The 70,673-nt window shown below is 45.3% G+C and overlaps 4 protein-coding genes and 1 long non-coding RNA gene across 12 annotated transcripts; 3 read left to right on the top strand and 2 right to left on the bottom strand.

Annotated features, from left to right (window-relative positions):
• Nucleotides 1-10,167: 10,167 nt before the first annotated feature.
• On the bottom strand, nt 10,168-15,137 carry LOC123079943 (ubiquitin-like domain-containing CTD phosphatase). Its single transcript, XM_044502777.1, has 6 exons — nt 14,714-15,137; nt 11,827-11,971; nt 11,140-11,254; nt 11,000-11,063; nt 10,742-10,907; nt 10,168-10,650 (listed from the first exon to the last, which is right to left on the bottom strand). Exons 1-6 carry the CDS (start codon nt 15,037-15,039, stop codon nt 10,405-10,407), a joined length of 1,062 nt encoding a protein of 353 aa, XP_044358712.1. The 5' UTR covers nt 15,040-15,137; the 3' UTR covers nt 10,168-10,404.
• Nucleotides 15,138-17,485: 2,348 nt separating this feature from the next.
• Nucleotides 17,486-23,601, top strand: LOC123079944 (beta-galactosidase 7). 7 transcript variants are annotated; one of them, XM_044502782.1, is made up of 20 exons: nt 17,493-17,780; nt 18,456-18,551; nt 18,644-18,756; nt 18,840-18,906; nt 19,217-19,267; nt 19,410-19,502; nt 19,583-19,726; nt 19,807-19,901; nt 19,981-20,089; nt 20,196-20,280; nt 20,562-20,632; nt 20,740-20,901; nt 20,980-21,164; nt 21,264-21,358; nt 21,494-21,606; nt 22,202-22,309; nt 22,388-22,495; nt 22,604-22,749; nt 22,856-23,174; nt 23,279-23,601. In XM_044502782.1, the coding sequence occupies exons 1-20, from the start codon at nt 17,550-17,552 to the stop codon at nt 23,387-23,389; spliced, it is 2,502 nt and encodes an 833-aa protein (XP_044358717.1). In that variant the 5' UTR covers nt 17,493-17,549; the 3' UTR covers nt 23,390-23,601. The 7 variants fall into 7 exon arrangements, with proteins under 7 accessions (XP_044358719.1, XP_044358713.1, XP_044358714.1 ...); XM_044502781.1 differs by having other exon boundaries at nt 17,495-17,780; nt 20,528-20,646; XM_044502778.1 differs by having other exon boundaries at nt 17,489-17,780; nt 20,528-20,646; nt 20,740-21,164.
• On the bottom strand, nt 22,173-23,966 carry LOC123079946 (uncharacterized). The gene is made up of 3 exons (XR_006438155.1): nt 23,737-23,966; nt 23,550-23,632; nt 22,173-23,345 (listed from the first exon to the last, which is right to left on the bottom strand). It is a non-coding gene; the product is annotated as an uncharacterized lncRNA (long non-coding RNA).
• Nucleotides 23,967-28,917: 4,951 nt separating this feature from the next.
• On the top strand, nt 28,918-35,668 carry LOC123079948 (beta-galactosidase 3-like). Its single transcript, XM_044502787.1, has 18 exons — nt 28,918-29,158; nt 29,235-29,330; nt 29,423-29,535; nt 29,679-29,937; nt 30,023-30,166; nt 30,550-30,638; nt 30,804-30,909; nt 31,143-31,230; nt 31,318-31,436; nt 32,250-32,414; nt 32,622-32,806; nt 32,948-33,051; nt 33,534-33,643; nt 33,856-33,963; nt 34,157-34,267; nt 34,347-34,558; nt 34,659-34,998; nt 35,343-35,668. Exons 1-18 carry the CDS (start codon nt 28,985-28,987, stop codon nt 35,451-35,453), a joined length of 2,634 nt encoding a protein of 877 aa, XP_044358722.1. The 5' UTR covers nt 28,918-28,984; the 3' UTR covers nt 35,454-35,668.
• Nucleotides 35,669-55,598: 19,930 nt separating this feature from the next.
• Nucleotides 55,599-61,927, top strand: LOC123079947 (beta-galactosidase 3). Of its 2 annotated transcripts, none has more exons than XM_044502786.1 (19): nt 55,599-55,920; nt 56,003-56,098; nt 56,172-56,284; nt 56,389-56,455; nt 56,543-56,635; nt 56,720-56,863; nt 57,380-57,468; nt 57,589-57,694; nt 57,932-58,019; nt 58,101-58,219; nt 58,461-58,625; nt 58,889-59,073; nt 59,245-59,348; nt 59,620-59,729; nt 59,944-60,051; nt 60,210-60,320; nt 60,426-60,637; nt 60,733-60,925; nt 61,477-61,927. In XM_044502786.1, exons 1-19 carry the CDS (start codon nt 55,744-55,746, stop codon nt 61,537-61,539), a joined length of 2,343 nt encoding a protein of 780 aa, XP_044358721.1. In that variant the 5' UTR covers nt 55,599-55,743; the 3' UTR covers nt 61,540-61,927. The 2 variants fall into 2 exon arrangements, with proteins under 2 accessions (XP_044358721.1, XP_044358720.1); XM_044502785.1 differs by having other exon boundaries at nt 55,602-55,920; nt 60,733-61,069; nt 61,422-61,927.
• The last annotated feature ends 8,746 nt before the right edge of the window (nt 61,928-70,673 follow it).

Here is a 70,673-nt window from a genome sequence, read left to right on the forward strand (position 1 = left end):
GACACCACGTGATGATCGGGTGTGATAGGCTCTACGTTCAAATACAACGGGTGCAAAACAGTTGCACACGCGGAATACTCAGGTTAAGCTTGACGAGCCTAGCATATAACAGATATGGCCTCGGAACACGGAGACCGAAAGGTCGAGCGTGAATCATATAGTAGATATGATCAACATAGTGATGTTCACCGTTGAAACTACTCCATCTCACGTGATGATTGGACATGGTTTAGTTGATATGGATCACGTGATCACTTAGAGGATTAGAGGGATGTCTATCTAAGTGGGAGTTCTTAAGTAATATGATTAATTGAACTTAAATTTATCATGAACTTAGTACCTGATAGTATCTTGCTTGTCTATGTTGATTGTAGATAGATGGCATGTGCTGTTGTTCCGTTGAATTTTAATACGTTCCTTGAGAAAGCAAAGTTGAAAGATGATGGTAGGAATTACACGGACTGGGTCTGTAACTTGAGGATTATCCTCATTGCTGCATAGAAGAATTACATCCTGGAAGCACCGCTGGGTGCCAGGCCTGCTGCTGATGCAACTGACGACGTTAAGAACGTCTGGCAGAGCAAAGCTGATGACTACTCGATAGTTCAATGTGGCATGCTTTACGGCTTAGAACCGGGACTTCAACGACGTTTTGAACGTCATGGAGCATATGAGATGTTACAGGAGTTGAAGTTAATATTTCAAGCAAATGCCCGGATTGAGAGATATGAAGTCTCCAATAAGTTCTACAGCTGCAAGATGGAGGAGAATAGTTCTGTCAGTGAGCATATACTCAAGATGTCTGGGTACTGCAATCACTTGATTCAACTGGGAGTTAATCTTCTGGATGATAGCGTCATTGACAGAATTCTCCAATCACTGCCACCAAGCTACAAGAGCTTCGTGATGAACTATAACATGCAAGGGATGGATAAGACGATTCCCGAGCTCTTCGCAATGCTAAAGGCCGCGGAGGTAGAAATCAAAAAGGAGCATCAAGTGTTGATGGTCAATAAGACCACCAGTTTCAAGAAAAAGGGTAAAGGGAAGAAGAAGGGGAACTTCAAGAAGAACAACAAGCAAGTTGCTGTTCAGGAGAAGAAACCCAAGTCTGGACCTAAGCCTGAGACTGAGTGCTTCTACTGCAAGCAGACTGGTCACTGGAAGCGGAACTGCCCCAAGTATTTGGAGGATAAGAAGGATGGCAAGGTGAACAAAGGTATATGTGATATACATGTTATTGATGTGTACCTTACTAATGCTCGCAGTAGCACCTGGGTATTTGATACTGGTTCTGTTGCTAATATTTGCAACTCGAAACAGGGGCTACGGATTAAGCGAAGATTGGCTAAGGACGAGGTGACGATGCGCGTGGGAAATGGTTCCAAAGTCGATGTGATCGCGGTCGGCACGCTACCTCTACATCTACCTTCGGGATTAGTTTTAGACCTAAATAATTGTTATTTGGTGCCAGCGTTAAGCATGAACATTATATCTTGATCTTGTTTGATGCGAAACGGTTAATCATTTAAATCAGAGAATAATGGTTGTTCTATTTATATGAGTAATATCTTTTATGGTCATGCACCCTTGAAGAGTGGTCTATTTTTGTTGAATCTCGATAGTAGTGATACACATATTCATAATATTGAAGCCAAAAGATGCAGAATTGATAATGATAGTGCAACTTATTTGTGGCACTGCCGTTTAGGTCATATCGATGTAAAGCGCATGAAGAAACTCCATACCGATGGACTTTTGGAACCACTTGATTATGAATCACTTGGTACTTGCGAACCGTGCCTCATGGGCAAGATGACTAAAACGCCGTTCTCCGGAACTATGGAGAGAGCAACAGATTTGTTGGAAATCATACATACAGATGTATGTGGTCCGATGAATGTTGAGGCTCGTGGCGGATATCATTATTTTCTCACCCTCACAGATGATTTAAGCAGATATTGGTATATCTACTTAATGAAACATAAGTCTGAAACATTTGAAAAGTTCAAAGAATTTCAGAGTGAAGTTGAAAATCATCGTAACAAGAAAATAAAGTTTCTACGATCTGATCATGGAGGAGAATATTTGAGTTATGAGTTTGGTCTTCATTTGAAACAATGCGGAATAGTTTCGCAACTCACGCCACCCGGAACACCACAGCGTAATGGTGTGTCCGAACGTCGTAATCGTACTCTACTAGATATGGTGCGATCTATGATGTTTCTTACTGATTTACCGCTATCGTTTTGGGGTTATGCTTTAGAGACGGCCGCATTCACGTTAAATAGGGCACCATCAAAATCCATTGAGACGACGCCTTATGAACTGTGGTTTGGCAAGAAACCAAAGTTGTCGTTTCTTAAAGTTTGGGGCTGCGATGCTTATGTGAAAAAACTTCAACCTGATAAGCTCGAACTCAAATCGGAGAAATGTGTCTTCATAGGATACCCAAAGGAGACTGTTGGGTACACCTTCTATCACAGATCCGAAGGCAAGACTTTTGTTGCTAAATTCGGAATCTTTCTGGAGAAGGAGTTTCTCTCGAAAGAAGTGAGTGGGAGGAAAGTAGAACTTGATTAGGTAATTGTACCTGCTCCCTTATTGGAAAGTAGTTCATCGCAGAAACCGGTTTCTGCGACGCCTACACCAATTAGTGAGGAAGTTAATGATGATGATCATGGAACTTCAGATCAAGTTGTTACTGAACCTCGTAGGTCAACCAGAGTAAGATCCGCACCAGAGTGGTACGGTAATCCTGTTCTGGAGGTTATGCTACTAGACCATGACGAACCTACGAACTATGAAGAAGCGATGGTGAGCCCAGATTCCGCGAAATGGCTTGAGGCCATGAAATCTGAGATGGGATCCATGTATGAGAACAAAGTGTGGACTTTGGTTGACGTGCCCGATGATCGGCAAGCAATTGAGAATAAATGGATTTTCAAGAAGAAGACTGACGCTGACGGTAATGTTACTGTCTATAAAGCTCAACTTGTTGCAAAAGGTTTTCGACAAGTTCAAGGGATTGACTACGATGAGACCTTCTCAACTGTAGCGATCTTAAGTCTGTCCGAATCATGTTAGCAATTTCCGCATTTTATGATTATGAAATTTGGCAAATGGATGTCAAAACTGCATTCCTGAATGGATTTTTGGAAGAAGAGTTGTATATGATGCAACCAGAAGGTTTTGTCGATCCAAAGGGAGCTAACAAAGTGTGCAAACTCCAGCGATCCATTTATGGACTGGTGCAAGCCTCTCGGAGTTGGAATAAACGCTTTGATAGTGTGATCAAAGCATTTGGTTTTGTACAGACTTTTGGAGAAGCCTGTATTTACAAGAAAGTGAGTGGGAGCTCTGTAGAATTTCTAATATTATATGTGGATGACATATTGCTGATTGGAAATGATATAGAATTTCTGAATAGCATAAAGGGATACTTGAATAAGAGTTTTTCAATGAAAGACCTCGGTGAAGCTGCGTATATATTGGGCATCAAGATCTATAGAGATAGATCAAGACACTTAATTGGACTTTCACAAAGCACATACCTTGACAAAGTTTTGAAGAAGTTCAAAATGGATCAAGCAAAGAAAGGGTTGTTGCCTGTGTTACAACGTGTGAAGTTGAGTAAGACTCAATGCCCGACCACTGCAGAAGATAGAGAGAAAATGAAAGATGTTCCCTATGCTTCAGCCATAGGCTTTATCATGTATGCAATGCTGTGTACCAGACCTGATGTGTGCCTTGCTATAAGTCTAGCAGGGAGGTACCAAAGTAATCCAGGAGTGGATCACTGGACACCGGTCAAGAACATCCTGAAATACCTGAAAAGGACTAAGGATATGTTTCTCGTTTATGGAGGTGACAAAGAGCTCATCGTAAATGGTTACGTTGATGCAAGCTTTGACACTGATCCGGACGATTCTAAATCGCAAACCGGATACGTGTTTACATTAAACGGTGGAGCTGTCAGTTGGTGCAGTTCTAAACAAAGCGTCGTGGCGGGATCTATGTGTGAAGCGGAGTACATAGCTGCTTCGGAAGCAGCAAATGAAGGAGTCTGGATGAAGGAGTTCATATCTGATCTAGGTGTCATACCTAGTGCATCGGGTCCAATGAAAATCTTTTGTGACAATACTGGTGCAATTGCCTTGGCGAAGGAATCCAGATTTCACAAGAGAACCAAGCACATCAAGAGACGCTTCAATTCCATCCGGGATTTAGTCCAGGTGGGAGACATAGAAATTTGTAAGATACATGCGGATCTGAAGGTTGCAGACCGGTTGACTAAGCCTCTTCCACGAGCAAAACATGATCAGCACCAAGGCTCCATGGGTGTTAGAATCATTACTGTGTAATCTAGATTATTGACTCTAGTGCAAGTGGGAGACTGAAGGAAATATGCCCTAGAGGCAATAATAAAGTTATTATTTATTTCCTTATGATAAATGTTTATTATTCATGCTAGATTGTATTAACCGGAAACATAATACTTGTGTGAATACATAGACAAACAGAGTGTCACTAGTATGCCTCTACTTGACTAGCTCGTTGATCAAAGATGGTTATGTTTCCTAGCCATAGACATGAGTTGTCATTTGATTAACGGGATCACATCATTAGGAGAATGATGTGATTGACTTGACCCATTCCGTTAGCTTAGCACTCGACCGTTTAGTATGTTGCTATTGCTTTCTTCATGACTTATACATGTTCCTATGACTATGAGATTATGCAACTCCCGTTTACCGGAGGAACACTTTGTGTGCTACCAAACGTCACAACGTAACTGGGTGATTATAAAGGTGCTCTAAAGGTGTCTCCAAAGGTACTTGTTGGGTTGGCGTATTTCGAGATTAGGATTTGTCACTCCGATTGTCGGAGAGGTATCTCTGGGCCCTCTCGGTAATGCACATCACTTAAGCCTTGCAAGCATTGCAACTAATGAGTTAGTTGTGGGATGATGTATTACGGAATGAGTAAAGAGACTTGCCGGTAACGAGATTGAACTAGGTATTGAGATACCGACGATCGAATCTCGGGCAAGTAACATACCGATGACAAAGGGAACAATGTATGTTGTTATGCGGTCTGACCGATAAAGATCTTCGTAGAATATGTGGGAGCCAATATGAGCATCCAGGTTCCGCTATTGGTTATTGACCGGAGACGTGTCTCGGTCATGTCTACATAGTTCTCGAACCCGTAGGGTCCGCACGCTTAACGTTTCGATGAAAGTTATATTATGAGTTTATATGTTTTGATGTACCGAAGGTTGTTCGGAGTCCCGGATGTGACCACGGACATGACGAGGAGTCTCGAAATGGTTGAGACATGAAGATTGATATATTGGAAGCCTATATTTGGATATCGGAAGTGTTCCGGGTGAAATCGGGATTTTACCGGAGTACCGAGGGGTTACCGGAACCCCACGGGGGCTTAATGGGCCATAGTGGGCCTTTGTGGAGAAGAGGAGAGGCGGCCAGGGCAGGGCCGCGCGCCCCTCCCCCTAGTCCGAATAGGACAAGGAGAGGGGGGCGGCGCCCCCCCCCCCTTTCCTTCCTCTCCTCCACCTCTTTCCCCTCTACTCCTAATCCAACTAGGAAAAGGGAGGGAGTCCTACTCTCGGTGGGAGTAGGACTCCACCTGGCGCGCCCCTTGTGGCCGGCCGCACCTCCCCCCCTTGCTCCTTTATATACGGGGGCAAGGGGGCACCCTAGAGACACAACAATTGATCGTTTGATCTTTTAGCCGTGTGCGGTGTCCCCCTCCACCATAGTCCACCTCGATAATACTGTAGCGGTGCTTAGGCGAAGCCCTGCGTCGATAGAACATCATCATCGTCACCACGTCGTCGTGCTGACGAAAGTCTCCCTCAACACTCGGCTAGATCGGAGTTCGAGGGACGTCATCGGGCTGAACGTGTGCTGAACTCGGAGGTGCCGTGTGTTCGGTACTTGATCGGTCGAATCGTGAAGACGTACGGCTACATCAACCGCGTTGTGCTAACGCTTCCGCCTTCGGTCTACGAGGGTACGTGGACAACACTCTCCCCTCTCGTTGCTATGCATCACCATGATCTTGCGTGTGCGTAGGAATTTTTTTGAAATTACTACGTTCCCCAACAGTTCACCCACGGGGCTGAGGGTATGTACCAGTAGCTATGTGTTTGATCTCTCTCTCTCGTGTTCTTGATTTGGCACGATCTTGATGTATCGCGGGCTTTGCTATTATAGTTGGATCTTATGTTGCTCCCCCCCATCTACTCTCTTGTAATGGATTGAGTTTTCCCTTTGAAGTAATCTTATCGGATTGAGTCTTTAATGACTTGAGAACACTTGATGTATGTCTTGCCGTGCGTATCTGTGGTGACAATGGGATATCACGTGATTCACTTGATGTATGTTTTGGTGATCAACTTGCGGGTTCCGCCCATGAACCTATGCATAGGGGTTGGTACACGTTTTCGTCTTGATTCTCCGGTGGAAACTTTGGGGCACTCTTTGAGGTTCTATGTGTTGGTTGAATAGATGAATCTGAGATTGTGTGATGCATATCGTATATCATACCCACGGATACTTGAGGTGACATTGGAGTATCTAGATGACATTAGGGTTTTGGTTGATTTGTGTCTTAAGGTGTTATTCTAGTACGAACTCTAGGGCTGTTTGTGACACTTATATGAATAGCCCAATGGATTGATTGGAAAGAATAACTTTGAGGTGGTTTCGTACCCTACCATAATCTCTTCGTTTGTTCTCTGCTATTAGTGACTTTGGAGTGACTCTTTGTTGCATGTTGAGGGATAGCTATGTGATCCAATTATGTTATTATTGTTGAGAGAACTTGCACTAGTGAAAGTATGAACCCTAGGCCTTGTTTCAACGCATTGCAATACCGTTTGTGCTCACTTTTATCATTAGTTACCTTGCTGTTTTTATATTTTCAGATTACAAAAACCTAAATCTACCATCCATATTGCACTTGTATCACCATCTCTTCGCCGAACTAGTGCACCTATACAATTTACCATTGTATTGGGTGTGTTGGGGACACAAGAGACTCTCTGCTATTTGGTTGCAGGGTTGCTTGAGAGAGACCATCTTCATCCTATGCCTCCCACGGATTGATAAACCTTAGGTCATCCACTTGAGGGAAATTTGCTACTGTCCTACAAACTTCTGCACTTGGAGGCCCAACAACGTCTACAAGAAGGTTGTGTAGTAGACATCAGGTGTCAACAGATCCGAGCAAGATACAGGCAGTGGTGGAGTGGGAAACACCAAGTGACACTAAGGAAGTGCGCCGTTTCTTGGGCCTAGCTGGTTATTACCGCAGGTTTGTCAGGAACTTTGGAGTGATTGCGCGGCCACTTTTCAACCTGCTGAAGAAAGGAGTCCCATTCGTCTGGACCAGTACCACTCAAACTGCATTTCAAGCACTTAAGGACCAATTGGTTTCTGCTCCAGTTTTGGCCTTGCCCGATTTCTCTCAACCCTTCATCGTGGAAACTAACGCTAGCGACAAGGGCATCGGCGCAGTACTACAACAGAATGGGCACTCCTTGGCATTCATGAGTAAAGCCCTGAGCCCTCGATACCAAGGTCTATCAACCTACGAGAAGGAATATTTGGCGATCATAGTCGCAGTGGATCAGTGGAGGCCCTACCTTCAACATGCAGAATTCGTAATTTACACAGATCAGCGTAGTTTGGTGCACCTGGAAGAGCAGCGTCTCACCACGCCATGGCAGCAAAAGGCATTCACTAAACTCCTCGGACTCCAGTACTGCATCAGGTACAAAAAAGGGACAGACAACTCAGCTGCAGATGCCCTGTCGCGTGCCCGCCCCACAGATGTTCTCTTTGCAGTTTCTGAATGTCAACCAGCGTGGCTCCAGGATGTGGTGAGCAGCTACCACACCAATCCCCAGGCTCTACGCCTCTTGGAGCAGCTGGCCTTACGCGAAGATCCCAAAGGCCGCTTTTCTTTACAGCAAGGTATTCTGCGCTTCCGGGGACGCATTTGGCTGGCTGGGTCAACAGCGTTACAACAGCAGATTATGAAAGCCTTCCATGACAGCCCGGTCGGGGGCCATTCCGGATTCCCTGTGACGTATCGTCGCATTCGCCGGCTTTTTGCGTGGCCTAAGATGAAAGTTCATATCCAACACTATGTCAAATGTTGCACAGTTTGCCAACAGGCCAAACCTGACAGAGCTGCTCAGCCGGGCCTGCTATTGCCACTGCCAATTCCAGAAGCACCATGGGACTTAATTACAATGGATTTCGTCGACGGCTTACCTCAGTCCGGCAAGGCCAACTGTCTCTGGGTGCTGGTGGATAAAAGGACTCGGTATGCTCACTTTTTACCCATTGCACACCCTTACACAGCAGCTAAGGTGGCCAAGCTGTACATGCAACACATTTACAAGCTGCATGGTTTCCCTCGTGCCATAGTATCTGACAGAGACCCAGTGCTTACAAGTCATTTTTGGCAAGAACTGTTCCGATATGCAGGCACAGAGCTCCGTTTGAGCACAGCTAATCACCCACAGACGGATGGTCAAACTAAGCGCGTTAACCAGTGCGTAGAAACCTTTCTGCGCTGCTTCACGCATGCCTGCCCACGTCGCTGGAGCTTCTGGATCCCTCTGGCCCAATTTTGGTACAATACTTCACATCATTCAGCTATAGGGATGTCACCTTTCAAAGCATTGTTCGGTTATGAGCCGCAGCAATGGGGGATCACAACATTGTTCAGTGCCATCCTTGGAAGCTTGGTTAGAGGAGCGTGCCGTGATGCAAAACCTGATTCAGCAACATTTGCACCGTGCTCGGCAGTGCACGAAAAGCAATGCAGACAAGAAACGCTCATTCCGGGAGTTTGCAGTTGGGGATCGTGTCTACTTGAAGCTTCAGCCTTATGTGCAATCTTCTATGGCTCCGCGGGCAAATCACAAATTGTCATTCAAGTTCTATGGTCCGTACCCAATCATCGAGAAGATCAGCGCTGTCGCCTACAAGCTGCAGCTTCCGGCGCGGGCATCGGTCCACCCGGTGTTTCATGTGTCGCAGCTTCGCCAAGCACTCCTCCCTGGTACGGCAGTAACTTCTGATCTTCCCATCTGTACTAACATGCTTGCCGTCCCCATGGAGGTTCTTCAGACTCGCTAGCGCCGGAAGAACGGCGCCATGGTGGAGCAAGTCAAGGTGCGTCATGGTGGAGCAAGTCAAGGTGCGTTGGTCGCCGGAGACTACCATGGAGTACACCTGGGAAGACCGTGCGGCTCTCTTCGACCGCTTCCCTCAGGCTGCGCCTTGGGGTCAAGCCGCCACTCAAGGAGGGGGGGAGGGGGGATGTGAGCGCCCCGGCTACAACACCCCCACTGGCAGGAGGGACCCAGCCCATCGAGCCACGACCCAACAGAGCCCGCAGGCCGAACCAGCGCTTCTGTGGCCCGGAGTGGGTGACGGCCCAACCTACCTCTACTTAAGCGTGGCACTTCAACCCTAGAGACTATCCAGAGGATCACGGCGGCGACGACACCTGTTCTTCTCTGTTCCTCGATCCCCTTCTTCCAATTCTTGTACCAGCCACTGTAATCGCTACTTGAGACTCGAATTCGTGAGCCAGTGTAATAGATCGAGAGATATACTACTGGGTACCTAACAAGGCAGCTGCAACGCTCCATGTAAAATACAGGTAAAATAACCTCGGTTGAATCCATCCTTTGAAGAATAGAAAATAAACATACGGCTGAGGTAAGATTCAGGATCCTGCGCAATGGGCGGGACAAGGAAACGAACACGGCGACAGCTAGCTAGGCAGGGACCATAATAACTTGGCCTGGTTCCTACATATACAGACGCCGTAGACTGGTAAGACTGCGGCACCATTATGATACTCGAAATCATACGTTGGCTGGGAGAGAGCCAGTCAGTCAGCCTCAGCCCGGATGCTAGCTAGCCTCAGCAGTCATCACCACCACACTGGCAGTAGTAATAACTCAGCCCGGTCAAAATCCCCCATCGGAGGTCCAGGCCCTGCTCATGATACATACAACTCTACCACCCTACCAACTGTTGCAGAACAGTTCGCGCCCATGCAAGCCAGAGGCCAGATGCAGTGATGGCGAGCACAGATGGACCAAAACCACAGTGAAAAGCTAATAATTCCACGTTGAAACTGGAAAAGCGCACAGCTGAAGGCCCGGAAACAAGTGTAACTTGCCAAAAAGTCGAACGCAGATTAAGCATGGGGTGTTCTCGCAGTGTGTTTCAAGTTGACATTAGGGTTTTCCTGGTCATTCCGGTGCGCTAGTGTGTGCAGTCGATGGCATTTGACAAAAAGTAGTAGCGCCTAGTTTCTGCCTGCCGATCGCTATACCGAAGAAAACTACCTGCGCCTGCGTCTCTTGCCGGTTTCGTCCATGAAGGACTCCCAACCGTCGTGCTCCAGCTTGCTGAAATCTTCTAGCTCTGCAATGGAGAGCAGGTACTGCGTAAGCTTTCGCAGCTCCTGATCGCGGCCTCGGTTCTTACTGGCGTTCTTGAACGGTCTGATCACGAGGCCGTTCTGTGGGTTCATCACGAAATTCCTCCTGAGGTCATCAAACATGATCGTGTTCTTCTCGTTGTAGTGCTGCATATGGGGGAGCCGGGGGCAATGGTCAGATAACTGAACTTGAAAATATCGCATTCATTAGTGATACGCTTGAGCACAGAACACCAACCTCGGGGAACTTGGTCCAGATGACACCAAGAGGTTTGCAGTCGAAAACCTTCTTGTCAGGAGCATGCACAGTTATCATCGCCATGTGATCCAGAAGCGCGGTGATCTTGTAGTTGGGGTTGCTAAGAACTCCAAGTTGCTCCATCTTCAGCTGCACCCATTTCATACTGCATTCAAGGATCGACAGTGATTATTTATAGCAATTTCACATTGCGGTCATGACTGATCAATAGATAGTTTACGGTAGCAAAAGGCTTACTTTGTTGCTGACCATATCATGATATCATACTCTGCATATGCAGCAGCAAGAAATTCGTGGAGAACTGCAAAGGAATTATGGCATGAAACTTCAAGTCTGCTGACCGGAAACACGGCTTTGTGGATCAAAAGTGTACTTACATGGACGCATGAGTTCCAAAGGATTCTCAGCTGGAGACCTATGGTCAAACAGAGTATAGTCAATGTCTAACACAAGCAATCTTTTTCCTTCGCGGCATGGATTCAAGAGCTTGATCTACATGCATAGGCACAAAAAGATGTGTTAATCAGACCTGAAGAATCACTTTATACAAGGCAACCAAGGCAAATACAGGACACGAGCGCTTTGTCATCACACATCAAATTCATCTTACAGTAAGTTTAACAAGGCAGTAAGGCACGGCCCAGCAACTTCCTTTCGTAATCATAACCAACAGTATGGACTCCTTTTAGTGGTTGCTTCTGTTGTTGTCTCAACAGTAGGTCACAATAAAGGAGATACACACCAGAGTTATGGTTAAAAGATCATTGCTCAAAGAACTTTGTGAATCTAGGTTCAAGCATAGAGACACAAGAAGGTCACCATCATTGTACTATTACACAAGAAGACTCACAAAGCTTTGAGTACATGGTAAATCTAATGTCGAAGTGTTTAAATTACTCAAAGCTGGACCATGCAGAAAGTTGGACCAATTTCACACAGATTAGGGGAGAGCAGGCACCAAGAAGCGCATCAGAATTAACACAAATAGGTACCAGTGCACAACAACACAAGCATGCATATGGAAGAAACATATAGCAAGAAAGAAAAATAACAAGGAAATATACCTTATACTGGCTTGCACGACGTTTCACTTTTTGCTTGTAGAGAACATTATCCTTGATAGCAGTAACTTCATCTTTGAAAATTTCATAATCATCGAGCACCTCTGGATCATCTGGTCGGTCCACAAATATTTCGTCTTCAACAGTACTGAAATTCGGTGCAAGACAATATAACAGATCTATAAATTACTGTGAGGGAACAGTGTGCACCTCCATACGGAAGGAAACTACATGAAACAGAGCATGTTGTTTGAGGTAGAATGCACCAAAAGAGTGAGTTGAATTCAAGCCCTTGATTTAAAATAAATAAATTATAATATACTTATGTTGAGTAAAGCTCAAGGGATAAATTAACATTAAGATCGGACTCACTTTCACACACAAGGTAGTTCACAGCAATACCTCTTTTCTGGCTCAAAAAATTGATCCAGTATCCACAACGAATACCTTGCTAAAAAGGCCACAAGCATGTGAGTATTAATTATCAAATAGGTGATTGCCATGGTACATGCCTATGCAATTTATGCACTTAAAATAAACTTTCTTCATCATCCACTAATCATCCTACAACTGGAACTGGTGGGGAGTAGAGCAAATATTAGGGGAGGAAAATGTTTTACAAAAATATCAAGTCAAGTGCCCATCCCCAAACAAATAACATTGGCTCTTTCTAGCCGGGCATAAGAATGTTATCCTGCAGGCTACAGCAGTCAGTGGCAGTGCTAGCAGTTGAACCTAGTGATGTCAAAAGCTCAAATAAGCACATGTATATAGTATTTGTGTACACATATACAGTGCTCCCTCCGTTCCAAATTAAGTGTCGTGGTTTTAGTTCAACCACGACACTTATTTTGGAACGGAGGGAGTAATTTATAGCTAGGTTATGCTTGCTATTTTTTTTTCTGTGATGCCACTTGACATCAGTGTCTAGGAGTAGCTTCACCACTGACAGCAGTAATGCACACTCCACGCCCATGGCTCTTTCTTTCTATTCGGGCATAAGATTGTTATCCTACAGGCTACAGCAGTAATCCACACTCCACGCCCAAAATGTATCATCTCACTGTAAATAAAAATAGTCCTGAACTCATGATCTATCTATGTGAACAAAATCAATTACCTCACTTCTGTAAGTATTCCACTAGCATCTTTACAAACTTTTAATAATTGATTTATGCAGCTTAATACAATTCACCAAACAACAACCCATTATCAAAAGTATTGGCAAATATGGGTAAAAATATGATGGGTAGTTAACACCATAAAACAGAATATGAAGTATCTAACAAAACTGAACTTTGTTATTTGAAGTTAGTACTGAAATGGGTCCAGAAAAAAATGCTTAGACACAAGGGCAAATTATGGCTCCAGAAAAACACCATCCAAACAGACTAGATTAAATATGAAGTACCTCCACCTCAGAAGGTGCAGCCCCATCACCTTCTGAGGTGGCGGTCGACCGGCGAACTGACTTCCTCATCTTCGAATCCTGATCTGGTGGCTACGGGATTGCTCGGACTTAGGCCAGGCAAAATCCATGCTCGGCTTACCGATGCTGGCAGCGGCAACACTCGCGCGTGTCGTTTCCCTTCTGGAGGCGCTGCCATGGCCTTTATCCGTGCCCCTCTTCGAGCTTTGGGGGAAACCCTAGGTCCAATTCTTTGGAGCGGATGGCGGCTATGTCACGACGTCGTTCCCCTTCTTGAAGGCGCTATCTTGCTCGCTCGTGGCGTCCCCGGTGTTGGATTTGGAGATGTTCGACGTCTCGCTGATTTGGCATGTCTCTCTAGTTTTAGGCTTGGTGGATTTAGTTGTGTCATTTTCCCTGTTTGGGCTGGGCACCCCTTTTCTCTCTGCTCCGGGTTCCATGCTCATGCCTCCTTGCGTTCATGCCATGTGTTGTATCCTCTATTGTACTCATTCTCCTTTCTTCTATCAATGAAAAGATACGCAAGCTTTGTGCATTCGTGAAAAAAAAAAGACTAGATTTGCTCTCACTTCATTTTAAATTTCTGTTACCATCTCCATACTATGTAGACTGAAGGCCACATTATCGGTCTTCAAGTAAAAGACAACAACCACCAAATGGTATCATCATAAGTCAAAAACAAATAAAAAAATGGTAACAATTGAAGAATAACTAACTGTTCTGATCCAAAAGTGAAAAAATGGCTGAACAAAGTTCATGATGCAACGACCAGTGACAGTTATTCAACAGGCCAACAATTTCCTAACTTCAGATATTTCACTGGTGGTGGTGCCCTTAACATACTCAACTCTAAATGGGACACCATCGCAGCAAACACAAGTATTATTAAAACTACAACCCATAACTAATAATGTTTGAGCAGGTAACCTTATCCTTCTCAGCTGAAAATCGCATACTCTAATATCTATCAGTGCCAGTTGATGCGGCGGTTCTGCTGTCACCACCCACATTATTCCCCAATCCATTCGTCTAAACTCTAAACTGTCAAACAGACAAGTACTTCCTGTTTTCCTTATACGGCCACACCGAAATACCGAATGCCCAAATCCACCATCAAATACGCCAATTCATCAGTTCCGGAACATATCATACAAAGCAACAAGTTCAAATCCCCAACACACAACGCAGACAGAAGAGATCAAACAAGCTAGGGTTTAGCGATTGGTTCACAGAGCATTCCAAATCCAGCCGCTCACATCGCAAAACCGTACCATCAGCGCTCGATCCCCACCAAGCTCGCATCTCCCACCGATTTCACCAACTGAAACCTAGCGTTTCCGCGGGGCGATACAAAATAATCATCCAATTCCATGCGGCTACACTGATTTTCGCAGGCACGCATCCGAACCAAGCAACTACGGAGTTAAGAGCCACGAGGAGGGCAGGGGGGATCGCGCTTACCCGATCATGGTCAGCTTGCCGTTGGGCTTGAAGGGGAGGGAGGAGAGGAGGACGGACTCGTCGTTGAGTATGAGCTTGGGGTAGAGAAGCTTCTGGCGTTTGGGGAGCACGTCGGTGAACTCGCAGATGCGCCGCTTCAGCTCCAACAGCGTGTCGTCCCCCATCGCCCGCACCGTGTACTCCTTCCCGCTCCACTTCACGACCAGCGTAATCTCCTCCGGCGGCGCCTCCTCCGCCATGAGGGAGATCGCCTCCGGATCCAGCGCCGGCGCAGGGGGCGGGGCCGGGGCCGGGGCCGGCGCCGAGGAAGAGGACGCCTCCGACATGGGCTTGGTGGTGTGTGCGGTGCTTGGGTCTGAACCTTGAACAGTCGGAAGTTTTGGGGAGAAGGAGATGGGGGATGGAGTTACAGGTGTGCGTGGCCTGGGTGGATAGGCGTCACCGGCAGTTCGAAGGCGGACGCGCAAATGGTTCAAGTCCAGACCGTATTCGGTACACCGTAGATTTTACATTTACTTTTTTTTCTGCGAAATTTGAACACAGTAAAAAAAACACTGTGAAATGTGAATGCGTTACGCGTCCCCACGTCGCTCCTTCTTGGAGTGACACGAAAGAAACCCTAGCTTGCGGCCACAATCATTACACTAACTTTTCTCTATCCCCCTCATGGTCGTCGGTTGGTGCCATCTTCTTGAACCGCAACATGGTAGCGTGACACAGTCTCCCTAGAGATGTGCCACGATGGTCCTCCTAATTGCCAGCAGAGCTCTGTGGTGGCCGTGCCGCGCTAGCCCTCCTTGGGCCTGGATCTGGCCTCTAAGGGTGATGCAAGGTGGGTAGTGGTGGTAGGCCGACGTAGGGGATCTTCTCAGGGGGTTGGGGAGGGGGGAGGCGTGGTGGCCATCACCTATATGAGAGAAGCAGTGTGTTGGAGTCTTTGAGGCCGACATTAGTCGGCAGTGAGTGCCCCCTCTTTCATCGACAACAAGATGTGGCTCCCTCTCTGTGGTGGTGGTACTAGTAGGCGACTTGCTTCCCCCTCTTCGGTTTATCCTTGCTTCGGCAATCTTCGGGACCTAGCGATCATGGGCCAGTGCGAATTTCATGCTTAGCGATATCCGGCGCTAACAAAAAACGATGCATGTCGACGTTATCTTCTCCTGGGAGGCATGCTCATGGCCCTGACCTAGCCCCTCCCTTCTCAAGCACACAGGAAACCCTAGGTCCATTTCGCCAGACCATGCGGCAGAGCGCCACTACGAGGTCGTTCTCTTCTTTAAGCGCTCATGAGTCGTTGTGGAGCCTAGATGTGACAGATGGAGAGTTTGGCATGTCTGGTCTCACTAGCATGGCTTGGTGGCTATGTGTCGCTTTTGGGTTGGCCGATGTGACGAGGCATGGGCCTCTAGGTATGATGTATGCCATCACCAGCGCTTCCTAGCCAATACCTTCTTAAGGTTCGGGTTCAGGCGGGTCCTGCCATCCACGACCATAAGCCCCCCTTAAGAGCAGGGATGGCGCATTAAATTGACCTAAGCAATATTCCAGTTGTGGTCATGCTACATAGATGTATAGCAATGGTCGTGACACAAGTTGTATGTTGGGTATCCCACCTCCTCGACTTTCACGGCTGGAGGCTGGGTAAGGCAAGTTTTTTATTGCTGCGGTACCAGTGAGAGTGCATTGTAAGCCCAAGGCATCGTAGTGGCTATTCTCATGTGAAAATGGTGCATCTTCCACTAAACGACCACTATCGTCATCAGAACAAGCCGTTGATGCGCCACTGTCGCCCTTCCAGTACCGAAGCTGGCCTGACCTTGTCGATGACAGTCCGAAAGTCTTCGTGCACATATGTGACATCCCGGCTTAATAGGAATGATAGACTACTCATATCAACAAGGTGCACTTTCTTTTCTAGAAGCCCGTCCTCAAGGAATCTCAAAGTAAAGCATACTTGGCTTGGAGAAATTTAAGAATGGGTTGTTGACTGTAAAGTTATTCCCAGGTGCACATAAAGGGCAAAGTGTAAGAAACACTAGTAATGATATGTGAGGCCAGTCTAGATCCTAGACACAATGGCCAGGAACCGGTGGGTTTTGGCCAGGGCGTTACAACGTGCCCCCAAGGACCAACACCCTATAGCCGTAGTCGTCGTCTTGAAACCTTCAATTGATCTAAAGCAACTGGCACCAGATCTTGGCGTCGCGAACTCATGGTGAGAAACTTTAACCTCACCGTCCCAAGAAGACGGCGGGAATCTATGCCGGAGCTTCATTGATTTGTCCCGACAGACGAATTCGAGAAGGATCGAAACTCGAAAGACCAACTCGAAGATGAAGCACAACCCCCACGAGGACTGTAAGCACTAACCTAAACTACTAGCCGGAGCCGGGTCACTGTGGTTCTCCTCCCCTTCACCAGCCATCGGAGCGGCAGGCAGGGTGGGCTGGCCCGGGAAGCTTGGATGGGAGGAGAACTTTGCTCTACCCGCCTTAGCGTACAGACTGATCCTTCAAGTTCCCATGAATCATGTCTCTCCGTCATGTATCGTAGAAGGGGGAAAATTAGTGAGCGTGATGACACAAACTCGCACTGGATCTTAAAGCACAGTACTCCTCAGAGGTTGCAACGTGTTTTCAGTATACAGCTCGTAAACAACATTAAAGAAAAACGCATGCATACACAACCATGCAACCTAACCTACAACCTTCCCCCATATGAATATCTGTCCCCGCGACTCCCGGGGAAAGCATGCGTTACTTGCCATCGCTGCAGCTCCATATATACAAGGAAATCAATCGAGCATATCACCTGCAAGCAGTAGCAACCGAGAGAGATGTCCATGGCCGCCGCAGCAGCAGCGATCATGGCGGTGCTCCTGGCCGCGTTAATGGCACGAGCGTCGTCGGCGGCGGCAGCAGGAAGAGTCTGGGCCGACGAGGAGAAGGGAGCACATAACGGCACGGCGAGAAGACAGGTCACGTACGACGGCAGAAGCCTCATGCTGGACGGCGCCAGGAGGATGCTCTTCTCCGGCGACATTCATTACCCAAGGAGCACACCCGAGGTACGCATGCACCATGCCGTTGCCCTGAACTGATATGTTTCATGCGTGTGACCTTTGTACCGGTTCTTTTTGACTAAAAGTGGATTCATCATTTTAATTTTGACGTTATTGTTCGAGTATTCACTGTGATGTAACTAGTGGTTTAGTAAAGCTTTCTGATGTTAAAAAACCGTGCAGTTTTCAGTTAAATTTCAACAAGCTTTCTTGTACTGATTGACATGTTTCGTGCGTGTCATTTTGTACTGTTTCTTTTTGCTTAGAAGTGGATTCCATCATTTCAATTTGCAAATGCTGGGTTCCTTTTCTGAGTGTTTAAATAACTGAAGTGATTCACATAATCAGCCCATCGACCACAAAAGGCGCACTTTTGTTTTTCAGTGCGTCTCACTTTTTCATCCAACATGGAAGAGTGACAGGTAAATGCTGCCGCAGCTGTCAACGCCAAATAAGACATCATTTCAAGCATTTGTTAATTAAAGTAAATTTATGATTGCTGCACTACAGCAAAATCCAACTCACTACATAAACAGATTAGTTCAGTCAAAGTTTCCTTCAGCAATCAAATTAGTTCAGTCAATACATACATACAGTAAACAATCAAGCATGCACCACGAACCATATGATACAGAATACTTCAATTCCTTCCGTCAAACTAATCTACAGTCCAATTTGCAGATGTGGCCAAGACTCATAGAGAGCGCCAGGGAAGGTGGCCTGGATGTCATACAGACATACGTCTTCTGGAATGTCCATGAGCCTATACAAGGTCAGGTGGGTGCTCCTTGCACAACAACAGCAGGCAAAACTTCAGTAGAAGAGCATTTTGCAGCTAAGAGTGTTCAAATTCATTTTTAATGTACCAGTACAACTTCGAAGGAAGATATGATCTGGTGAAGTTCATCAGAGAAATCCATGCTCAAGGCCTCTATGTGAGCCTCCGGGTTGGCCCCTTCGTCGAGGCAGAATGGAAATACGGGTAACGAGATGATGCATGAATATGTTTCATTTCTATGGTGTCCTGAACATGTAAAGCTTTTACTGGATCTTTTATTCATGCAGAGGCTTGCCATTTTGGTTGCGTGGTGTCCCAAACATTACCTTCAGATGCAACAATGAACCCTACAAGGTATCCAACTACCCAACGCATAGCCTTTGAAGCCTTGAACAATGCTATATGGTCTGCAAGACTGTAACCATGGAAGAGAATCTTGTAACTGCAGCTGGATTATTCAGAATGAAAATATCATTTCTTGTTTCCTCCAATCCTCTGTTCCACATGGTAAAATGAATTATAGTATTACCATATATTCAGAATAGTTTTCCATCGTAGTTCTAGTTTTGAAACATCATACTACCCTCAGAAACCCATTAGCGTAACTAAAAATGTCACATGGTGCAGTTAAGCAAGCATAAAAGAGATGACAAATGTTTTTCAGGTACAAGTATACACACAGGTGAAAACAGATGTCATGTATGAGGTGAGAGTGGTAGGTTCCATACAGATTTACCAACCTCACTGTCAGAAACAAACAAGAAAACTGAAAATATGCATCTACAATAATCCTAGAGTTACATTATTTCATGCTAAACTATCATGGTAGATTACTCATATTTAAATACTGAATGCAGGTACATATGCAAAAATTTGTTGCTAAAATTGTTAACATGATGAAGGATGAAAATTTATACTATCCACAAGGAGGTCCCATAATCATATCACAGGTATTTCAGTTCAACAGTACTTATCCCTTGTGTTATGTGTTAGATGATCTTTTTGTGCAACTCTAAAATTTAACCTGTAGATTGAGAACGAATATAAGCTAGTCCAGGCAGCATTTCATTCAAGGGGACCACCTTATGTTCGCTGGGCAGCGGCAATGGCTGTAAACCTCCAGACAGGCATTCCATGGATGATGTGCAAACAGGACGATGCTCCAGATCCAATCGTCAGTGCCCTTTCTTATACCATTATGCAGGATTACATATTATCCACAATTTAGCAGTGTAACATTCATTACATGGTTAGATTAATACCTGCAACGGGCTCATCTGCGGGGAAACATTTCATGGGCCGAATTCGCCTAACAAGCCAGCTTTATGGACCGAAAACTGGACATCTCGGTGCGACAAATACTCTTTGTTTTTCTTCTGTACATTCCCAGGGGTACAAGGCCTAACACACAAGTTTCTCTGCGTACAGCTATCCTTTATATGGTCATGACCCAAGATTCAGATCACCAGCAGATATTGCCTTTGCAGTTGCACTTTTTATAGCAAGAAAAAAAGGAAGCTTTGTAAGCTACTACATGGTACAGCCTACAAGCCTATGAACTTTAAGAAGCGGCCCTAAGATCTCTCAGCAAATTTATTTAGTATTTTTTTGCACGATCTCATAAATTACGTATTATGATGCAGTATCATGGCGGGACAAACTTTGGGAGGTTTGCATCCTCCTATGTAACAACAAGCTACTATGATGGAGCTCCACTTGATGAATATGGCAAGTATTTCTTCTGTTGTGAGCTATCATATTTTAAAAGCAACCATTCAAACTTCTTGTAATATAAAATATTATAACATGAGCATAGTCCACTAGCAAGCCACATAAAATCAAACCATGTAACATGTCTAGTCAGAAACTGATGATCTGTGAAATCCACATGAATGACAGATCTTGAGAACACTCTAATTTGGAAAACACGATAATATATACGTATTGATGTTTGAACTACCAAGCATACATCCAGGTTTAATATGGCAATCGACATGGTCTCATCTCAGAGAATTGCATGCTGCAGTCAAGCAATCTGAAGAACCACTACTTTCAGGAGCATATTCTAATTACTCATTTGGTGAGCAACAAGAGGTGAATTTGTGTGCAGAGTGAAACGACACTAGGTGTACTTTGTTTTCAGTAAAATTCCGTTGATTTATGGGGCTAACTTTTGGCATACTACAGGGGCATGTTTTTAAAACCGAGTCCAACTGTGTGGCTTTCCTAGTGAACTTTGACAAGCATAAAACATCAAATATCCAATTTGGTGAAGCATCATTCCAGCTAGCTCCTAAATCAATAAGTATCCTCTCGAGTTGCAGGAGGGTAGTATTTGAAACAGCCAAGGTGAGCCAGTTACCTTCAATTCTTCAGCGACTGAAGACCTCAAGGGACTGCTTCGTTTATCAGTTTTACTTTTGGCAGATAAATGCACAACATGGTTTAAGAACAGCACAAGTAGTCCAGTATCTGAACAATGTTGATAGCTGGAAAGTATTCAAAGAACCGATTCCTCTGGCAATAAACAACAGCACACACATTGGAAATCGACTTTTTGAACACCTCTCAACTACAAAAGATGAGACAGATTATCTCTGGTACCTTACTAGGTAAGATGAGCTCCAGCTTGTTTAATGGTTTAATATTTACATCGGTTTTTAATACCTCATCCTGCCCACATTAATAATTAAATAATGGAAATCATGCAGATATGATTATAGATCAAATGGGGATACCCAGCTAGTGCTTAATGTGGAGTCACAAGCACATGTTTTACATGCTTACATCAACAATGATTATATAGGTAAGGACAAAAATACTGTCTCAGTGCAATTTATTGAAAGCACCAACTGAAATAGCATGACAAAGTTGAAAATTCTTCAGCTATTATCCACTTATGTATTTGATATGTTTGCTACCTTCTTCCATATGTGATTAGGTAGTGTGCATGGGAGTCATGATGGACCAAGAAATATCGTTCTCAAGACACCTATTATGCTAAGGAAAGGACAAAACTCCATATCACTGCTAAGTGTCATGGTTGGATCACCGGTACGAATTTCACTTAATTGTATAGATTCTCAAATACTAAGATAATGTCAATAGTTAAAATAATGGAGAGCATGAGGTGCCATCCAACTGTTAGCCATCAGGTAGCATTGCAGTGCAATAAATACATCAGAAGAGCCATGGTTTGTGTTGAGTTATACTCCCTCTGTATCGAAATACTTGTAGTTGGAGGAACTAGTACAAGTCCCCCCAACTACAAGTATTTCGGTACAGAGGTAGTACATGCTAATTGTGTTATTCAAATTTTCCAGCTTATATGAATAAAATACTGAACACAGTTTGAAACATACAAAAGTACATAACCCCTGTCAGAGATTTCAACATATAGACTAGTCAGCTTAACCAAGAGAGGTTCACTAGAAAATCATTTTTGCTTGTTCCTTAACTGAAAATTAATCACAACAATTTTTTTGTGTGTCAACAAAACACACCGCCCAAGCTGTGACTAGTGGATCCGAAAGGGAAATGCTCATTCGACTCTACATAAGCATTAACAGAAATTAAGCACAATAATGGATTTAGAAATGCATGTTACCTACTATTTGTAATGAACTGAGTTTTCCTTTAACAAGTAAAGGACTCTGGGGCGTACATGGAGCGAAGAATTTTTGGAGTTCGTAAAGTGAGCATACAACAGGGACATCAAAAATCACATTCTCTGAATAATGAGCTGTGGAAACACCAAGTAAATCCAGGTCAACACTGATTCTGAATCGATAGATCAATCTCAGGTGCAATTTTTCAAGCAATTACATTTCTTCAGGTTGGCTTATCTGGAGAAATGAATAATATATACACACGGGAAGGATCATCTCGTGCTCAATGGACTGCCATCAATAAGTCCATGCACCTTCCACTTATCTGGTACAAGGTAGAGCAAATATACATAAGTCTTGAACTCTTGACAGACTTCAATTACATGTTCATTCCACAGTGATGGTAACCGACAGCTTCAGAAAATTGTTATTGCTTGGTGCAGACGACATTTGACACACCATGGGGGAGTGACCCCGTCACGCTGAATCTCAGCAGTATGGGGAAGGGTGAGGCGTGGATCAATGGAGAGAGCATTGGACGGTATTGGGCCTCCTTCAAAACCCCCAGCGGACAACCATCCCAGTCCTTGTCAGTACGAGAACAGTTCCTACTAGTAACATGAATTCCTTTCTTTAACTTGTATAATCAACAACAAACCAATAATTGATGTCTCATTTAACTGTCTTTTCTGAAGGTACCACATACCACAATACTTTCTGAAGCCTAGAGAGAACACCCTCGTCCTCATGGAGGAAATGGGTGGTGATCCGCTACAGATAAGCGTGAACACAATGTCGGTTACCCGAGTATACAGTAGTGTGAATGAGTTATCCACTCCATCACTCTTGTCACGCAGAAAGCACCCAGCAGTTCGACTCCGGTGTCAGCAAGGCAAACACATCACGGATATTGAGTTTGCGAGCTACGGAAATCCGGTCGAGGACTGTAGAAGTTCTAGCAGGAGTTGCCTTGGGAGTTGCCATGCCGAGACAACGGAGTTTGTTGTAAAGGATGTAAAACCCTCTGCCTTTCCAGAAGTTACATGCTGATATCATAATGCACTATCCTGTTACCACTACAATCATAAAAATATGGGTGCTTGTTTTTCCTCTTTCAGGCTTGCCTAGGCAGAAGGAAGTGCGCAATTCCGGTACGGCCTGCCAAGTTCGGAGGCGACCCGTGCCCTGGGATCCAAAAATCACTTTCAGTTGTGGCAAGCTGCGGATGAGTAGGATGGGAATTGCTACTATCATGGCGTGATTAACTAACATTCAGTTTGCACAAATTTGTTGTCACAGGGTCCAAACACTGTACCAAATCTGAACTACAGATAGAGCAGTACTGCATCCACATGTTAAAATGTACAGGAGAAGTGTAGTTACACGCACCAATTTCACTGCAGAAATATGTTGGATTCGCCGAGAGAAGGCAGTTCTTTCACTGTGCATATACTCCTGCGAAAATCCAACCGCTGCAGAAGATGGGAACCGAATAAATTAGAGAGAGTAAACCAACTTCACCGTAAACGTAGGATTGCAGGGTGCGCCTAATTTGCGGGTGTTCAGATGCACGTACCCGCGTTCTTCCTCGCCCGTCCGGAGGTGAATAGCAATGGCTTCGCATGTGGGCGGAGACGCGGAGGCGGTTGGAAATCTGCCACTGCCACCACGGCCAAGCCGCCGCCGGCGCCCCGACGCGCGCTCGACCGGTGGCCCCGCGCCCCTCCTCCAGGCCCGCCGATGGAAACGAGCCTCTGCCCTTACAGAAACAAGTTTACAGTTTCAAGCTGTGTCCACGTATTTTACCGTTTACGCTTTCGTATGGATATTACGCCGGCCGGAGTATCGTACGAGTGCTAAAGGAAAAGGTACTCCCTCCATTCCAAAATATAGTGCGCCCGCGCTTTCCGAGGTCGAACTTTGACCATAAATTTAACGAACGAGACCGACTGCGGCGGGTGAAAAAATTACATAATTAAAAACTTCTTTCGAATACGAATTCACTGATATAATTTTTGCTCCCGCCGCAATCGGTCTTGGTAGTTAAATTTACGGTCAAAGTTGAAGCACGGAGATAGAGGAAGCACTACATTGTGGAATGGAGGGAGTATAGAACTTCAGATGCATGCCAATGATTGCGTGCTTCATATTCACGTAATCTTTATTCTTATGCCAATCTCTTTCTTTTACATACGATCCTAAAATAGGATAGGGTTTCATAGAAATAACGGAACAAAAAACGAAAATAGCCAATAACAAAGTTTTAAAAGAGAAAATTACATCCCAACTGCCGCCTACTAAGACTAGCCAGGAGAATAGACTAAAGCAGGAACTGGTGCCAGGAAGCACATTATCGCCAAAAGATAAAGTATAGATGAAGCTCTAAACCCACTGCTCCAGAAAGTAAGGCAACCATGTTTTTTTTAATCTTCATCCATCTCTTGGGTCATGTCTCCAGCATCCTCTTCTTCGTTAGAACCAATATCCCCGACAATCATCAGAACAACTTCTCCTTATTGCTCCAACATTGTCCTTTATAGAGCAGCAACACCTTCCTTTACTGTTGCATTGCCAATTGGGGGTGTCATACTCCTGGGATAACCTTATCCTTCCCAAATAAATCTCTCAGATCCCGTAACAACCTATTTTGTTCGTTCAGCCATCTCATGAATGTCATTGTCCTACCGGTATCATTCATTTTTTAACTGTCTTCTTCCATCCATTGCGCACTTGAAATAGGCCATGAAAAATAAACAATAAAGGCTTATTACTTCATCATTTATCACCCCAAAAAGCCCGTTACCAACTTTCATTATTCTCCCCTTAAGGTATAGATCATTGTTTTTTATTAGGTCAGCCCAACATGGTGAGTCATTCATTGTACCATGTATTTGATAAATCCCTCTATCAATCTTATATTTTATTCCTCACTACTTTTCGCCACATCCCTTCTCTGGATTCAAGGTTCCACCACCATTTGCATAACAGACTAACATTAAACCTCTCTAGATTATGAATTTCCAGAGTCTTCTTGGGTCTACACACCACCAGCCATCTAACCCTACGATTTTTTTTCTCTTCTTACTAGAGCCTTGCCAGAAAAATCGCCTCATACCCTTTTCCATACCCCCTATATTCGTTTTTGGAAATATGTACATGGAGAAATAGCGCACAGGCATACTACATACGCATTATTTCATTCTTGTTACCCTATCCCCAATGGATAAAGTACCAGTTTCTCATCCTTCCAATGTTTTATACATGCGAAAATTCATAATTAGCATGCAGTCTACTGGCATAAACATGCACACCTAGGTATTTGGTTGGCGAAGAACCCATTTGACAGTTAAAAATATCAGCATACATCAGGCTCTTCTATGCAACACCATCAACACTTCACTTCCCAGGAATTTTTAATCCAGACATTTTCTCAAACATATAGAGAAGCAGTTTTAAGTTTCTCACACTATACTGAAGAATAGCCACCCTCTGCCAGTCAGGTGAGGGATCAACCCGGTGATTTGTCCACTACTTGGACCTAGATGCACAATTTTCTGCGGACAATTGGCAGCCACATTAAACAGGAAGGAAGACAAAGGACCCCCCCCCCCCATGTCTAACACCTTCATGGTTGCCAAAAGTCCTCCCAGCCACTCAACTTGACATTGAGAGTTCCTCCCTCAACAATGTTCTTAAACTAGCCCATCCAGGTTTCATTGAACCATTTTTCTTCAATGCAATGACAGAGAAACTCCTAGTTAACATTATCATATGCTTTTTCAAAATCCAAGTTTAGGAGCACCCCTTTGTTGTTTCCTTAGACATAACACCATCCATGATATTTCTGCCTTTAACGAAGCAATCTGCCATGGTGAAATGAGTTTGTGCATATAAGAGATTAAGTTTTCATTAAGGGTTCTGGAAAAGTTTTTTAGCAGAACATGCAACATACAAATTGTTCTATATTTTTGAATAGTATCTGCATCAGCTCCCTTTGGTACCAGAGTAACGATTCCAAAGTTAATCCTGCTCAAATCCAACCTACCAACATGGACCTCATAAAGTACACGTCATGACATCATCCTTAACAATGCCCCAACATGTCTGATAGAATTATACAAGGAAACCATCACAACCCGCAACTCTACCTTTCTTCATCCCATCAATCACTTTCTCAATTTCCTCTTCCCCGAAAGGTTTACTTAATTCTCTCATATCTTCCACGGATAGTTTCTCATTTTATTCCCACACATCACTTCTCATTCCACAAGTCAAACCTTCAACAAGGCCAAACAACTTTTTGTAATAGTCGGTTGCATACTCTACTAAATCAGTAGTGCGGGGAGCACTCTTCCACGACTCCTAGTTTCTCCCACATCCCGCGTCTCACCCCCATCCGCTGCAATCTTGCAACCTTTTCTCCTTGTTACTTTCGTACAAATGTTGAAACCTGAGACGCAAAGAGTCGGACGTAGCGATGAATATCTGTAAGTGGGTCCAACATCCCTACACAATTGGACCACGCACTTACAGCCAGGCCTCAAAGTGCACGCCTCCAATGCACCACAAGAGTCTCATTCTAGGGAGCTTAGTAGTCGTAGTGACTATAGCCGATGGGAAAATATCTGGTGCTCCCGTGCGACCTCAGCCGTTGGATCTCAAATCCAATAGCTCCCGTGAGATGATGTACATTTTTTGTAAAAAAGCCCTCATAGAATCTGAAAAATGCGCACAAGTACAACAGCTGCAGCAACTTCTCATACGGCGTTGGATCTGAGATCCGATGGCCCAAAAGCCCGTATCATGGGAGCAGCACCTAAGCTCCCGTATCACAGGATACTCTCCCTATAGCCGATATGGTTAGCCCATGTCTGACCGAGATCATATACGGGGTGAAAGCTTGCTCCACGCTCCACGGTGGCGAATATTATTCCCTGCGTAGGCCGACAAATGTCGCCCCTGCCCCCCACCCTCCCGGCGTGCGCGAGGCAATGGGCCGGCCCACTCGGTTTTTGTGTGGTTCTTTTCCCATTGGTTTTGGAACCTCCACTCGGGTAGTTTTTCCTTTTTTGTGTTTTCTATTGCTTGTTTATCATTTTCCCCACTTTTTCTAAATTCATGGTATTTTTCAAAAATTGTGATTTTGTTAAAAATTTGGGAACTTTTCCGAAAATTAATAAATATGCAAACATTTTGTTAATTCATCAACATTTTCAAACATTGTGACCATATTTTTCAATTTCATGGGATTTTTTGTAAAATTCGCAGGCATCTTTAAAATTCACCGATAATTTTAAAATTTGGAAATATTAAATTCCTGTTTTTCTAAAAAATCACGTTTTTAGAAAATTCATGATTATTAAAAAAATTCACTAACATCTTTTCAATTTGTGAACATTTTTTTGAATTTCACAAACTTCTTTTAAATCGTGAACTTTTTCTAAATTTACAAATAAAATCCAAATACGTCAGAAGCACGTAGGGTTTCTGCCCGTCTGTCGCGCCAATTTGCAAAAAAGCCCCTGCATTTTCATGAAATCAACCCGCAGTCCAGATTTAAGTCACACCGAACCGTTATTTTACAGTTTTTCAAAAAAAAACTGACTTTTTAGGTATTCCATCCGCGGATCATATTTAAGTCAAACAAATGTTTTTCTAAACCATCCATATCTTTTAAACCGTAACTCCGATTTAAACATGTTATATATGAAATTTGATTAGAAAAATATGTAGAATACGAATATAAGATTATTTTAACATGTTAAGTATTTATAAATATTATTTTGGAAGATATTTAATTCAAACAAATGGTTTTTCTAAATTATACGTATCTTTTAAACCGTAACTCCGATTTTAATATGTTATATATGAAATTTGATTAGAAAAATGTGTGAAATTTGTATATGATGTTAATTTTACCTGTTAAATATTTTTTAAATATTGTTTTGGAAGCAAACTTATAACTATAGCGCACGATCCATTTTTCTTTTATACAGGCGGCGATCCTGATTGCAAATAAACACCCACTATAATCATATAGGGAAAAGAAAACATCAAAAACTACACATGCATACCTCTGAATACGTCGCAGGGGAAAACAACAGATTTCTCATCGCGAGTGTGAGGGAAAGCGAGAGAGAGGGAGAGGGAGGAGAGAGGGAGAGAGAGACGTCTTAAGATTAACCACATTCTAACACGTTTTGGTTTGTGTGAACACTAAGGCCACCGTTGGCGAGGGTGAGAAGAAGGATAAGCGGCAACACAAATATGACGCGTCGCTAAAATAAAGGAGATGGACCTATTGTGGTCTTGAGTGATGGTTGTTTGGTTAAGAATGTGTGTTGTGTTTTTTCTCCCGTTGCAACGCACGAGCTTCTTTGCTAGTGAGGAACGAAAAGGAAAGGGGGCCGTCGCCATGGAGGCGTGGCTGCTTCACTGCTCTGCTCTGCTTGGACGATGCAGCAGCGCGTAACTCACGGAGCGCCCGAGCACCGAACGCGACGTCGCGTACTCTTGTCCATGGCGCGGTCTGGCCGGCCATCACCTGGCGCCATCCCGCAGTGTGACGTACGTGAATGCGTGGCCGTGGCCGATTTCCTTCTTCGCGAGTACGTCAGGGAGCGAACTCTGGACTCTCTAGGGTATGGTGTAAAGTGTGAATCTGGCCGTTGCACAGTTGCCACGGCACACCGTCCCGAGAGACCCCGCCGCCACGGCGCGGCGTCTCGCTCTCTTCCCCGACGCACCCACTATTTATACCACCACCGCCGCGCCGTACTGCCAACACACACTGCCACGGCATCACCTCGACCTCGACTCCAGCCATGGCCACCGCCGCCGGCCGGCTGCTCCCCTTGCTCCTGCTGCTGCATGCGTTGCTCGTCGTTGCCGGGGCCGCAGTCTCCGGTGTGACGTACGACCACCGCTCCCTCATCATCTCCGGCCGCCGCCGCCTTCTCATCTCCACCTCCATCCACTACCCGCGCAGCGTGCCCGCGGTACGCCCCTGCCATCCCAGCTCATGCGCAGCATTGGCACTGTGGCGGCAGTAACAGTAACTTGGATTGCTCGCAGATGTGGCCCAAGCTGGTGGCGGAGGCCAAGGACGGCGGCGCCGACTGCATCGAGACCTACGTCTTCTGGAACGGCCATGAGACCGCCCCCGGCAAGGTCCGCCCGCCGCCGCGACGCTTCAAATTTTCGTGATGCGTTTAGTCCGTTCGTGTTAATTTTTTTACTTGGGATTGTTGAATGCATTGCAGTACTATTTCGAGGAGCGGTTCGATCTGGTGCAGTTCGCGAGGGTCGTCAAGGACGCCGGGCTCTTCCTGATTCTGCGCATCGGCCCCTTCGTCGCCGGCGAGTGGAACTTCGGGTCCGCTTCCTTCACTTCGCCATTGCATGTTACGATTGGTTCTTTTTTTTTTTTGAAAAGGAGGAATACCTCCGGCGTTTGCATCAATCGATGCATGTTACGATTGGTTCTAGAACTGGTTAACCTTTTTTTGTGGGCTTTAGGGGCTTGCCGGTGTGGCTGCATTACATTCCCGGGACGGTGTTCCGGACGAACAACGAGCCATTCAAGGTGAGGGTGGACTGTGAATTCTGTAGTGTTTCTGTCAAGTCTGCCAGTTTGGGTGATGAACTGACAATCCTGGTGATATTATTTCTTCTCTGGATGCAGTCTCACATGAAGGGCTTCACGACGAAAATCGTGGACATGATGAAGAAAGAGCGGTTCTTCGCCTCCCAGGGCGGGCACATCATCCTAGCTCAGGTCGCGCAATTCAATCAACTTTCAGTACATGCTCCTCACGATTGCACAGGACTAGACTATCTGAAGCTGAATTGGTGCATTGCAGATTGAAAATGAGTATGAAGGTACCGAACAAGCATACGGGGCTGGCGGCAAGGCATACGCAGCGTGGGCGGCTAGTATGGCTCTGGCTCAGAACACGGGCGTCCCTTGGATCATGTGCCAGCAGTCTGATGCTCCTGATCATGTGGTTAGTTTCTGACGTTTAGTGCCCCCTGTCGTATGCACAAGCAGCATTACCATCACCCAAACTGCAACTGTTAATTATGATAGGGAAAAGCCAAAAAACTAAACAGCATATCATTGGTAGTTGTAACTTCCTTGGCTCCTTGCTAGTGACAGTAGAACTGTTGATGCTCTCAGGATGGTAAGTGCACACTTTCACAAATATTCAGGGTTGTGTCTTGGTAATCTTTTTAGTCATGGTTACATATGCTATTAGCATAATCTTGGCATCTATACATGCATGCCCTTGGTAGTTCCTACGTACTTTTTTTTGGTGGAGTTCTTAACAGAATCAGTGCTAGATCTTTTTTTGCCTGATCTATTGATTGATGCAAGTGACATTTGCAGATAAACACCTGCAATTCATTCTATTGCGATCAATTCATGCCAAATTCGCCAACCAAGCCAAAAATTTGGACAGAGAATTGGCCAGGATGGTAATGCATTCACCACATTTCTGTTAGCAATTGATTACAAGTTACAATTAAATCTGCTATTGTTTGTACACAAAAAAAGAAATATATGCACATCCGTTTTTATCTTTCTCAAAAAGCAAAAGGAAATAATCCCTTGCTTCTTTTTTTATTTCCATTTCGATTTAGGTTCCAGAATTTTGGTGAAGCTAATCCCCACAGACCCGCCGAGGATGTTGCATTTTCTGTTGCGCGTTTCTTTGGAAAAGGTGGCACCGTTCAGAATTACTATGTGGTATTCCCCTGCACACACTTCATATTCTAACTTGGTTCTAAAGAACTAACTTTACTCACATTCTAAGTTTCTTACATTACAGTGGATTACACATCTCATCTTAAAACTTGACAAAGACACTGAATTTTTCTACTAATTACGATCAAGCATCTAAATCATATTCACTCAGTAGCGTAACTACTAATAATTTCATCCTAGTGAAAATTGACCAACTCTGCATTATCCTTTTCAAGTACCATGGTGGAACAAACTTTGGTCGCACTACTGGGGGGCCCTTCATTACAACTAGCTATGACTATGATGCACCAATTGATGAATATGGTTAGGCTATATTGCTCTTATGGATTCCTCAATAATCTTAGGCCTAGCTAGTACCATCTTGCAATTATTCATTGATCTGAATTCCAGGCCTTAGGAGGCTTCCAAAATGGGGACATCTGAGGGAGCTTCACAAATCCATAAGAATGTGTGAACATAGTCTGCTTTATGGTAACTCAACGTCATTTTCTCTTGGGCCTCAACAAGAGGTAAGATTTTTGTCTTCTATTGGGTTATACGTGATATATGTGTTCTAAAAAATAATCTATCCACCTAGTATGTCTGATAGGCTTACCTATTTCACAAGCTTGAGCTATTTTTGTCTAAATTTTTTTTGAAAAGATTTTGTCTAAAAATAAGTAAAGCCAATCTTGTGTGTATATCATAGAGTACATACTAGTACTCCCTCTGTAAACTAATATAAGAGCATTTAGTTCACTAAAATAGTGATCTAAACACTCTTATATTAGTTTACGGAGGAGTACTTTGTAATTATAGACCACTGTAAGTCAACCTCAATGTCGAAAATCCTTTTCTGAGCCCGGGCTCATCTGCACCCGTGTTGAATAAACAAATGAAAATAAATATTAGAAAAATTCAAAAAATTCCAATTTTTTTCTCATGGTAGACAATTTGATGCGTGAGGCCCGCTCCAATTTTCGTATCATTTGGACAAATGAGCAACTCTCGGCAAAAAAGACAAATTCAGGGTCTGTAAAATAGTCACGATCTATTTTTTTACTGAGAGCTACTCAGATGTCCAAATGAGCTAGAATTTGGAGCGAACCTCACGCCATAAATTTTCTATCATGGGAAAAAAATTGGAATTTTTTGAATTTTTCTAGTATTTTTTGTGAATTTTTTTCTGGACGGATGGAGATGAACCTGGGCGCCGAATCGCTGAATGTATCTATTACTGAACATTACCATTCCCTTTTTTAAAATTCCGCATCTGTCCCCATTTGGACTAATATGCTTGTCTGCTGCCTCGTGAAATGAATAGTGTCAACTTCTGCTTGCAGGCCGATGTTTACACCGATCACTCAGGAGGATGTGTTGCATTCCTATCTAACATTGACTCGGAAAAGGACAAAGTTGTCACTTTCAGGAAGAGAAAATATGATCTTCCCGCCTGGTCAGTTAGCATCCTACCTGACTGCGAGAATGTGGTTTACAACACAGCCAAGGTATTTGATTTCCCTTTGGGTAATTTTCAGAAAAAGGTGAAATGGATAATCCTTCTCATAAGATGAAACAAAAAGTTACGTAGGAATTGAAAAGGATAAAATTATAATGCCAACATAAGATTATTCGACGCTTAACTGAGAAACAGAATATCTAGCACACCACCTTTCCTTACTTATAACTCCAGTTTGATGATTGATCATCTTTAGGTTCGATCTCAAACTTCGATGGTCGACATGGTTCCGGAAACTTTGCAAGCATCGAAACCTGATCAGTGGAGCATTTTCATGGAGAAAATTGGTATTTGGGATAAAAATGACTTCATACGAAATGGATTTGTAGACCATATTAATACGACAAAAGACTCTACTGACTACCTGTGGCACACAACAAGGTTGGTCTAATAATAGAACTATTTTATGTACATGTATCAACCAAAGATGAGAGGTCTTAGTATTATTTATTTATGTTTATTTGAACCATCCTATGCAATTAAGTGTTGTACTTTACTGATTCTTTTATAACAAAAATGCAGTTTTAAGGTAGACAGAAGTTACCCCACAAGTGGGAAGCATCCAATTCTTAATATCGACTCCAAGGGCCATGGTGTTCACGCTTTCCTGAATGACATGCTTATAGGTCTGTTATGTTCTCTTTACTTTATGCAGAGAAACCATATAAAGTATTCCCTCAATCTGGAATTAACTGTCGCTGAAATGAGTGTATCTAGCTGCGTTGATGCGCTCATTTCAGCGACAGTTAAGTCCGAACAGAGGTTGTAATATCTTTGAGTGGACGTTTGATGGGATGTTTCTAAAGTTCTAATTCATCCTACATGGATCCCTAAGAAGTAAAGCAATTGTTTACATTAGCATCAACATCTTTGACTGGACGTTCGTTGGGATGTTTCTGAAGTTTTAATTGATCCTATATGGATCCTTAAGAAGTAGAGCACTTGTTTACATTAGCATGAGCGTGACTTTTTTTTTGAAGGGTTGTCGAATCCTACATTGTCTACTAGTGTGTCTCTCACCCTTAGATACTGGTTTCTTACAATTTACAACCTCTTCAATTTAAGTTTCCGTGTCATTGCACTTACCTTTTGTAGATGTCTTTCTCAGGTAGTGCATTTGGTAATGGCTCAAAATCAAGTTTCAGTGTGCACATGCCCATCAACTTGAAGACTGGGAAGAATGAAATTGCACTATTGAGTATGACTGTTGGATTGCAAGTAAGCACCTAATTTAATAAAAGATTAAAATTGTATCATAGTATGTATGATGTTCTTTACATGCCCATGTTGTTTTATGTGCACACATATGTGATATGTCACGTAGATATCCACAGTTCTACACACTTTTTTTTATAAGAGACTACTATCAGTTAGGTGAGATCAGTTGAAGTTAAAAGTGTTTATCTGTTTGGAACTGTGTGCTTTATAAGAATGCAGGAGCCCGTTATGAATGGGTAGGAGCGGGCCTTACAACTGTGAACATCTCTGGAATGGAAAATGGAACCATAGACTTATCTTCAAATGACTGGGCATACAAGGTATTGCCATCAAGATTCTTCATATGAAATTTCTAGTGAGAACTTAATATACAAGTACATGATGGAAGTTGTGGTACTTATGCTTTGCTATTTTTGTATCCACCTATATCTTTCAATCCCGAGTTTTATGTCTAGAATTTGAGATAATCGAGACATGTGTTCATTCGTGCTTCCTTCATGCATTTGTTTGTAGATTGGGTTGGAAGGCGAACGCTACAGTTTGTTCAAGCCCGATCAAGGGAATAACCAAAGGTGGAGGCAACAATCTGAACCACCAAAGGATCAACCTTTGACATGGTACAAGGTAATATTCTACCATCTTTATTCTTGATGATTGCTTCACGTCCTAATACATGTATAGTAATCCAAAATACTATTGCTAGGTAAATGTTGATGTTCCACAAGGAGATGACCCAATTGGGCTAGACATGCAATCTATGGGGAAAGGCCTGGCCTGGTTGAATGGAAATGCCATAGGGAGGTACTGGCTTAGGACTAGTTCTTCTGATGATAGGTGCACTCCTAGCTGCAACTATAGAGGACAATTTTCTCCAGACAACTGCAGGACTGGATGTGGGAAGCCAACTCAAAGATGGTAATGCGACGACATTTGGCACTGTTGAACTCACATCCTAATTAAGCATGTTCTGCCATTATTCTCTTGTGTTTCATACTTCTCTTTTATCTATGGTCAGGTACCATGTCCCAAGGTCATGGTTTCACCCATCGGGGAATACCCTCGTGGTTTTTGAGGAGCAGGGTGGGGATCCAACAAAGATCACATTCTCAAGAAGAGTTGCAACAAGTGTTTGCTCCTTTGTGTCGGAGAGCTATCCTTTTATTGTTGACCTGGAGTCCTGGGATAAAAATATGTCAGATGATGGTAGAGTTGCATCTGAAGCACAGTTGTCTTGCCCCGAGGGCAAAATTATCTCTTCAGTTAACTTTGCGAGCTTTGGAGACCCTAGTGGAACTTGCAGATCCTACCAACAAGGAAGCTGCCACCACCCAGACTCTCTATCTGTTGTTAAGAAGGTAACATTTGCAGCTTCTTGATGTGAAAATGCACATGATTCTGAATTGCTAGTCTCAGGACTCGAGAACCATAAATCTAAATTTTTAGGAGTGTGCATGAATTGAGTCTTCCAATTCGATGATTGTCAGTTCTGCATTTACAGACCATGGTGATGATGCAACTAGGATTAGATTAGACATCTAGGAAGTTTTAATTTCCATTTAGAAGCTACCATCCGCATTTTTGTGCTTATGAATAATGGGCACCACACATTCCATATGAGTTGTCTGATAATTATTTCTCGATTATCACTATATTCATATCTAGATTTGATTGACCATAAGCGGTCCTCTATTATTTGTAGGCCTGTCTGAACAACAATGGCTGCACAGTTTCACTAGCAGACAAGGGATTTGGAAAAGATTTATGTCCCGGAGTCATCAAAACACTTGCCATTGAAGTGGACTGCTCTTAGTGAGTCCTACTCAGCTAGGAGTTCCACCACTACAAATCTACTCATCAACAATCAAATTCGAAAGCTTTAATACCTTTAAACAACAAGGTGAAAGCGGAAGCTTACCTAGATCAAGGTTCAGATTTCTTGTGAGCATGATAATAAGTGTTCCGTTGATTGAGACAATGGCGATTGGCGGTGTCTGCTGGAAGTGTTGTAACGCCCCGAGACCGACGCTCCAGACGGCTTCCATATTTTTCATTATCGTTGTGTGTTTTATTTGTTTGTTGTATTCATCATGTCATCATGAGCATTGCATCCACATGTTTTCATAAAAACTCGTAACCGTTCGTAGTTGCCGCCTCTCTCCTTGTCTCCGTAGCATGTCGTCAGACCGTTTGTCTTCTTTGACCATTCTCAGTCCAACCACACACTTGACCTTGTCCGCTTAACCCCTCTCTGCACATCCCGCAAACCCCTCGCGTGCGCGTCCGAAACTTCTCCGAACCCGACCCGACAGTCATGACCGATGGGTCTGGATCATCCTGTTGGTGATCGTTGCAGAATTTTAAAATTTTCTACGCATCACCAAGATCCATCTATGGAGTTTACTAGCAACAAGAGGGAAGGAGTGCATCTACATACCCTTGTAGATCGCGAGCGGAAGCGTTCAAGTGAACGGGGTTGATGGAGTCGTACTCGTCGTGATCCAAATCACCGATGACCGAGCGCCGAACGGACGGCACCTCCGCGTTCAACACACATACGGAGCAGCGACGTCTGCTCCTTCTTGATCCAGCAAGGGGGAAGGAGAGGTTGATGGAGATCCCATCTGAGGGGGGCGGCGGCCAAGGGGGGTGGCTTGCCCCCCAAGCCAAGTGGGGCGCCCCCCACCCCCAGGGTTTCCAACCCTAGGCGCAGGGGAGGCCCATGGGGGGCGCACCAGCCCACCAGTGACTGGTTCCCCTCCCCACTTCAGCCCATGGGGACCTCCGGGATAGGTGGCCCCACCCGGTGGACCCCCGGGACCCTTCCGGTGGTCCCGGTACAATACCGATAACCCCCGAAACTTTCCCGGTGGCCGAAACTGGACTTCCTATATATAATTCTTCACCTCCGGACCATTCCGGAACTCCTCGTGACGTCCGGGATCTCATCCGGGACTCCGAACAACTTTCGGGTTTCCGCATACTAATATCTCTACAACCCTAGCGTCACCGAACCTTAAGTGTGTAGACCCTACGGGTTCGGGAGACATGCAGACATGACCGAGACGACTCTCCGGTCAATAACCAACAGCGGGATCTGGATACCCATATTGGCTCCCACATGTTCCACGATGATCTCATCGGATGAACCACGATGTCGAGGATTCAATCAACCCCGTATACAATTCCCTTTGTCAATCGGTACGTTACTTGCCCGAGATTCGATTGTCGGTATCCCAATACCTTGTTCAATCTCGTTACCGGCAAGTCACTTTACTCGTACCGCAATGCATGATCCCGTGGCTAACTCCTTAGTCACATTGAGCTCATTATGATGATGCATTACCGAGTGGGCCCAGAGATACCTCTCCGTCATACGGAGTGACAAATCCCAGTCTCGATCCGTGCCAACCCAACAGACACTTTCGGAGATACCCGCAGTGCAACTTTATAGTCACCCAGTTACGTTGTGACATTTGGTACACCCAAAGAACTCCTACGGCATCCGGGAGTTGCACGATCTCATGGTCTAAGGAAATGATACTTGACATTGGAAAAGCTCTAGCAAACGAACTACACGATCTTTGTGCTATGCTTAGGATTGGGTCTTGTCCATCACATCATTCTCCTAATGATGTGATCCCGTTATCAATGACATCCAATGTCCATAGTCAGGAAACCATGACTATCTGTTGATCAACGAGCTAGTCAACAAGAGGCTTACTAGGGACACGTTGTGGTCTATGTATTCACACATGTATTACGATTTCCCGATAACACAATTATAGCATGAACAATAGACAATTATCATGAACAAGGAAATATAATAATAACCATTTTATTATTGCCTCTAGGGCATATTTCCAACACATCCCCCAACATCTATAAAACATCTCCGTTTTCTTATTTGGGCTCCCTAGCCAATTTATTCTCGATCGCCCGATTACGATCGGACGGACCCAATACCCCCCTAACCTAATCTTCCAGCGTATATAAACGGGGCAACCCTAAAATCTAGGGGAGCTGTCCCATCCTTCCTCCTCGCCGCCGCCACCCGGTCTCGATCCACCTCGGGATCCCCCTCCTCCTCGTTTTCCTCCACCCACCAACCAGCGCTCTCCACTGCTCCTCCCCAATTTGCTAGCTTCGATCCCGAGTTCCTCCTCTGCTTCTTGCCCAGGCGCCCGAAGCCTACCTCTTCTCCCCCTCGATCCCGAATGAATCCTGAAGCCGCCCAAGTCCCTGAGCAGGAGCACTCGTCCTCGTCTCCAGCTTCCCGTTCATGCCGGGCCGGCGAGATGCAGGTCACGTCGCCGTTCCTCTGCGCCGTCTCCTTCCTTTTTTCCCATCACGCTGCTCCTCCCTGACCATCCCCCTCGTCTTGTTCCTTTTTCTCACAGCGAACCAGCGCCACCGCCGAAGCTCGAGTCCACCGCCGTCGTTGCCTCCAGCCCCGCCTCGGTTCTGGCTGGATCTGGACGGGAGCATGCTCCGCTGCCCGTTCTTGGCCTCCCCCGCGTCCAGCTCGCCGCCTGCAGCTCGCGCCAGCCGCCGACTTCCTCTACAGCCGCCCTGCCAAGTCCGTCCGCGCCTCGCCTTCCTCCGCCTCGCCTGTGACCTCCGCTGCACCAGATCCGGCAGCCCCGCATCAAGCATCGCCTCTTCCCCGACCTCCTCGTTCGACTCCTTGGCGGATCCGGCAGGTTCCCGTCGCTGCGCCAAGTCCCGCTTCGCCGTTGACCGAGTCCTCTGCTTCCTGTTTTGCGGCGTTGAACACCAGCCGGCCAGCGTGCATCGAGCCACAACCCAGCCCTGTTGACCGCGACTGCTCCACGCGCAGACCCAGCTCTCCTCTGCCTCGCCCACGGGCCGCCTCCTCGTTCGGCCCAGCCAGATCTGGCCGCTAGGTGAGCAGTCCAATTCCAGCACCCGAGCCCCCTGTGCACTGTTGGGCCAGCCAGATTTGGCCCGTGTCATGTTTTTTCCCTGTTCTGCGAATTTGCTAATTATCCAGAGAGTGCAGTTTTACAGAAAACCCCTTCATGTTCATGCATTTAAAAACTCAACAACCGTGCATCGGATTGAAATGATTTAAACATGTAAAATGCTTAGAATTTTATCTAGTTTCAAATTATGCCATTTTCATCCATGTTTAAAATGTTTATACTTGCTGTTTGTTTAAATTTGCTCAAATGCCATGCTAAAATGCTTTATTTCATAACTAAATAACCGTAGCTCCTTTTTAAACAAATTTTATATGTAAATGGGGTAGAAAAATGCCTAGTTTAACTTGGTGCACTTTATTTTGCCGTTTAACAACATTAAAATTGTGTTTATGGCAGAACAGTACCAAATCTAGAATATGCGTATGAGGATTTTTCGGAATTGTTGTTTGTTGTGCCGGCCTCATTTAAACTTGCCTAGATGTGTAGTTTTATTATGCTTCACCTCTTGCCATGTTTAACAACATTTAATATTGTTGAGTACCTAAACAAGAGCGAACTAAATAACTTGAATGTGGTGTTTCGTCAATATGCAACTCGTTGCATATTGAGCTCCACTTAATTTGTAGTATTGTTTGTGCACTTTGCCATGCCATGCCCCATTAAACCGGACATGCATCATACTTGTTTGTGCATCATGCCATGTGTATGTGGTGGTTGTTTACTATGTTGTTTGTTTCTTTCCGGGTTGCTTCTCTCGTTAGCTTCGGTTTCGTTCCGGAGTTGTGAGGATTCGTTCGACTACGTCCGTTTGTCTTCTTCATGGACTCGTTCTTCTTCCTTGCGGGATCTCAGGCAAGATGACCATACCCTCAAAATCACTTCTATCTTTGCTTGCTAGTTGTTCGCTCTATTGCTATGCCGCGCTACCTACCACTTGCTATATCATGCCTCCCATATTGCCATGTCAAGCCTCTAACCCACCTTTCCTAGCAAACCATTGTTTGGCTATGTTACCGCTTTTGCTCAGCCCCTCTTATAGCGTTGCTAGTTGCAGGTGAAGATGAAGTTTGTTCCATGTTGGAACATGGATATGTTGGGATATCACAATATCTCTTATCTTAATTAATGCATCTATATACTTGGTAAAGGGTGGAAGGCTCGGCCTTATGCCTGGTGTTTTGTTCCACTCTTGCCGCCCTAGTTTCCGTCGTACCAGTGTTATGTTCCTTGATTTTGCGTCCCTTACGCGGTTGGGTGATTTATGGGACCCCCTTGACAGTTCGCTATGAATAAAACTCTTCCAGCAAGGCCCAACCTTGGTTTTACATTTGCCTCACCTAGCCTTTTTCCCTTGGGAGTCGCGCATCCCAAGGGTCATCTTTATTTTACCCCCGGGCCAGTGCTTGCCTAAGTGTTGGTCCAAACTAGAGCACCGTGCGGGACCATCCCTTGGCAACTTGGGTTTCGTCGGTACCTGTACGCTTCGCTTATCCGGTGTGTCCTGAGAACGAGATACGTGCGACTCCTATCGGGATTGTCGACACATCGGGCGGCTTTGCTGGTCTTGTTTTACCATTGTCGAAATGTCTTGTAAACCGGGATTCCGAGACTGATCGGGTCTTCCCGGGAGAAGGTTTATCCTTCGTTGACCGTGAGAGATTATAATGGGCTAAGTTGGGACACCCCTGCATGGTATTATCTTTCGAAAGCCATGCCCGCGGTTATGTGGCAGATGGGAATTTGTTAATATCCGGTTGTAGAGAACTTGACACTTGACTTAATTAAAATACATCAACCGCGTGTGTAGCCGTGATGGTCTCTTTTCGGCGGAGTCCAGGAAGTGAACACGGTTCTTGTGTTATGGTTGTGCGTAAGTAGTTTCAGGATCACTTCTTGATCACTTCTAGCTTCACGACCGTTCCGTTGCTTCTCTTCTCGCTCTTATTTGCGTATGTTAGCCACCATATATGCTTAGTGCTTGCTGCAGCTCCACCTCATTACCCCATCCTTTCCTATAAGCTTAATAGTCTTGATCTCGCGGGTGTGAGATTGCCGAGTCCTCGTGACTCACAGATTCTACCAAAACAGTTGCAGGTGCCGACGAGACCAGTGCAGGTGACGCAACCGAGCTCAAGTGGGAGCTCGATGAAGCTCTTGTTCGTTGTGTTGTTTCGTTTCCTGTTGATCAGTAGTGGAGCCTAGTTGGGACGATCGGGGATCTAGCATTTGGGGTTGTCTTCTTTGTATTTGGTTTTGACCGTAGTCGGTCTATGTGTGTATCTTGAATGGTGTATGATTTTATTTATGTATTGTGTGAAGTGGCGATTGTAAGCCAACTCTTTATCCCATTCTTGTTCATTACATGGGATTGTGTGAAGATGACCCTTCTTGCGACAAAACCACCATGAGGTTATGCCTCTAAGTCGTGCCTCGACACGTGGGAGATATAGCCGCATCGTGGGTGTTACAAGTGTGGTGGCCATATTTGAAGACCATGCTACTTTGGCCCAAGAGCTAGCGAATGCGACCTTCGAATTCTTACCTAGAGAAGAAAATTATGCAACTCATCAGCTAGAAAAAAGGTGCCCAGACAATGTGGTCTCCAGTTAATCGACCTGCTTCTTTTATCTTGCACTTATTAGTGACTGTAAAGAACTCCTTGGTGTACTTGGAAGAACGTGCTTCCTTTAAAAAAATTGTTTCCCAATCATCCAAATGATCCATAAGAAAACTTAGACGCAAACGACTTGAGTTTTTTTCTAGATTAAAAGACCTAGTAGGGCTATATATGTATCAAACTATGCAGAGGTGTGGGTACAACCTCCTTTTCAAAATAAAAAGTTCGCTGGAGCTAGTCATGGATGTTGGGAATCGTAGCATAATTTTAAAATTTTCCTACGCTCACCAAGATGCATCTATGGAGTATACTAGCAACGAGGGGAAAGGAGTGCATCTACATACCCTTGTAGATCGCAAGCGGAAGCGTTCCAATGAACGTGGATGACGGAGTCGTACTCGCCGTGATTCAAATCACCGATGACCGAGTGCCAAACGGACGGCACCTCCGCGTTCAACAAACGTACGGTGCAGCGACGTCTCCTCCTTCTTGATCCAGCAAGGGGGAAGGAGAGGTTGATGGAGATCCAGCAGCACGACGGCGTGGTGGTGGATGTAGCGGGTCTCGGCAGGGCTTCGCCGAGCTTCTGCGAGAGAGAGAGGTGTAGCAGGGGGAGAGGGAGGCGCCCAAGGCTGTTGTGTTGCTGCCCTCCCTCCCCCCTTTATATAGGCCCCCTGGGAGGGGGGGGCACCGGCCAAAACCCCATCTGGTGGGGGGGGCGGCGGCCAGGGGGGGTGCCTTGCCCCCCAAGGCAAGTGGGGCGCCCCCTTGCCCTAGGGTTTCCAACCCTAGGCGCAGGGGGAGGCCCATGGGGGGGGCGCCCAGCCCACTAGGGGCTGGTTCCCTTCCCACTTCAGCCCACGGGGCCCTCCGGGATAGGTGGCCCCACCCGGTGGACCCTCGGGACCCTTCCGGTGGTCCCGGTACAATACCGGTAACCCCCGAAACTTTCCCGGTGGCCGAAACTTGACTTCCTATATATAATTCTTCACCTCTGGACCATTCCGGAACTTCTCGTGACGTCCGGGACTCCGAAAAACTTTCGGGTTTCCGCATACACATATCTCTACAACCCTAGCGTCACCGAACCTTAAGTGTGTAGACCCTACGGGTTCGGGAGACATGCAGACATGACCGAGACGCCTCTCCGGTCAATAACCAACAGCGGGATCTGGATACCCATGTTGGCTCCCACATGTTCCATGATGATCTCATCGGATGAACCACGATGTCGAGGAATCAATCAATCCCGTATACAATTCCCTTTATCAATCGGTATGTTACTTGCCCGAGATTCGATCGTCGGTATCCCAATACCTTGTTCAATCTCGTTACCGGCAAGTCTCTTTACTCGTACCGTAATGCATGATCCCGTGACTAACGCCTTAGTCACATTGAGCTCATTATGATGATGCATTACCGAGTGGGCCCAGAGATACCTCTCCGTCACACGGAGTGACAAATCCCAGTCTCGATCCGTGCCAACCCAACAGACACTTTCGGAGATACCCGTAGTGCACCTTTATAGTCACCCAGTTACGTTGTGACGTTTGGCACACCCAAAGCACTCCTACGGTATCCGGGAGTTGCACGATCTCATGGTCTAAGGAAAAGACACTTGACATTGGAAAAGCTCTAGCAAACGAAACTACACGATCTTTTATGCTATGCTTAGGATTGGGTCTTGTCCATCACATCATTCTCCCAATGATGTGATCCCGTTATCAATGACATCCAATGCCCATAGTCAGGAAACCATGACTATCAGTTGATCAACGAGCTAGTCAACTAGAGGCTTACTAGGGACACGTTGTGGTCTATGTATTCACACATGTATTACGATTTCCGGACAATACAATTATAGCATGAACAATAGACAATTACCATGAACAAAGAAATATAATAATAACCATTTATTATTGCCTCTAGGGCATATTTCCAATAGTCTCCCACTTGCACTAGAGTCAATAATCTAGTTACATTGTGATGAATCGAACACCCATTGCGTCCTGGTGTTGATCATGTTTTGCCCTAGGGAGAGGTTTAGTCAACGGATCTGCTACATTCAGGTCCGTATGTACTTTACAAATATCTATGTCTCCATTTTGAACACTTTCACGAATGGAGTTGAAGCGACTTTGATATGCCTGGTCTTCCTGTGAAACCTGGGCTCCTTCGCAAGAGCAATAGCTCCAGTGTTGTCACAGAAGAGTCATCGGGCCCGACGCATTGGGAATCACCCCTAGGTCGGTAATGAACTCCTTCATCCAGACTGCTTCCTGTGCTGCCTCCGAGGCTGCCATGTACTCCGCTTCACATGTAGATCCCGCCACGACGCTTTGCTTGCAACTGCACCAGCTTACTGCTCCTCCATTCAATATATACACGTATCCGGTTTGTGACTTCGAGTCATCCAGATCTGTGTCGAAGTTAGCGTCGACGTAAAGCTCTTCGTCACCTCCATAAATGAGAAACATATCCTTAGTCCTCTTCAGGTACTTCAGGATATTCTTGACCGCTGTCCAGTGTTCCATGCCGGGATTACTTTGGTACCTTCCTACCAAACTTACGGCAAGGTTTACATCAGGTCTGGTACACAGCATGGCATACATAATAGACCCTATGGCCGAGGCATAGGGGATGACACTCATCTTTTCTATATCTTCTGCCGTGGTCGGGCATTGAGCCGTGCTCAATTGCACACCCTGCAATACAGGCAAGAACCCCTTCTTGGACTGATCCATATTGAACTTCTTCAATATCTTGTCAAGGTATGTACTCTGTGAAAGACCAATGAGGCGTCTTGATCTATCTCTATAGATCTTGATGCCTAATATATAAGCAGCTTCTCCAAGGTCCTTCATTGAAAAACACTTATTCAAATAGGCCTTTATACTTTCCAAGAATTCTATATCATTTCCCATCAATAGTATGTCATCCACATATAATATGAGAAATGCTACAGAGCTCCCACTCACTTTCTTGTAAACACAGGCTTCTCCATAAGTCTGTGTAAACCCAAACGCTTTGATCATCTCATCAAAGCGAATGTTCCAACTCCGAGATGCTTGCACCAGCCCATAGATTGAGCGCTGGAGCTTGCATACTTTGTTAGCATTCTTAGGATCGACAAAACCTTCCGGCTGCATCATATACAACTCTTCCTTAAGGAAGCCATTAAGGAATGCCGTTCTGACGTCCATCTGCCATATCTCATAATCATAGTATGCGGCAATTGCTAACATGATTCGGACGGACTTCAGCTTCGCTACGGGTGAGAAAGTCTCATCGTAGTCAACCCCTTGAACTTGTCGATAACCCTTAGCGACAAGTCGAGCCTTATAGATGGTCACATTACCATCCGCGTCCGTCTTCTTCTTAAAGATCCATTTGTTTTCTATGGCTTGCCGATCATCGGGCAAGTCAGTCAAAGTCCATACTTCGTTTTCATTCATGGATCCTATCTCGGATTTCATGGCTTCTAGCCATTTGTCGGAATCCGGGCCCGCCATCGCTTCTTCATAGTTCGAAGGTTCACCGTTGTCTAACAACATGATTTCTAGGACAGGGTTGCCGTACCACTCTGGTGCGGAACGTGTCCTTGTGGACCTACGAAGTTCAGTAGTAACTTGATCCGAAGCTTCATGATCATCATCATTAACTTCCTCCCCAGTCGGTGTAGGCACCACAGGAACATCTTCCCGCGCTGCGCTACTTTCCGGTTCGGAAGGGGTGACTATCACCTCATCAAGTTCCACTTTCCTCCCACTCAATTCTTTCGAGAGAAACTCCTTCTCTAGAAAGGACCCGTTCTTGGCAACGAAGATCTTGCCTTCGGATCTGAGGTAGAAGGTATACCCAATAGTTTCCTTAGGGTATCCTATGAAGACGCATTTTTCCGACTTGGGTTCGAGCTTTTCAGGTTGAAGTTTCTTGACATAAGCATCGCATCCCCAAACTTTTAGAAACGACAGCTTAGGTTTCTTCCCAAACCATAATTCATACGGTGTCGTCTCAACGGATTTCGATGGAGCCCTATTTAAAGTGAATGCGACAGTCTCTAAAGCATAGCCCCAAAATGAGAGCGGTAAATCGGTAAGAGACATCATAGATCGCACCATATCCAATAGAGTGCGATTACGATGTTCGGACACACCGTTTCTCTGAGGTGTTCCAGGCGGCGTGAGTTGTGAAACTATTCCACATTTCCTTAAGTGTGTACCAAACTCGTGACTTAAATATTCTCCACCACGATTTGATCGTAAGAATTTTATTTTCCTGTCACGTTGATTCTCAACCTCACTCTGAAATTCCTTGAACTTTTCAAAGGTTTCAGACTTGTGTTTCATTAGGTAGACATACCCATATCTACTTAAGTCATCAGTAAGAGTGAGAACATAACGATATCCTCCGCGAGCCTCAACACTCATTGGACCGCACACATCGGTATGTATGATTTCCAATAAGTTGGTTGCTCGCTCCATTGTTCCGGAGAACGGAGTCTTGGTCATCTTACCCATGAGGCATGGTTCGCACGCGTCAAATGATTCGTAATCAAGAGACTCCAAAAGTCCATCTGCATGGACCTTCTTCATGCGCTTGACACCAATGTGACCAAGGCGGCAGTGCCACAAGTATGTGGGACTATCGTTATCAACTTTACATCTTTTGGTATTCACACTATGAATATGTGTATCATCACGTTCGAGATTCATCAAAAATAAACCATTGACCAGCGGGGCATGACCATAAAACATATCTCTCAAATAAATAGAACAACCATTATTCTCGGATTTAAATGAGTAGCCATCTCGAATTAAACGAGATCCAGATACAATGTTCATGCTCAAAGCTAGCACTAAATAACAATTATTGAGGTTTAAAACTAATCCCGTGGGTAGATGCAGAGGTAGCGTGCCGACGGCGATCACATCGACCTTGGAACCATTCCCGACGTGCATCGTCACCTCGTCCTTCGCCAGTCTCCGTTTATTCCGTAGTTCCTGTTTTGAGTTACAAATATGAGCAACCGCACCGGTATCAAATACCCAGGAGCTACTACGAGTACTGGTAAGGTACACATCAATTACATGTATATCACATATACCTTTGGTGTTGCCGGCCTTCTTGTCCGCTAAGTATTTGGGGCAGTTCCGCTTCCAGTGACCACTTCCCTTGCAATAAAAGCACTCAGTCTCGGGCTTGGGTCCATTCCTTGGCTTCTTCCCGGCAACTGGCTTACCGGGCGCGGCAACTCCCTTGCCGTCCTTCTTGAAGTTCTTCTTACCCTTGCCCTTCTTGAACTTAGTGGTTTTATTCACCATCAACACTTGATGTTCTTTTCTGATCTCCACCTCCGCTGATTTCAGCATTGAATATATCTCAGGAATGGTCTTTTCCATCCCCTGCATATTGAAGTTCATCACAAAGCTCTTGTAGCTTGGTGGAAGCGACTGGAGGATTCTGTCAATGACCGCGTCATCCGGGAGATTAACTCCCAGCTGAGTCAAGCGGTTGTGCAACCCAGACATTCTGAGTATGTGCTCACTAACAGAACTATTCTCCTCCATTTTACAGCTGAAGAACTTGTCGGAGACTTCATATCTCTCGACCCGGGCATGAGCTTGGAAAACTAATTTCAGCTCCTCGAACATCTCATATGCTCCATGTTTCTCAAAACGCTTTTGGAGACCCGGTTCTAAGCTGTAAAGCATGCCGCACTGAACGAGGGAGTAATCATCAGCACGCTGCTGCCAAGCGTTCATAACGTCTTGGTTCTCTGGGATTGGTGCATCACCTAGCGGTGCTTCTAAGACATAATCTTTCTTGGCTACTATGAGGATGATCCTCAGGTTCCGGACCCAGTCCGTATAGTTGCTGCCATCATCTTTCAGCTTGGTTTTCTCTAGGAACGCGTTGAAATTGAGGACAACGTTGGCCATTAGATCTACAAGACATAGTGTAAAGATTTTAGACTAAGTTCATGATAATTAAGTTCATCTAATCAAATTACACAATGAACTCCCACTCAGATAGACATCCCTCTAGTCATCTAAGTGAAACATGATCCGAGTTAACTAGGTCGTGTCCGATCATCACGTGAGACGGACTAGTCAAGATCGGTGAACATCTCCATGTTGATCGTATCTTCTACGACTCATGCTCGACCTTTCGGTCCTCCGTGTTCCGAGGCCATGTCTGTACATGCTAGGCTCGTCAAGTCAACCTAAGTGTAATGCGTGTGTTCCGAGGCCATGTCTGTACATGCTAGGCTCGTCAACACCCGTTGTATTCGAACGTTAGAATCTATCACACCCGATCATCACGTGGTGCTTCGAAACAACGAACCTTCGCAACGGTGCACAGTTAGGGTGAACACTTTCTTGAAATTATCATAAGGGATCATCTTACTTACTACCGTCGTTCTAAGCAAATAAGATGCAAAAACATGATAAACATCACATGCAATCAAATAGTGACATGATATGGCCAATATCATCATGCTCCTTTGATCTCCATCTTCGGGGCACCATGATCATCTTCGTCACCGGCATGACACCATGATCTCCATCATCATGATCTCCATCATTGTGTCTTCATGAAGTCGTCACGCCAACGATTACTTCTACTTCTATGGCTAACGCGTTTAGCAACAAAGTAAAGTAATTTACATGGCGTTATTAATGACACGCGGGTCATACAAAATAATAAAGACAACTCCTATGGCTCCTGCTGGTTGTCATACTCATCGACATGCAAGTCGTGATTCCTATTACAAGAATATGATCAATCTCATACATCACATATATCATTCATCACATCTTCTGGCCATATCACATCACATAACACATGCTGCAAAAACAAGTTAGACGTCCTCTAATTGTTGTTGCAAGTTTTTACGTGGTTTGTAGGTTTCTAGCAAGAACGTTTCTTACCTACGTATGACCACAACGTGATTTGCCAATTTCTATTTACCCTTCATAAGGACCCTTTTCATCGAATCCGTTCCGACTAAAGTAGGAGAGATAGACACCCGCTAGCCACCTTATGCATCTAGTGCATGTCAGTCGGTGGAACCTGTCTCACGTAAGCGTACGTGTAAGGTCGGTCCGGGCCGCTTCATCCTACAATGCCGCCGAAACAAGAAACGACTAGTAGCGGCAAGAAGAATTGGCAACATCAACGCCCACAACTTCTTTGTGTTCTACTCGTGCATAGTAACTACGCATAGGCCTGGCTCATGATGCCACTGTTGGGAATCGTAGCATAATTTTAAAATTTTCCTACGCTCACCAAGATGCATCTATGGAGTATACTAGCAACGAGGGGAAAGGAGTGCATCTACATACCCTTGTAGATCGCGAGCGGAAGCGTTCCAACGAACGTGGATAACGGAGTCGTACTCGCCGTGATTCAAATCACCGATGACCGAGTGCCGAACGGACGGCACCTCCGCGTTCAACACACGTACGGTGCAGCGACGTCTCCTCCTTCTTGATCCAGCAAGGGGGAAGGAGAGGTTGATGGAGATCCAGCAGCACGACGGCGTGGTGGTGGATGTAGCGGGTCTCGGCAGGGCTTCGCCGAGCTTCTGCGAGAGAGAGAGGTGTAGCAGGGGGAGAGGGAGGCGCCCAAGGCTGTTGTGTTGCTGCCCTCCCTCCCCCCTTATATAGGCCCCCTGGGAGGGGGGGGGGCGCCGGCCAAAACCCCATCTGGTGGGGGGGGGGGGCGGCCAGGGGGGGTGCCTTGCCCCCCAAGGCAAGTGGGGCGCCCCCTTGCCCTAGGGTTTCCAACCCTAGGCGCAGGGGGAGGCCCATGGGGGGGCGCCCAGCCCACTAGGGGCTGGTTCCCTTCCCACTTCAGCCCACGGGGCCCTCCGGGATAGGTGGCCCCACCCGGTGGACCCCCGGGACCCTTCCGGTGGTCCCGGTACAATACCGGTAACCCCCGAAACTTTCCCGGTGGCCGAAACTTGACTTCCTATATATAATTCTTCACCTCTGGATCATTCCGGAACTTCTCGTGACGTCCGGGACTCCGAAAAACTTTCGGGTTTCCGCATACACATATCTCTACAACCCTAGCGTCACCGAACCTTAAGTGTGTAGACCCTACGGGTTCGGGAGACATGCAGACATGACCGAGACGCCTCTCCGGTCAATAACCAACAGCGGGATCTGGATACCCATGTTGGCTCCCACATGTTCCATGATGATCTCATCGGATGAACCACGATGTCGAGGAATCAATCAATCCCGTATACAATTCCCTTTATCAATCGGTATGTTACTTGCCCGAGATTCGATCGTCGGTATCCCAATACCTTGTTCAATCTCGTTACCGGCAAGTCTCTTTACTCGTACCGTAATGCATGATCCCGTGACTAACGCCTTAGTCACATTGAGCTCATTATGATGATGCATTACCGAGTGGGCCCAGAGATACCTCTCCGTCACACGGAGTGACAAATCCCAGTCTCGATCCGTGCCAACCCAACAGACACTTTCGGAGATACCCGTAGTGCACCTTTATAGTCACCCAGTTACGTTGTGACGTTTGGCACACCCAAAGCACTCCTACGGTATCCGGGAGTTGCACGATCTCATGGTCTAAGGAAAAGACACTTGACATTGGAAAAGCTCTAGCAAACGAAACTACACGATCTTTTATGCTATGCTTAGGATTGGGTCTTGTCCATCACATCATTCTCCCAATGATGTGATCCCGTTATCAATGACATCCAATGCCCATAGTCAGGAAACCATGACTATCAGTTGATCAACGAGCTAGTCAACTAGAGGCTTACTAGGGACACGTTGTGGTCTATGTATTCACACATGTATTACGATTTCCGGACAATACAATTATAGCATGAACAATAGACAATTACCATGAACAAAGAAATATAATAATAACCATTTATTATTGCCTCTAGGGCATATTTCCAACAATGGATACCTTTTACCCATTTTTTATCTAAACAAAAAGGGATAAAAAGAGAGAAATACACAAATGAACAATGCGTTTGGACATAAAAATGGTTTATTATCACAAGAAGCCATCATTTTTTATGATGTTTAACATATGTACATGATACAACATGACATGCATCCATGGTTTATTTCATAATGGGAGTGCAATGTCAGCTAGTTGCACAAAAGCTACTAGACCTTATATTCTCTTTTTTTTCTCCTCTTGGAGTTTCCAGCAAACGTTAAACATATCATAACTGTAAGTGTGTGTGAGCTATAGACATACATTTGTCCCTTTGTAGAAGTTCAAGGGGTCATATATTTTTATATGAATTTTAGCAGCTGCATATGATATAACATAAATTTTTAGCAAATTGAGCATTTCTCATTTTTTTACTCTGAATTTTTTAGTTTTGAATAATGAAATCTAGTGACAAAATAGCTTGTTACATGAAACCCAATGTGTCTCAACATCTTACTGTTGGGAACATAGCATGCAATTTCAAAAAAATTCCTATGATCACGCAAGATCTATCTAGGAGATGCATAGCAACGAGAAGGAGAGAGTGTGTCCACGTACCCTCGTAGCCGAAAGCGGAAGCGTTAGGTTAACGCGGTTGATGTAGTCGAACGTCTTCACGATCCAACCGATCTTAGTACCGAACGTACGGCACCTCCAAGTTCTGCACACGTTCAGCTCGATGACGTCCCTCGAACTCTTGATCCATCAGAGGGCCGAGGGAGAGTTTCGTCAGCACGACGGCGTGGTGACGGTGATGGTGATGTGATCCGCGCAGGGCTTCGCCTAAGCACTACGACGCTATGACCGGAGGACCAAACTGTGGAGAGAGACACCGCACACGGCTTGAAACAATTGTTGTGTCTCCAAGGGGTGCCCTGCCCACGTATATAAAGGAGGGAGAGGGAGGAGGCCGGCCCTAGGTGGCGCGCCATAAGGGGGGAGTCCTACTAGGACTCCCAGTCCTAGTAGGATTCGGCCCCCCTTCTTTTCCTTCTCATGGAGGGGGAAAGGGGGAAAGGAGAGGGAGTAGGAGAAGGAAAGGGGGGTGGCGCCCCCTTCCCTAGTCTAATTCGGCCTCCTCCCTTGTGGGGAGGCGCACCAGCCCCTTGTGGGATGGTTAGCCTCCCTCCTATGGCCCATATCTTTCCCCGGGGGGTTCCGGTAACCCCTGTGGTACTCCGGTATGTACCCGATACACTCCGGAACCCTTTCGGTGTCCGAATACTACCTTCCAATATATCAATCTTTACCTCTTGACCATTTCAAGACTCCTCATCATGTCCGTGATCTCATCCGGGACTCCGAACAATCTTCGGTCACCAAAACACATAACTCATAATACAAATCGTCATCGAACGTTAAGCGTGCGGACCCTACGGGTTCGAGAACTATGTAGACATGACCGAGACACATCTCCGGTCAATAACCAATAGCGAAACCTGGATGCTCATATTGGTTCCTACATATTCTACGAAGATCTTTATCGGTCAAACCGCATGACAGCATACGTTATTCCCTTTGTCATCGGTATGTTACTTGCCCGAGATTCGATCGTCGGTATCATCATACCTAGTCCAATCTCATTACCAGCAAGTCTCTTTACTCGTTCTGTAATGCAACATCCCGCAACTAACTCATCAGTCACATTTCTTGCAAGGCTTATAGTGATGTGCATTACCGAGAGGGCCCAGAGATACCTTCCGATACTCGGAGTGACGAATCCTAATCTCGATCTATGCCAACCCAACAAACACCTTCGGAGACACCTGTAGAGCATCTTTATAATCACCCAGTTACGTTGTGACGTTTGATAGCACACAAGGTGTTCCTCCAGTATTCGGGAGTTGCATAATCTCATAGTCAAAGGAACATGTATAAGTCATGAAGAAAGCAATAGCAATAAAACTGAAAGATCAACATGCTAAGCTAACGGATGGGTCTTGTCCATCACATCATTCTCCTAATGATGTGATCCCGTTCATCAAATGACAACACATGTGTATGGTCAGGAAACTTAATCATCTTTGATTAACGAGCTACTCAAGTAGAGGCATACTAGGGACACTCTGTTTTGTCTATGTATTCACACATGTATCAAGTTTCCAGTTAATACAATTCTAGCATGAATAATAAACATTTATCATGATATAAGGATATATAAATAACATCTTTATTATTGCCTCTAGGGCATATTTCCTTCATTTACTTCTGTCCACGTGCTGTAAATAAGTTAAGTTTTTAGCATTCAACGAGACAAAGCGATTGTAGTCGAGAATGAAACATAGCTTAAATGTTTTTTGGTCTATGTAAGAGAGTTCCATGTATTATATTAAGGTGGGAGAAGAAAAAAAGTACAACCAAGAGAGAATAACGACAATGCAACAATTAATACAACGCTACAAGAAGGACCTTGGAACATTAAATAGAATTATAATCATACCCTCCCTTTTTAAGGTGAGCACATAAGTCGACGCACGAAGAAGAAACACAAAATGCTGCTCAAATTAATATGATGGTGAGATGTTTAGCAGCTAACTATATTATCTCATACAACCCTAGGACCAAAATGAAATAGGACTTGTTGAGTTGTGCTCTCAGCAAAACCCTCTTGAACTATGTTTGTATGGGACCTTTGTGTGTGACCTTGTGGCTTGCTTTATATATAAAGCAGCAGGGCGAAAGCATATTTTGGTAAATGAGATAGGACGCTTGATTGAAACCAAGACATGGCTACGTTAAACTAAACATTGACGTGGGTTTTGATGTGGACAAGCTCCAGAGGACTGTTGGAGCAGTCATCCAAGATCACCATGGAAAGTTCAGTGTAGTCGCCAATGAAGAGATTGATCTTTGCTTTGACTCATTCACAACAGAGGTAGTTGGAGTGAGGTTTGGAATGAGCCTTGCACATACAGTTGGATGTAATAAGATCGAGGCCAACTCTGATAATGCGAAGGTTGTTGCTGCCCTAATTGTTGGTTACTCTTCTTCAGTTGCTTCTGTTATCTCTGACTATTATTTTCTGTTGTTTGATTTTACTCATGTCATTTATGATCATCATAATTGACAAAGAATCAAGTAGATTGTGAATTGGCAAGGACAACTAGATTTTCTCCTTCACACCTCTGGATGGACACCGTCAAAAGTGATGCTGCGATCCTCGTGAATGAATACATGAGGAGGAGATGATTGTAAAAAGAAAGTTTATTTACTACTCCCGCATTTTTTAAGCATTAAAATTTTATTCCTCACATAATTGTCATATCGTTTGCGTGAGGAGGAAGAATAAAGTCATTAGCATCGGACTCCCAAGTTTCAGACAAACTCAGCTACAAGAATGTTTAGCTAAACTATCAGCTATTACTAGATTAGCCTCTCTATTATATAGTAAATAAAACTCACACTAACAAAATCTAAAGCCAATTAAGTGTAGTATGTTAAGATGAAAACATCAGGGCCCATAACTCAATGATAATTTTAGTGCACCTAATATTTACTACTCCGGCTCCCAGAGCCGTACGGCTCGATGCACCGCCGGCAGCGCTCCGGAGACCGGGCACGGGTAGGGACTACGGTGGTTTAGGCCAACTCCACCGCGTGACCTCAAACAGACGTCCGTTTTGCCTGGATTCTGTTCGTTTGGGTAGGGCAATGGGGTCGTATCCGGGCAGTTTCTGGGATGCGGTGGCCGTGCGCCCAACGCGCGGACGCATCCCGTCCGCATCCTGTCCGCGTACATTTTTCTTTGCAATCCCTTAACTTTTTTTCATCATTCATTTTTGGTACATGGGAATACATCACCAAATTTTGACTAGAAAATCAAGACAAAAAGAAACAAGTACCACAAGAATACATTTTAGAAGATATCCAACTTCCATAATTGCTCCTGTAAGTTGGATTAGTGCCTTCTCGATGCATTCATTGTTTATCTGCGGAGGAGGCTCGATCTTGCGTGCTTCTTTCATCTTATAGTCTAAAGAAGTAGAGGTTGCTTCCTCGCATCTAGTCTTATGTCTAGCCTCTAATCTAGCAACAAGTGCACTAGTCTCATCTCTAGCCTCTATGCTAGCTAAAAGTGCATGAACATCTACTAAATTGCACTCTATCAATATATCGATGTACTCTTCTTTTCAATACCAAAACTTGCATCCATGCTACACAATAAATTTTAAGTTAGCACAACTAGTCGAATCTAAGAGCACAACCAAAGCTAAAAAGAGCACACACCCCATCCTTTAAGCAATTGATGAACACCCATCCGGGATGTTCCGGCGTTGTAGACACGCAGCGCACGACCTTCATTGGGCAGTGGTCGCACTTAATGAGTGGCAACGGTGCGCCGACAAGCTTTTGGCCTAGCACCGAGCCCGGCCGACCGCCATTCGTGTATCTGCCGGCGGACCACCGACGGTGTAGATCCGAGCGGCTAGAGGAGGAGCCACTGCCTGCATGCGGCCTTGCGGCCCTGCCAGGGCCTTCCGGCCCGGTGCCCGGCTAGTCCATGGCACGGCGCAGCCTCCCACAGCCGGGCGAGCTCAAGACCGACCGGATCCGCCCCAAATCAGGCCGACGGGTGCGCAAATCAGGTGGCCGTGGTTGGGTAGCTCGGGGGCACCGAGGGGAAGGGGCTGGGCGAGCGCGCGTCCGAGCTGCACAGCTGCAATGGCGGTGGCGAGGGGAAGAATGGGGAAGAGTGGAGAAGAGTGAAAAAGAGTGGAGGGGGTGCGGCCAGAGGGAGGGACGGGCGGATAGAAAAAGGCGTCCGTGTGCCACTGACGGGCGGGCCAGGGGAGGACACGCGCAGACGGCCCGCCCGTCCGCGTGCTGTCCGTTTCACCTCAAAAGCGGCGCAAATTTGAACCGGGGATGGGTCGAAAGCGGACAAAAAGTCCGTTTATGCCGCGCGCTGGGCCGTCTGATTCTTCCATTTTACCCAAACGGACGCATTAGAATGGGGTCGCGGGGTGGAGTTGGCCTTAGTAAGCCGACGCGGTGGGCCTTCCTTCATCCGACCGAGGTCACATGCGGCGCGACGCCGACTCGCTCCACGCTTCCCGGTTCCCGGTTCCTCCCACACCCCGCGTCTCACCCCCATCCGCTGCGCGCACCCCGAACGGCAGCACCGCGTGTGGCCGGGTCCGCTCTCCCCGGCAATCGATCCTTTTCCCATCTTTTCCTTCTCGTGCGGCCGTGCCCATCTCGGGTTCTCGACCGGCCACAGCCCACAATCTGATGGCTGATGCCGCCGTCGCCGTGGCGTGTGGGCGCTAGGAGTAGGACACAGCAGCCAGCAGCGCACGGGCACTTGGGAGTCTGGAGCACCCAATCCCTACAGGCTCCGGTCCGGTGCCCCACGAAAAACACCAGTCACCGCGTGGCGCAATAATTCCCGAGCGTATCGCTGTCCTCCATCATCCATCCATCCACGGCGGGCGTCTCACTCCCACCCCGCACACTGACTGACACTGCCTCTGCACTCTATTTAAGCCACCACCGGCGCGCCGTACACACGTCGCCACGCCTCCGCCCCCGCCTCGGCTCTAGCCATGGCCGCCGTCGCCGGTCCTCGGCTGCTCCCATGGCTCCTGCTGCTGCATCCGTTGCTCGTGGTCGCCGCCGCCGCCGCGTCCGGTGTGACGTACGACCACCGCTCCCTCGTCATCTCCGGCCGCCGCCGCCTGCTCATCTCCGCCTCCATCCACTACCCCCGCAGCGTCCCCGCGGTACGCCCCTGCCCCTCCCCAGCACATACATTAGCAGGACAGCGCCAGTGGTGGTGACCTCGTCTGCTGCGCGTGCTCGCAGATGTGGCCCAAGCTGGTGGCCGAGGCCAAGGACGGCGGCGCCGACTGCATCGAGACCTACGTCTTCTGGAACGGCCACGAGACCGCCCCCGGCAAGGTCCGCCCGCCGCCGCGATGCTTCAAATTTTCGTGATGCATTTAGTCTGTTCTTCACAAACCAGGGATTGCAGTACTACTTCGAGGACCGGTTCGACCTGGTGCAGTTCGCGAGGGTCGTCAAGGACGCCGGGCTCTACCTCATGCTGCGCATCGGCCCCTTCGTCGCCGCCGAGTGGAACTTCGGGTCCGCTTCCTTCCCTTTCACTGTCTCTGTCTTGGTGCAGCTCTACATATTTGCTGTCATCTCGTTTCTGTGGGAACTTGTTCAGCTATGTGTGTGGGTTTCAGGGGCGTGCCTGCGTGGTTGCATTACATACCTGGAACGGTGTTCCGGACGAATAACGAGCCATTCAAGGTGAGGGTGGCTTGTGAATTATATAGTGTCTTGTGGTAAGTTTTGCCGGTTTGGGTGATAACCCAAGCGACACTCACTATTATGCAGTCTCACATGAAGAGCTTCACGACGAAAATCGTCGACATGATGAAGAAAGAGCGGTTTTTCGCTTCGCAGGGAGGGCACATCATCCTAGCTCAGGTTGTGATTCCAGTCAACTTTGAGATCGATGTTCGTCAGAATTGACAGGTTCAGATTGTCTGAAACTAAATATGTGCTTTCCAGATTGAAAACGAGTATGGATATTATCAACAAGCGTATGGAGCTGGTGGCAAGGCATATGCAATGTGGGCAGGTAGTATGGCTCTGGCGCAGAACACCGGCGTCCCTTGGATCATGTGCCAGCAGTACGATGTTCCTGATCATGTGGTTAGTTTCTCATTCAGTGCCTTATGTTGTAGGAGTATGCAACAGTTAAGACATGGATTGCCTCATCATACATATTTTCACTCAAATTGCATCGTATGCCATCAATTTTTTTTGAATGACCAGCCCAACTGCAATTCTTTTTGTTATTGGTGTATTTTATGAATTATGGCTTGCTCCTGAAATTGTGTTCTAATTGAGGGCCATTACAATAGGTAAAACACTAAACAGCAGATCATCAGTAGATGTAGCTTCTCCCGCAAAAATAAAAATAAAAATAAAAATCAGTAGATGTAGCTTCGTTATTGATAACATAGAGCTAGTGCTGCTCTTGCCCCTTAGGAATCAGGACTGTAAGAGTGCACTTGCACAAATAGTCATGGTTATATCTTCATAAAAAATTCATTGTTATGTGATTAGCAGCATCTTGATATCTATACATGCATGAGCTTGGTAATTGATGCAATTGACGAGTTCTTTTGGGGCAAAGCTATTCACTGACGCAACTGACATTTGCAGATAAACACCTGTAATTCATTCTACTGCGATCAATTCAAGCCAAATTTGCCAACCCAGCCAAAAATTTGGACAGAGAATTGGCCAGGATGGTAATGCATTTGACACACTTTCATTAGTAACCAATTATAATTTACAGTTACTTCTGCTATTTTTCATAACACGTTATGGAAAGCATCTCCTGCATCTTATTTATTTCCATTTTTGTTTAGGTTCCAGACTTTTGGTGAAAGTAATCCCCACAGACCCCCTGAGGATGTTGCATTTTCTGTTGCACGGTTTTTTGGGAAAGGTGGCAGCGTTCAGAATTACTATGTGGTATTGCTTTGTGCATAGTTCATATTCTAGCTTTTCTTGTATTATAACTTCACAAGGGATACCACATCTCATATTCTAACTTGGCAAAGACACTCCAATATTACGGTCAAATATCTGAAATCATATTCAGTTGATACTTGATAGGGTAACTGATGATGATGATTTTTTTATTGATTGGAAACTGATGATGATTTCATTGTACTGAAAATTGACCAAGTCTTCATTGTCCTTTTGAAGTACCATGGTGGAACGAACTTTGATCGTACTGCTGGAGGGCCGTTCATTACAACTAGCTATGACTATGATGCACCAATTGATGAATATGGTTAGGCTCTATTGATCTTGGGTCCATCAATAATCTTGTGCCTAGAACCATCTGAACATTGTTCCTTGATCTGGATTTCAGGCCTTAAGCGATTTCCAAAATGGGCACATCTGAAGGAGCTTCACAAATCTATAAAATTGTGTGAACATAGTCTGCTTTTTGGAAACTCAACGTTACTCTCTCTTGGACCTCAACAAGAGGTAAGCTTTATTGCCTTCTGTTGGGTTATAATTGATCTAACGCTGCACCAACCCAGTTATGTGATACACTTACATCTACATGCTTGTTCTCTTTTTAGTCTGAAACTAAGTAGTAAAATCTATCTCTGTTGTAAATAGCACCTTGTGTTTACATGATACACGCTGCTTTATATATAGCCCACGTATTGACTACATCATTAAGTCAACCTCAACCTGTGCTAATATCAACTTCTGCTTGCAGGCTGATGTTTACACTGATCACTCAGGAGGATGTGTTGCATTCCTGGCTAACATTGATTCAGAAAAGGACAAAGTTGTCACTTTCAGGAACAGACAATATGATCTTCCTGCTTGGTCAGTTAGCATCCTACCTGACTGCAAGAATGTGGTTTTCAACACTGCAAAGGTATTTGATTTTCCTTTTAATGGGTTTCAGAATAAAACACATTCAGCCTTGTTTAAATGAACATCGTTCTTCTGAGAAAATGAAACAGAAAATAACAGAAGAAATGAAAAGGAGAAAAGTATAGCTCACGACTAGCTCACAATATGGTTCCTCAGAAAAGTGTATAGCCAACATCAGATTATTCAATGCTTAACTGAGAAACACGATATTTAGCTCACGACTCTCTCTTATTACTTCGGTTCTTGATGATTGATCATCTTCAGGTTCGATCTCAAACTTTGATGGTGGACATGGTTCCGGAAACTTTGCAAGCATCAAAACCTGATCAGTGGAGCATTTTCACAGAGAGAATCGGCATTTGGGATAAAAATGACTTCGTACGAAATGAATTTGTGGACCATATTAATACAACAAAAGACTCTACTGATTACCTGTGGCACACTACAAGGTTCGTCTACTACAGGCTGTATCATGTATTCTTAGTATGTTGATAATCTTTTTTGGTATCAACTAAAGAGGGGAGGTCTTAGTGCTATTTATGTTCTAGTATATTTTGTTCTGTACCATCCTAAGCACTTCCAGTTCTGTACGTGACCCATTCTTTGAATGAAATTTGCAGTTTTGATGTGGACAGAAATTATCCTGCAAGTGGGAACCATCCCATTCTTAATATCGGCTCCAAAGGCCATGCTGTTCACGCTTTCCTGAATAATATGCTCATAGGTCTGTTCTTTACTCACTTTACACTGAGAGATAGTGTTTGTGCAGTTCTAATTCAGCCTATATTGCTCTTTGGGGTATAAACATTTTTTGTATGGTCAAAATATATCTTAAGAAGTAGAGAGGTTGTTATAACAACTCTTCAGAGGGTGGTTGAATCATACGTCGTCAGCAGCATCTCTGACCCTTGGATACTAGTTCTTTACAATCTACAGTTCTCTTCAGTTTGAGTTGCTCTGTCATCACACTTACCTTCCATAGATGTCTTTCTCAGGTAGTGCATATGGTAATGGCTCAGAATCAAGTTTCAGTGTGCAAATGCCCATCAACTTGAAGGCTGGGAAGAATGAAATTGCACTACTGAGCATGACTGTTGGATTGAAAGTAAGCTTCTCTACCTGTACAAACGATTTAACATTGCATTATATGTATGCTTTTCTTTACATGCCCATGCTATTTTTATGTGCATATATATGCAGTTTACACACTTTTGAGAAGATCAGCCTACGGCCCTTCGTTAACTTCTACTATGTACTAGTAGCAGGTCACATGAAAGTTAAAACTGCTTATCTTATTGTAACTTTATGCACTTTCTAAGAGTGCAGGACCCTATTATGAATGGGTGGGAGCTGGCCTTACAAGTGTGAACATCTCTGGAATGCAAAATGGAACGATGGACTTGTCTTCAAACAATTGGGCATACAAGGTACTGTCATCAATATTCTTCATATGGAAACTTCTATTGAGAACTCAATTTGGAAGCAGATTGTATTTCTTAGCTACTTATATGTTTTGACTCCTGATTTTTATGTCCAGAATTTTGCATAATCGAGATGAGTGTGTTTGTTATGTATTTGTTGGTAGATTGGGTTGGAAGGTGAACACTACCGTTTATTTAAGCCCGATCAAGGGAATAACCAAAGGTGGAGGCCACAATCTGAGCCACCAAAACATCAGCCTTTGACATGGTACAAGGTAACATCTTATGATCTTTACTCTCGATGATTTCTTCACTTTTTTTTTTTGGAAAAGGATGGTTTCTTCACATCATTACGTGTACCAATCCAATGTACTTCCTAGGTGAATGTTGACGTTCCACAAGGAGATGACCCAGTTGGGCTAGACATGCAGTCCATGGGGAAAGGCCTGGTTTGGTTGAATGGAAATGCCATAGGGAGGTACTGGCCCAGGACAAGTCCTACTGATGACAGGTGCACTCCGAGCTGCGACTACAGAGGGAAATTTTCTCCAAACAAGTGCAGGGCTGGATGTGGAAAGCCGACTCAAAGATGGTACCGTGACCGACATTTGGCACAGCTCACCATCCTAATTATGTTATGCCATTGTTCTCTTGTGTCTCACATTTCTGTTTCACTTCTGAACAAAGGTACCATGTCCCAAGGTCATGGTTTCACCCATCAGGGAACACCCTTGTGGTCTTTGAGGAGCAGGGTGGGGATCCCACGAAGATTACATTCTCGAGAAGGGTCGCGACAAGTGTTTGCTCCTTTGTCTCGGAGAATTATCCTTCCATAGACTTGGAGTCCTGGGATAAAAGCATCTCAGATGAAAACCCATTAGCAGCAAAAGTACAGCTGTCTTGCCCCAAGGGCAAAAACATCTCTTCAATCAAGTTTGCGAGCTTCGGAGACCCCAGTGGAACTTGCAGATCCTACCAACAAGGAAGCTGCCACCATCCAGACTCTCTATCTGTTGTTGAGAAGGTAACATTTCCGGTTTCTCGACGTAAAATCGCACCCGATTCTTATCCGGGACTCGATAGGCATCAAATCTGGCGTAGGAGTGTTGATGCACGTGGATTTGGATCGGTGCACATGAATCTAGTCTTGGAATTCCATGGCTGTCAGCTCTGACTTTCCAGGCTTCAGTAATGCTGCAACTGGGAACAGATTAGACATGTAGCAGGTTTTAACATTCCATTTCCAGGCTAACATGCGTGCCATGCGAGTCGTGTCTAAGGGCTGTTTCTGGATCATCATTGCATAGAGATCTAAGATTTGATTGACCAGACAAAAGTTTGTATATTTCCTGAGCAGTCCTTTTTATTCTCTGCAGGCCTGTCTGAACATCAACAGCTGCACAGTTTCGCTGTCAGACGAGGGATTCGGAGAAGATCCATGCCCTGGCGTCACCAAAACACTTGCCATTGAAGCAGACTGTTCTTAATCCGTGAGTTCTACTCAGCTGAGGGTTCCACCACTACAAATCTGCTCGTCGAAAATCAAGTTCGGAAGCTGCAGTGCTGGTTTGCTTTTACGCAATATGACAACCTGGAAGTGGAAGGCTACCTTGATTTAGGTTCAGATTTCTTTTGAGCATCTTGATGTTAGCCTTTGTTTCGTCGAGTTCTCGTGATGGACGATGCCATGGTGCTATTCAGGATGCTGGCCATATGAGCAAATGCGTTGCGTCTCAGGCTCGTTATACCTAATGTGGCCATGAGTTCAAACCACGAGCAAGCAAACTACCACGAAGCATATTTTACAACGCATCATGAACCTCCTATATCAATGCTGATGTACTGTGAGGAATCTCTTGCTTAATTAAGGCCAGTTCTGTCAGGTTCAGTTCACACATTTTCCCCCCTATCGTATTCCCATTCTTCCGTACGTTGGGTTGTTGCTCTCTTTGGTTGACTCATTGACAGCAGATGTAGATCACATCACGCTCACATGCAGGGCGACATCTGAGCTAACAGACAGAATCATTCGTCCCAACTCTTGGACCGAGCTTCAAATATTCCACATCGTACGTACGTACGTGCATGTGGCACGTATTCTGTACACATGTGATCTTAACGCTAAGCATCTGACGGAAGCTTTCAGACTCTTCCCCAAACTGACAGACAAACATCTTATATAGCATGTAAAGTTCAGATTCTTCTTCAGTAAAGTCATCAGGTTGGCGGAGTATAACCAGAATTTTTGCCGAGGCATCTGGGTTGTTGCAGAAGATTGTCTGCATTTAGAGGCTTGTCAAGCAAGCCTTAAAAGTGCACCAGTATTATCATCATCTCTGACAGTGAGGCCACCAACTCGTTGTAGCTATAAGATTGGCCAGGCTGTTCAACTGACAACCGCCATTCTTTTCTTAATCACAGGCATGGTGGACCAGTATTACGGAATAAGATGGTACCGAGTGTGTCTCGTATACTACGTACGACTGTAGCCTACTACTTGGATCGTCCGGCCATCTCTTTTGGTCTGGGAGACATCACCAGGAGACAAAATACAAGCCAGTAATCAATACCCAGCGTGCTGTGTGTATATATACGTCCTAACAGTGCAAGCTTTGGACGATTCGGCATACGTATATACATGTGGGGACTACCATACCGTACTGTATATGATTGCTATATACTCCCTCGGTAAACTAATATAAAAGCGTTTAGAATACTAAAGTAGCGATCTAAACGCTCATATAGTAGTTTACAGAGGAAGTATGTCCCATCTGAAGCTGGCGCAAGAGAAGATGATAAGGCTCCCAATTGCAACAAGAAAATAATGCCTCCAGCAGTCCCAACGGCCTATCAGGGTTTTTTTCATTAAGAAATTTAAGCTTCTTGTCTTTGTTATTTGTTCAAAAGTTCAATCAACCATTCCTGCTGTCGTCTGAACCAATCAAGCTCTCTCTTTTGCAGAAAGTTCTTGTGAGGAATATATACATTTTTGTTCTTGTAAAATAATGTATAGGGTTTCTAGCTAGTGCAGAATTTGGAGGATCTAGGCAGAATGGCAGCTGGATTATATGATTATATCTATCCTCATCTGCCGACACTACAGTGAGAGGGAGATTTTTATATATGATGATGGATGTCGTGTACTGATGTTGAATTCATCCATGAGTGGTCGTCTCTCTCGCACCGGTTTCCAACAAAGACGTGCGGGAAAATGAAATCCAAACCCAGAAAACGAAAGAAAGCAAAGCGACTCAAGTGTCAGCCGCACTGTTGAGTTACCATGCAGCTGCGATAAGGACGCGAGATGGCCAGGTGAGGTGAGCGCGCGCCAAACTGTCATCAAGCTGCTCTAACCCTGTTGATTAGTGTTGATAAGTGACGTAGCGGGAGAATCCAATCATGCCGTCCCTCCCAGCTCCTGACCTGGAGTTCAGTTTCTCAAGTGACACTATTCTAATCTAAGCACGGCCTTTACAGGTTCCTGTAGGACAAGGCAGGTCAAGAACATAAGCTCTGTCAGCAAAACGCAAAAGGCCAAAGCGGGATGAAAACGCCACACGACCTACTTAAGGTAGATATGGCAGATAATAATAAAAATACCTTGGTTGATAGGCTCCCAACGCTGTTGCTCCGCACATGGCGACACCTTTTTCATGATTGAGAATGCACTGTTGTTGTTCAGGAACAATGGCCCGTAAGCGGGAAAACCTTTTTATTGTGTACCACCCCCTTCATCTAGAAATACTTATTGAAGAAATAAATGTATTTAAATGTATTTTAGTTCTAGATTTACGTATTTTTATCCATTTCTTCGACAAATATTTCTGGACGGAGGGAGTACTATATATTACATCTAACTGACAAATACAAATCATAAAGGCATATTGTACAACGCATCATGAACGTCCTATATCAATGCCCCCCCCCCCCCCCCCCTTGCTGCCGCTCTTGGTCTCCGGATCGTCGCCGTGTACACGTGTGCGCCGTCGTCGCAGGTCTCCGCCGCCGTCAACGGGAATCGTTTCCGCCGTTGCCGCCGTAGCGAGCCATCACCAAATTAGGGTATGGATCGACCCCTTTGTGCAATTTCCATTCTCCGATTCAATGCACAAAGTTAATGCCTATATTCGTGCCACGATTGAAAGCTTCCCATCCACACGAAAACTCCTCTAGATTAGATTTGATGCAAAATCTTAGGGTTAGGTTTCCGCCGAACTCATCTCGAACAGATCGAAATGAAGTTTTCGGTCCCACCGATTGGCCTTGGCCATTGCACTAAGTACAACTCGGTCTGACCGAAACGTACTGATCGGTGAGACCGAAAGCAATTTCTCAGTGAAACCCTAGCATCAGCTCACTTACCTTCTAGAAGCAACCCTGAGGATAGAGAAGAGTCTGGCCAACTTGACTAAGAATCAGGATAGCTTAGGGAGAATTATTGAGAGCAAGATGTATGACCTAGATGTGAAGGTCACATAGATTCAGACTACAATTGAGAAGCTGAGGGATGATGCTGAGGACAATGATGACAGACCCACTATAGACAGATTCCAGACTTCAATTGCAGATTTGAGACCAGCTCATTCTGCTCCTACCACCACAGCCACAGTTGCTCCTCCAGTATCTACTCCACCTGCTCCACAGACTTCAGCAGAAGCATTTGCAGATGGACTCCTCTCAACGCTGTCTACGCACACCGGAGCTACAAGCCAGAAGACCCCTTCAGGAGCTCCCAGAGATCGTGCCTAGAGTGCCGCATAGCACTATACGTTTTCAAACTTTTTGGTAACTTGTTGCCAAGGGGAGAAAGCGTATAGATCATAGGCTTCGAGAGAGAGAGAGAGTGACTTTTGCTTTCTTTGTTGGTTTTATTTGCCGTGCTAGTTTGATTTGTCTGGTTGTTGCTACTTGATGCTACATTTGTGTTATGCTCGTGAGATACTTTATGTGATCACGTGTTTGATCATACTATGCTTAATGTGTGCATGCATGATTATGTCTATGATTATTTGTGTATGATCAATCACTTGTATGGTTGGTGATGAATGCATGTTACTTAATTCTTATCATTTTGTGCGCTCCACCAAGATGTATGTGACATGAAAGAGTGACCCATGATCCTAATCGATTGTGCATTTGCATTCAAACGCAAATTTTAAATAATGCACAAATTTAGGGGGACCTCTTGCTTATCACATACTTCTCAAAGCGGCGATGTATTTCATTCATATTATCATTTGTCGAAGCTTTGATCTATATGTTATCATCAATTCCCAAAAAGGAGGAGATTGAAAGTGCAACTAATCCCCGGGTGGTTTTGGTAATTTATAACAACATATAGCTCATTGAACTAATATTCTTTCAAGCTAAATATTTAAGAGAGTTCAATGAATGGCATGGCATGGACTAGGATTGTGGACCCCTCAAAATGCTAAGGACAAGCATTGGCTAAAGCTCAAGACTCTTCATTTCTATTTTAGTGATCCAAGATCACATTGAGTCCATAGGAAAGCCAATACTATTAAAAGGGGATGAGGTGTCGCTTATGGCTTGCTTGCTCAAATGCTTAGTGATATTGCTCCAAAGCTCTCAACCAATTTCTCATTCCAAATATGTCCAAAACCTAAAGTCAAACTCGGCCCCGCCGATTCTTTCTACCCGGAGCCATCGAGTTCATATGACATAGCCACTGCCAGAAACCCTAACAGTTCGGTCACACCGATACGGATCTCGGTCTCACCAAGATGGCCATGCAATCTCTCTGTTTCCCTTTGTAACATTTCAGTCTCACCAAAATGAGCAATCGGTCCCATCGAGATTGCTTGACATATTCTCTGTTTGCTCTTTGCTAAATTCGGTCTCACCGTGTTGATGCAATCGGCGCCACCGAGTTGATGTTTGCCCTAAGCCCTAGCACATCGGTCACAACGAGTTCTTCCTGTCGGTCCCACCGAGATTCCTAATGTTCACATTTTGAACTAAATCGGTCTCACCGAGTTCATCTATTTGGTCTGACCGAGTTGGGTCAAATGTGTGTAACGGTTGGATTTTGTGTGGAGGCTATATATACGCCTCCACCCCCATCTCCATTAGTGAGAGAGCCATCAGAACATGTGAAAGAACATGCGGTGCCCCCATGTTTGGTTTTGGTAATTGATGACAATCTCTATGGACTAATGGTTGTCTTGAGTTATATTTGAAGGATTTCTCCATAGGCTTTTCTTGAAGTCCATGTGTTGGTTTCAAGGAGTTTATGAGTTTACCAAGGTGCTATGAAGGAATTATCCAAAGATTGGTCATGTGAGTGTTGAGCTTATTGCAAGCATGTCTTGAAGAAGAAGATTGTGTGATCATTCATGTTTACCTTCAAGACATCATCCAAATGAAGAGAGTTGGAAAGATTCAAGGTTGATCAAGACTAAGTCAAGAGTGAATCAAGTTGATCAACTCACAAAGCGTAGAAGATGTACCGAGAGGGATCAAGTGATCCCATGGTATGGTAAGCATTGTCCATTGTGCTTTGTGTACTAACCCATGGTCTATGTGAGAGTTCTATGTGGGGTTAGGTACGGGTTCATGGGCTTGGGTCAAGAGGAAGATATCACTCAACCCATGGAGTGGATGACAATTAGTGGTGATCGTCATCAAGATTGCCGTGTGCAAGTTCAAGTGGAGCATGACGAAGAGATCAAGTGCTTGGAGCTTGCCGTCCATTGTGGTGTCAATGGACTTGTGAAGATATGCCGAAGAGTGGCTCACCCATAGTGGACTATGGGGGAGCAATCATCTAGTCTTCATCGAGCCAACGCAATCAAGAAAGGTGGTCCAACTTGAGGGAGTCAAGATCGTCATCATCTAGCTCAAGTGGACCATGTGCAAGGCAAAGGTTTGCCCTTGATAGGTTTTCTATTTTACCGGTCTCATGGTGGTAGTTGGGAGACCGGGTTATAGGATCGTTTGTCGTGCTATCAAGGGGGGCTCTCAAGTTGGTAGCTTGATTGTATCGTTAGTAGAGAGCTCAAACCATTGCATCCTTGCATCATGTTTCTTGTTTCTTGTTTGGTTCTCTTTGTGAGTCTTAGAGCTTATGGTCATCTTGATGACAAGCTTGAGTTCATCGAAAACGGAGTTCGCATGCGTCTTCTATGATGTTTTCGGTGTTGGAGGTTTTACCGGTCTTATCCGAGGAAGGGTTCTCACCATTTTCTTATGGGCCTTTTCTAATTTGCTTCTTATCGATATTTCTATCAAGATTGTGTTATCCCATGTCTTTAGCTTTCCAACAAACTTGGTTTCGTTGAATTTGGAGTCCGTTTGCAGAAGTTGTGGCTGTTTTGGTAAAGGCTGCAGCGGTACTGCCGCAGCCAGAGCGGATGTAAATTTTTACTACCGCTCCAGAGCGGTACTACCGCTCCAGAGCTGTACTACCGCGGCTCCTGAGCGGTAGTACCGCTCCGGACCAAAATCTCGTGTTTTGCTCAGCGGAGGTAGGCACGGAAGTATTTTTTTAGTACCGCTCGCAAGCAGTAGTACCGCTACCATTTGCGGTAGTACCGCTATCCCTAGCGGTAGTACCGTGAGGACGAGCGGTAGTACCGCTCCGGTGGTTCTACTGGCCTTTTGCCTCCTCGCTGTTGTTTTTCGAAGGGGTTCTACCGCCCTAGCGGTAGTACCGCTCTGTGCGGGCTGTGAGCATAACGGTTGGATTTTTCCCCACATATAAAAGGGGGTCTTCTTCCCCATTGAACCTTATCTCTTGAGCTCGTGTTCTTCCCCCATTGTTGACCTTCTTCGAGCTTGCTAACTCTCAATCCCTCCATGGATTCTTGCTAGTTTTTAAGGGAAAAGAGAGAGGAGATCTAGATCCACATTTCCACCAATCACTTTCTCCTCTATGTGAGGGGAACCCCTTGGATCTAGATCTTGGAGTTCTTGGTGTTCTCCTTCTTGTTCTTCCTCTCATTTTCCTCCCTAGCATTAGTTGCTTCGGTGGGATTTGAGAGAGAAGGACTTGGGCACTCCGTGTGCCCTTGCCATTGCATTTGGTGCATCGGTTTGAGTTCTCCACGGTGATACGTGGAAGTTACAAGTTGAGAAGCTTATTACTCTTGGGTGCTTGGTACCCTTGAGCTTGTTCCTCTTGGGTGCTTGGGCGCCCTAGACGGTTGGTGGTGTTCGGAGCTCAATCATTGTGGTGTAAAGCTCCGGGCAAGCATCGGGGTCTCCAATTAGGTTGTGGAGATCGCCCCGAGCAATTTGACGGGTATCGGTGACCGCCCCCAAGGGTTGCCAAAGTGTACGGGTTCGGTGACTGCCCCCAAGGGTTGCCAATTGTACGGGTTCGGTGACCGCCCTCAAGGGTCCCTTAGTGGAATCACGGCATCTTGCATTGTGCGAGGGCGTGAGGAGATTACGGTGGCCCTAGTGGCTTCTTGGGGAGCATTGTGCCTCCACACCGCTCCAAATGGAGATTAGCATCCGCAAGGGTGTGAACTTCGGGATACATCGTCGTCTCCGCGTGCCTCGGTTATCTCTTACCCGAGCCCTTTACTTATGCACTTTACTTTGTGATAGCCATATTGTTTCTTGTCATATATCTTGCTATCATCTAAGTAGTTTTTCTTGCTTAGCATAAGTTGTTGGTGCACATAGGTGAGCCTAGTTGTTGTAGGTTTTGTGCTTGACAAATTAACCGCTAGGTTTATTCCACATTTGTTCAAGCCTCAACCGTAATTATTTTAAAGCGCCTATTCACCCCCCCTCTAGGCGACATCCACAATCTTTCAACATGCCTACACTTCCAGCATACATTTTCTGAGAGAGAACCACCTACTCATGTGTTGAGATCAAGATATACCAGTCCTACCACAAGAATCTTGATTTCTAGCCTTCCCCAAGTTGCTTTCCACTCAAATCATCTTTCCACCATATCCAAATCTGTGTGAGAGAGTTGAGTGTTGGGGAGAGAATCATTTGAAGCACAAGAGCAAGGAGTTCATCATCAACACACCATCTATTACCTTTTGGAGAGTGGTGTCTCCTAGATTGGTTAGGTGTCGCTTGGGAGCCTCCGTAAAGATTGTGGAGTTGAACCAAGAAGTTTGTAAGGGAAAGGAGATCGCCTACTTCATGAAGATCTACCCGAGTGAGGCAAGTCCTTCGTAGGCGATGGCCATGGTGGGATGGACAAGGTTGCTTCTTCGTGGACCCTTCGTGGGTGAAGCCCTCTGTGGACTCCCGCAGCCGTTACCCTTCGTGGGTTGAAGTCTCCATCAATGTGGACGTACGATAGCACCACCTATTGGAAGCACGCCAAAAATCTCCGTGTCTTCATTGCGTTTGCAGTCTCCAAACCCTTCCCTTTACCTTCATATGCAATGCTTTACTTTTTGCTGCCACACTCTTAGAATTGCATGCGTAAGTTGATTGCTTGACTTGTGCTAAATGCTAAAATATGCCCACAACTAAAATTGGGAAAATGTTAGATTTTTATATGGTCAAGTAGTCTAATCACCCCCCTCTAGACCTAATTTCGATCCTACTGGGGTGTAGGATGCCGAGGCCCGATGGGTCTCTCAACTTCTTAATTGCTCCATGGGCTTCTTCCCTTTCAAATATCTTGGCCTCCCTATTTCTCCCGAGAAGCTTCTTGCTAGAGATTTTGCTCCCGTGGTCACGAAAGTGGGTAATCGAGTTATTCCTTGGAGGGGCAGATACAATACACAAGCTGCCAAGGTTGCCCTTATTAATGCCTGCCTCTCATCCCTCCCCATGTTCTTGATGGGCTTCTATCTTCTCTCTGGTGGTACACACGCTGGGTTTGATAAGCACAGGGGTGTGTTTTATTGGAATGCGGCGGATAACAAACACAAATATAGGTTGGTTAAATGGAAACAGATTTGCAGGCCCAAGAACCTTGGGGGGTTGGGCATTGTTGACACCATAACTATGAACAAGTGCCTTATCATCAAATGGTGGTGGAAGATCATGAATTCCTCGGAGAACCCTCTGTGGCTCAATATACTTAAAGCCAAATATTACACTAATTCTAGTCCCATGTTTGCTTCCTCAGTGGGTGGATCTCAATTTTGGAAAGATCTTGTCAAAATCCGCCTAGTGTTTAATTTTTTTGTTAAACTTGTGGTCCATAATGGCAAGTCCACTCGCTTTTGGCTTGACTGGTGGTGCGGTGCTTCACCTCTAGCGGTTTCCTTTCGAGTTCTTTTTTCTTACTATCCGGACCAGAGATCTCTATCTATGAGCTCTCCGATAATAACTGGGACCTGGCCCTTCGGCGCTCTCTTTCTCCTGAAGAGTTGGATGACTGGCAGCGTCTTGTTGCTTGCATCCCTGTGCTCTCGGAGGGGGAGGACTCGGTGGTGTGGCCCCACTCTGCCTCCGAGCATTTTTCTGTTAAGTCTCTGTATGCTAAGCTCATCTCTGGTACCCCTACTAATAAGTTTAAGCTGATTTGGCGGGCCCGTATTCCCCGTAAAGTCATGATCTTTTTGTGGCAAGCCTATAGAGGGAAGCTGCCTGCAGCTGATCAAATTCGTAAACGCAATGGACCTGGCTCCGACAGGTGTGTGTTGTGTGGGGATCTCGAGGACATGAATCACATCTTTTTC

This window comes from Triticum aestivum, chromosome 3D (genome assembly GCF_018294505.1).
Source record: "Triticum aestivum cultivar Chinese Spring chromosome 3D, IWGSC CS RefSeq v2.1, whole genome shotgun sequence".
In the NCBI taxonomy this organism is placed as follows: Eukaryota; Viridiplantae; Streptophyta; class Magnoliopsida; order Poales; family Poaceae; genus Triticum; species Triticum aestivum.

Excerpts from the sequence above, each read along its gene's own strand:
- LOC123079943 (XM_044502777.1), bottom strand. The coding sequence starts at position 15,039 with ATGTCGGAGGCGTCCTCTTCCTCGGCGCCGGCCCCGGCCCCGGCCCCG. Across the intron at positions 11,972-14,713 it reads GGCAAGCTGACCATGATCGG|TACTGTTGAAGACGAAATAT; the intron begins GTAAGCGCGATC and ends ACCGAATTTCAG. Across the intron at positions 11,064-11,139 it reads TTTGGAACTCATGCGTCCAT|TTCTCCACGAATTTCTTGCT; the intron begins GTAAGTACACTT and ends ATTCCTTTGCAG.
- LOC123079944 (XM_044502778.1), top strand. The coding sequence starts at position 17,550 with ATGTCCATGGCCGCCGCAGCAGCAGCGATCATGGCGGTGCTCCTGGCC. Across the intron at positions 21,359-21,493 it reads CATCAACAATGATTATATAG|GTAGTGTGCATGGGAGTCAT; the intron begins GTAAGGACAAAA and ends ATATGTGATTAG. Across the intron at positions 23,175-23,278 it reads CGGAGTTTGTTGTAAAGGAT|GCTTGCCTAGGCAGAAGGAA; the intron begins GTAAAACCCTCT and ends TTCCTCTTTCAG.
- LOC123079948 (XM_044502787.1), top strand. The coding sequence starts at position 28,985 with ATGGCCACCGCCGCCGGCCGGCTGCTCCCCTTGCTCCTGCTGCTGCAT. Across the intron at positions 29,536-29,678 it reads GCCGGCGAGTGGAACTTCGG|GGGCTTGCCGGTGTGGCTGC; the intron begins GTCCGCTTCCTT and ends TGTGGGCTTTAG. Across the intron at positions 34,999-35,342 it reads CTCTATCTGTTGTTAAGAAG|GCCTGTCTGAACAACAATGG; the intron begins GTAACATTTGCA and ends TATTATTTGTAG.
- LOC123079947 (XM_044502785.1), top strand. The coding sequence starts at position 55,744 with ATGGCCGCCGTCGCCGGTCCTCGGCTGCTCCCATGGCTCCTGCTGCTG. Across the intron at positions 56,099-56,171 it reads ACGAGACCGCCCCCGGCAAG|TACTACTTCGAGGACCGGTT; the intron begins GTCCGCCCGCCG and ends CAGGGATTGCAG. Across the intron at positions 60,638-60,732 it reads GGAAAGCCGACTCAAAGATG|GTACCATGTCCCAAGGTCAT; the intron begins GTACCGTGACCG and ends TTCTGAACAAAG.